The sequence below is a fragment of the Leucoraja erinacea genome, chromosome 15 (genome assembly GCF_028641065.1).
Source record: "Leucoraja erinacea ecotype New England chromosome 15, Leri_hhj_1, whole genome shotgun sequence".
NCBI lineage: Eukaryota > Metazoa > Chordata > Chondrichthyes > Rajiformes > Rajidae > Leucoraja > Leucoraja erinaceus.
In genome coordinates, this window is record NC_073391.1 from 38,230,556 (window position 1) to 38,292,265 (window position 61,710).

At 44.3% G+C, this 61,710-nt stretch overlaps 1 protein-coding gene across 2 annotated transcripts; it reads left to right on the top strand.

Annotated features, from left to right (window-relative positions):
• The first annotated feature begins 9,686 nt into the window (after positions 1–9,686).
• Positions 9,687–32,248, top strand: tmem26b (transmembrane protein 26b). 2 transcript variants are annotated; one of them, XM_055647203.1, is made up of 6 exons: positions 9,687–10,030; positions 17,437–17,560; positions 26,153–26,221; positions 26,637–26,833; positions 29,276–29,352; positions 31,326–31,665. In XM_055647203.1, exons 1-6 carry the CDS (start codon positions 9,840–9,842, stop codon positions 31,520–31,522), a joined length of 855 nt encoding a protein of 284 aa, XP_055503178.1. In that variant the 5' UTR covers positions 9,687–9,839; the 3' UTR covers positions 31,523–31,665. The 2 variants fall into 2 exon arrangements, with proteins under 2 accessions (XP_055503178.1, XP_055503177.1); XM_055647202.1 differs by having other exon boundaries at positions 9,692–10,030; positions 31,321–32,248.
• Positions 32,249–61,710: the final 29,462 nt, after the last annotated feature.

A 61,710-nucleotide genomic window follows, 5' to 3' on the forward strand; every position in this document is an offset into this window, starting at 1 on the left:
CGGTTTAGTTCAACTTCATTGTACTCCCTCAATGGCAAGTACAATAATTTTTAATGAAAAAGTCCAAAACTGTACACAATAGTCCAGGGATATTCTTACCAAGTCCCTGCATCGAGACTTAAGGGCCTGTCCCACGAGCATGCGATCTGCATGCGACAAGCGCAACCAAACCGGAAGTGGGGGCCGCGCGGAGGTCGAGTGAGTGACGTGAAGTTCGAGCGAAGTCTGCGGGAAGTTCGCGCGTGACGTACGGCGTCAAGACGCTGCGTCTGGCGTCGAGACGCTACGTATGCTGGTCGAGGCGGTGCATACGGCGTCGAGGCGGCTGTGGGCCGGCAGGCCGTTGCCGCGTGGAATTTTTGAACACGGTCAGTTTTTCGGAGCCCCGCGCGGTGTCGGGACCAACTCCACACAACTCCATATGGCTCCGGCGATCGAAGTGGGACCGGCCCCGTGAGGCTCAAGCGACCACGTTAGGTCACGTTTGCCGCATGGAGTCGCATGTTGGTGGGACAGATCCTTTACTGATTCCTGTAATGAAAAACCCTCTTGTATTAAAGGCTAACCTTGTAATTGCTCTGAAGATATACACAAAATGCTGGAGTAACTCAGCGGGACAGGCAGCATCTCTGGGGAGAAGGAATGAGTGACGTTTTGGGTCGTGACCCTTCTCGACCCACGAAACTTCACCCATTCCTTCTCTCCAGAGATGCTGCCTGTCCGGGTGAGTTACTCTGGCATTTTGTGTCTATCTTCGGTTTAAACCAGCATCTGCAGTTCCTTCCTACACATAGTAATTGCTCTCCTGATTTACCGGCATGCTGGTCTCCAATTATATACTAAACCATTCCTGGATCCCTTTGAACATTAGCACCACCTAATCGCTTACCATTTAACAAATAAACTCACAGAAGTGGACCATCTCATCATTTTAAACGTTATATTCCAACGACCATGTTCTCTTCCAGTTGCTCATGTTTTGCATATCCGCTTGAAGTCTCTTTGTATCCACCTCTATACAAAAAATCCCACATATTGTGAAAATGTGACACATAATCTTAGCCAAACCGTTGATATGCATTGTGAATAGCTGTGGCCCACGCAACAATCCGTGTCAATGCCTGCCAATCAGAGGTGGATCTGTTTATTCCCATTCTTTGGTTTCTGTCCATTAAACGATTCGGAGTCCATGAGAATACATTAACATCAATTCAATGTGTCCTGACCTTGTTAATCAAATTGACATGTGGGACCTTATCTAAAGCATTTTAGAAATCCAAATACACCACTTCTACTGGTTTCGTATTATCTGCTCAACATGTGGCATTCTTGAAGAATTCCAACGGTTTAATCATACATGAATCCACGTTGAATCGATTCATTTCTAATATTGATGATTTGTTGCAACATCCTTCATTATTGAGTCCCATGCTGGCGTACTAGTGATGTGTAGGCCCCCTTCGGCCATGATTGACCATGGGTGATGCATCCTAGTTTGCACGTAATGTGTGGTCGGATGCAAGCCTGGGCAATGTCATATGGAGGACAGGCTGTTGCCCATGCAGCACGTCCCCCTCTTCACGTTGCTGATCGATCCAAAGGAACCGCAGGGCCGTTACAGTTTGGCACCAGCGCCGTCGCAGGAGCTGCCAGAGCGAGGTCGTAGACAACGACGAACTGCCTGAGGAGCTCCGACTCCGGATTTTCTTGAGGTTTACTCCAGGGGCCTTTTCCAAGACTGGATATGGCCACAAGGCAGTGGAGTTTTTAAATCAGAGTTTTCCCTCTCCTAGATGGACTGCCTTCCCAGGCTGACGAGCCCCATCTGCCCGAGTCTCACGGGGGCGGGAGCATCTACCTTCCCGTGCAGGTCTATAGCACCTGCCCACTGATGATAGACTAACAAATCATAGAGCACAAAACAGGCCGTTTGGCGTAACTTACCCATGCCCACCAAAATGCTCCATCTACTCTAGTCCCAACTTCTTGCACATGACCCATATCCCTCTAAACCTTTCCTACCCATTTACTTGCCCAGATATCTTTTAAATGATGTTATGATACCTGTCTAAACTATCTCCTCTGGCAGCTCATCCCATATACCCACCATCCTCTGTGTGAAAATGTTGCACCTCGGGTTTTTATTAATTTTTTTCCCTCTCATGTTAATTGCATGTCCTCTGGTTCTTGATTCCCCTACTCTGGGTAAAAGACTGCGCATTTACCCTATCTATTCCCCTCATGATCTTATACACCTCTATAAGACCATCCATCATCCTCCTGCATTCCAAGGAATAAAGTTCTAATCACTAATTTTCTGTATTCCTCCCCTCTCTTTTCCTAAATACCGGGGTCATATTTGCCACCCTCCACTAGGAACAAGTCCAGATCCAACTGAGTTCTGTAAGTTGAAAACCAGATCATTACTAATCATCCAGAACAAGGGGTCACAGTTTAAGGATAAGGGGAAAAATTTGTAGGACCGAGATAATAAAAACATTTTTCACACAGAGAGTGGTGAATCTCTGGAATTCTCTGCCACAGAAGATAGTTGAAGCCAGTATATTGGCTATATTTAAGAGGGTGTTAGATGTGGCCCCTGTGGCTAAAGGGATCAGGGGGTATGGAGAGAAGGCAGGTACAGGATACTGAGTTGGATGATCAGCCATGATCATATTGAATGATGGTGCAGGCTCGAAGGGCCGAATGGCCTGCTCCTGCACCTATTTTCTATGTTGCTATGTTTCTATTAAAGTCTCTTCTTTGGAAATAGATTGTTGGACAGCATTTATTTGACTCCAATTTCACGAGTATTATTTATAATAATAATAATAATACATTTTATTTCTGGGTGCCTTTCAACAGTCTCAAGGACACCTTACAAAAATTTAGCAGGTAGAGGAAAAACATGTAAGGGGAATCAAATAAATAGTAGAGACATGACTAGTACACAAAGTACAGAATTCAATACAAAACACAGTATGAGGCAATTAATGCACAGATGAAAAGGGACGGCACGTGGGGCTAAGGATAGGCAGAGGTGAAGAGATGGGACTTGAGGCGGGACTGGGAGATGGTGAGGGACACGGAATTGCGGATCAGTTGGGGGAGGGAGTTCCAGAGCCTGGGAGCTGCCCTGGAGAAGGCTCTGTCCCCAAAACTGCGGAGGTTGGACTTGTGGATGGAGAGGAGACCAGCTGATGTGGATCTGAGGGACCGTGAGGGTTGGTAGGGGGAGAGGAGGTCAGTGAGATATGGGGGGGCCAGATGGTGGAGGGCTTTGTAGGTGAGGATCAGGATTTTGTAAGTGATCCGGTGGGAGATGGGAAGCCAGTGAAGTTGTTTGAGGACTGGAGTGATGTGATGCCAGGATTTGGTGTGGGTGATGAGTCGGGCGGCTGCGTTCTGGACCAGTTGGAGTCGGTTGATGTAGGTGGAACTGATGCCAAGGAGAAGTGAGTTGCAATAGTCCAGTCGGGAGGAGATGAAGGCATGGATGAGTCTTTCAGCAGCGGGCGGTGTGAGAGAGGGTCTGAGTTTGGCGATGTTGCGGAGATGAAAGAAGGAGGTTTTAATGACATGGCGGATATGAGGCTCAAGGGAGAGGGTGGAATCAAAGATCACGCCAAGGTTGCGGGCCTGGGGAGATGGGGAGACAGTGGTGCCGTCGATGGTGAGAGTGGGGTTATTGATTTTGCTGAGTGTGGCTTTGGAGCCTATGAGGAGGAATTCTGTCTTATCGCTGTTGAGTTTGAGGAAATTATGTTGCATCCAGGTTTTTATAGCTGACAAACAGGAGGTGATATGGGGGGGGGGGGGGGGGGGGGGGGGGGGGGGGGTGGGGGGATTTGGTGCCAAGGTAGATCTGGGTGGCTTCAGCGTAACAGTGGAAGTCCAGGTTGAAGTGGCGGAGTATCTGACCAAGGGGGAGGATGTAGATGATGAAGAGGAGGGGGCCGAGTACGGAGCCTTGGGGAACGCCTTGAGTGACTGTGGCTGTAGCAGAGGTGTGGTTGTGGAGAGAGATGAAGTGGGATCTGTTGGAAAGGTAGGAACGGAGCCAGCTGAGTGCAGAACCTTCAATGCCGAGGTCTTTGAGTCTAGTGAGCAGGATGTTATGGTTCACTGTATCGAAGGCTGCGCTCAGGTCGAGGAGGATAAGGATGTTGAGGGAACCAGTGTCAGCAGAGGTGAGGAGGTCGTTGAGGACTTCGAGGAGAGCAGTTTCTGTGCTATGGAGGGGGCGAAAGCCAGATTGGAGGGGTTCAAGTAGGTTATACTCAAGGAGGTGGGAATGAAGTTGCGACGCAACGATACGCTCCAGGGTTTTTGAAAGAAAGGGGAGGTTTGAGATTGGGCAGTAGTTAATGAGAGATGAGGGATCAAGACCAGGTTACTTTAAGATTGGTGTAACAGCAGCAGTTTTGAAAGCGGAGGGGACAATTCCTTGGGACAATGAGGAGTTGAAGAGATTAGTGAGGTAGGGGCAGAGAACGGGGAGGCAGGACTTCAACAGGGGAGTGGGGAGAGAGTCAAGGGAGCAGGTAGTGGGTTTGGAAGAGCTGATGAGTTTGGAGATTTCAATAGGGGTGACCAGGCCAAACTGGGAGAGGAAGCAGTGTGGAGGAGGGGTAAGGAGGTCAGTGGAGATGTTGAAAGGAGGGGCCTTGGTAGGTGGTGGAGTAGATGCTGGGGAGTCGGGTACAGGGGATAAAGATTGATAGATGGTGCTGATTTTATCAGCGAAAAAGTGGAGGAATGAGTTGCAGAGATCCGGAGTAGAGGTAGGGAGAGTGTTGGCTCGAGGCTTGAGGAGGTTGCCCACTGTGGAGAAGAGGGTTCTGTGGTTTAGGCAGGGATCGGTGAATATGGAGGAGAGGTAGGCAGATTTTGCAGCAATGAGAGCATCTTTGTAGTCAGTGAGGTGGAGTTTGTAAGCTTCAAGGTGGACTGTGAGAGATGATTTATTTGTAAGTCGTTCGAGTTGGCGACCAGTCTGTTTCAGTTTACGAAGTGCAGGTGTGTACCAGGGTGAAGATGTGTTGAAAGTTACGGTTCTTGTTTTGAGGGGGGCCATAGTGTTGAGGGAGGTAGACAAGGTGGAGTTGAGATGGTTTGTGAGATCATCAGGTGAGATGGGGGTTGAGTCCAGGGGGAGAGTGGTGGAGAGCAGGTCAGAGAGATGGTGGGGATCAATGGATTTTAGATTACGGAAGATGATTTCTCGGAGGAAGCGGGGGCGAGGTGTCAGAGAAGGGATGGTGAACCGTATAAGCTTATGATCAGAGAGGGGGAAGAGGCAAGGATGGAGGTCGAGTACCGGTTGAATTGTGGAGCAGACCAGGTCAAGGATGTGACCTTTGTCATGGGTGGGAAAGGTGACGTGCTGAGTGAGAGAGAAGTTGTCCAGTAAAAAGGCGAATTCAGATGCGAGCTTGCAGGTTGGGGAGTCCGTGTGAATATTTCAGTCACCAAGTAGCAGCAGACGTGCAATTTATGAATTTTCCCATAAATTTTCCCATTAAATTCTGCTGTCTCTTTGTACAAGGGGCCCACATTTGCCCTGACAATCTTTTCCTTAGAACATTTCTGGAATAGCTTTTACAGTCTTTTTGCTTCTCACCAGTTGACCGCTATATTGTATACTCTTCTTTATCAAGGTGTCACAGTGGTGCAGCTGTTGCCAGAGACCCAGATCTTCATTCTGTCCTCGGGTGCTGTCTGTGTGGAGTGTCCATGTTATCCCTGTGGCCATATGGGCTCCTCCGGGTTTACCATTTTCATCCCACATCCCAAAGACATGCAGATTTATAGTCAATTGGCCTCTGTAAAGAAAGATGGCCCCTAATGTGAAGGAAGTGGATGAGAAAATGGAACAACATAGACCTAATATGACCTGCCGACCAATGGTTGACGTGGACTCTAGGCTGAAGGGATTGCTTCCATGGTGTGTCTTGAAACTAAATTAAACAACTCCATGGCCCTCCTCTGTGTATTCTAAAATGCTTCAAATTCTTAGGCCTATTGTTATTACTGGCAACTGTATAGACATCTCTTCTTCTTTTGGTGGAATATTTTTAATTTCTCTGATCATTTTTCATTTTAGAATTTTGTTCTTTAAATGAATAAATATCCTGCAACTTTTTTTTACCACTAACCATAGATTGCCCACTGTCATACCTTTCAGGATATTCTCCCCAAAAAAGTCAACAGTTTTCTCATATCCTCAACTGTCTCATCTTTGTAGATTTAAGAACCAAGTTTCACTTTGAACCACTTCACTTTCAAACCCAATTAAAAAATGTCATCTAATTGTGGTCACTCTCCCCCAGTTAGCCCTTACTGATTGCAGAATACAAGATAGAAAATAGTCTTTTAACTAGAGACAAAAGGAGCTGCTGGAATCTTGAGCACAAGGTAAAGTGCTGGAGGCACTCAGCACATCAGCCACCATCTGTGGAGGGAATGGACACACAATATTTCGGGTCAGAACCCTTCTGAAGAATTTTCATCTGTCTATTCCCTCCACGAACGCTGCCTGACCTGCTGTGTTCCTCTAGCTCTTTGTTTTTTTTTGCTCTAGTCATTTCCTGAGTTGGTTCTGCAAAATACAGGATAGAGTGGACATGGTGAGGATGTTTCCAGTAGTTGGAGAGTCTAGGACCAGAGATCATAGCCTCAAAATTAAAGGACATTCCTTTAGGAAGGAGATGAAGAGGAATTTATTTAGCCAGAGGGTGGTGAATCTGTAGAATTCATTGCCATATGCCATATGCCATATGCCATAAGCCATATGAGGCCGTCAATGGATATTTTTAAGGCTGAGGTAGATACATTCTTGATTAGTAAGGGGGTCAGGGGTTATGGGGAAGAGGCAGGAGAATGGGATTAAGAGGGAAAAATAGATAATCCACGATTGAATGGCGGAGTGCACTTGATGGGCAGAATAGCCCTAATTTGACTCCTATCCTTATGAACATGACCATACCGGTTTAGAAAGGCTTTTTCCATACTTTTCATGAATTTGCCTTTCATTTTATCATCAAATTTGATTTATACACTAGTTTATAGACAGGTATAAGTTACACATGATTACTGCATTACCTCTGTTACACGCACTCTAACTTCTTATGCAGTGTGCAATATTATAACTAACTATATACTATTATAACTATCTTTGGAGCGCAGAAGGTTAAGGGGGGACTTCATAGAGGTCTTTCAAATGATGAGAGGGATAGACAGAGTGAACGTGGATAAGCTTTTCCCATTGAGAGTAGGGAAGATTCAAACAAGAGGACATGACTTGAGAATTAAGGGACAGAAGTTTAGGGGTAACATGAGGGGGAACTTCTTTACTCAGAGAGTGGTAGCTGTGTAGAATGAGCTTCCAGTGGAAGTGGTGGAGGCAGGTTCGATTTTATCATTTAAAAATAAATTGGATAGGTATATGGATGGGAAAGGAATGGAGGGTTATGGTCTGAGTGCAGGTAGATGGGACTAGGGGAGAATAAGTGTTCGGCACAGACTAGAAGGGCCGAGTTGGCCTGTTTCCGTGCTGTAATTGTTATATGGTTATATGGTTATTTGGTGACCTATGAATAGTTCCTATATGCTTTGTTATTCCTTTACTCAACCCAAATTGCTTCCAATTCTATGTCATGATCTGTTGTGTCAAAATCAGCTTTCCAATCTCCTCCTTTCCAAAGGGTGTTATGCCATCCGATCAGTTAGATCAGTTAGGGTTAGGGGGGAGTCACTAAGGTTAAGGGGATGGAAAGTAGGATTTGGAATCTGTGATTTAAGCTTAGGGAACATGGGGCGGCACAGTGGTACAGCGGTAGACCTGTCACCTTACAGCGTCAGAGACCCAGGTTTGATCCTGACTAAGGGTGCTATCTGTATCGAGTTTGTACGTTCTCCCTGTGACCACCTGGGTTTTCTCCAAGTGCTCCGGTTTCCTCCCACACTCCAAAGATGTACAGGTTTGTAGGTTAATTGGCTTCTGTATATTGCCCCTAGTGTGTAGGATAGAACTAGTGTATGGGTGTTCATTGATTGGTGCTGACTTGGTGGGCCGAAGGGCCCACGGTGTACCTCTAAACCAAATTAAACTAAACTAATCTAAACTAAACTGCTGAGTAAGTTTGTGATTTGCAGAGTATGAGTGGTAGGTGCAGAATCATCAGCTGCAAATTGATATTAGAAGTTGCAGCGTACTACATATTGGGAAAAGGAAGCCATTATCTTTGGCCACTACCACCAACTTCAAATGTGACTAATCATTTTGCTTCTCCTTGGCCTTTCTCAGGGATGAACGAGGCTATTTGCAACCTTAGCATGTAGTGTGAACCTCATTTGAGTTCATGACACCCTATTCTCTGCAAACCAGGATAACTCATTTCTTCCTCAATAATGCTTGTTTCTACCACAGTCCCAATTCAGCAGGTGAGGTCAGTACAAAAAGGAAAGTTGTGCTAGATGATAGACTCATAAAGCTGGAGTAACTCAGCGAGTCACTCTAGGGTCACGAGGGTAGTTAATCTGTGAAAACTCATTGCCACAGAGGGCTGTGGAGCCAAGTCAGTGGATATTTTTTAAGGCCGAGATAGACAATTTCTTGATTAGAACGGGTGTCGAGGATTATGGGGAGAAAGCAGGAAAGTGGGATGAGGTGGCAGAGATCAGCCTTGATTGAATGGCGGAGTAGACTCGATGGGCCGAATGGCCTAATTCTACTCCTATAACTTGTGAACTTGTCAGGCAGCTACTGAGCTGGGCTTTGGTGAGACCATGTCTGCAGGTACTACATGTGGTCTTGACTTGCTTGATGGCGGAAGGATATCTTTGTATTTCAGGGCTGGGAATAGGTTTAACAAGATGATATCTGAGATGGAGAGTTGTCCTGCAGGGAATTATCGGGGAGTTTGGCGGTGTTTCGAAGAATGAAAGACATTCTTGAAGACACTAGAGAGGGAAGATGTTTCCCTTGTGGGGAAATCTGGAGGTAAGGTGAATATTTTCCAAATGAATGGCAGTGGCCAAGAGCCAGTATTTGCTTTCTCAATTCGTGAATCTTTTTGTATCCATTAATTTAAACACTTTAGTAGAAAGTTTTGAAAATGTCCTCCTATTCTTTTTCCCTTATCTTTTTCACTTTGTGCCTTTAATGTGTAGGAAGGAACTGCAGATGCTGGTTTAAACCGAAGATAGACACAAAAAGCCGGAGTAACTCAGTGGGACAGGCAGCACCTCTGAGATCACGGGCAGATGGCATTTCGGAGGTTACACAAAAAAGCTGGAGAAACTCAGCGGGTGCAGCAGCATCTATGGAGCGAAGGAAATAGGCAACGAAACGTTGCCTATTTCCTTCGCTCCATAGATGCTGCTGCACCCGCTGAGTTTCGCCAGCTTTTTTGTGTAACCTTCGATTCTCCAGCATCTGCAGTTCCCTCTTAAACACGATGGCATTTCGGGTCGGGACCCTTCTTCAGACAGATGCTGATCCTTGCGCATTCACTTAGTAAATCACATTTCTTATTACAAACAACAGTATTAAAAAGTGTTTAAGAAGGGACTGTAGATGCTGGAAAATCGAAGGTACACAATAATGCTGGAGAAACTCAGCGGTATAAAAATGATGCGCTCAACCATGTTGCCAGTTCAGGATGACCGCTGTGTTGATCTTTGCTGGGACTGGGGATCACACGAGGGAGGAGCCTGGAGCTGGGAGACTCTCCGGGCGGGGGGAAGCTTGACCATAAAAGCTCTCCACGTTTGCTTCTTTCAAACGGGCGGCCAGAGGACTTGGGGTCTGACTCCGCCGGGCACGGGTTCGGACAATGGTTTGGCACGTTTATCTGAGCGCCGTTGTCCCCAGGCTCGTTTTCATCCTTCACACGGTCTTTGCAGTTTGGCGAGTGGTTAAAGCGAAGAATGACAACTACTACTGGCTGTTGCTGCTTCTGACATTGCTGATCCTTGTAGAGATGATAGTGACCACCACCATCCAGAAAGGAGCCGATTACAAAGGGTAAGAGCTATTCACGCTATTGAAATATGGATTCACGTCGGGTAAAATGACCTGTTTCTCTCACTTCGATGCAAGTTTTGTAAGAGGGCGGGTAAAGTTTTGAAACAAGAAAAAAAAAAGTAGCATAGCAAAAGTATCCGTATGCCAGGTGGGCAATTCAATTGGACGGGCGCCTGCAGAAATACACAAAGACTTGATCTGAGCAACTATTTTTACTTCTCACCCTCTGCATTTTGTTCTGGCTAAAAATGACGACGGGAATTAAAACTTGGGCGTTCAAAGTTTTTTTTTGTGAAGCAGCGGTCTTTTTTTTTTAATCGAATCGCTATTTCACATCCACAGCAGTATTACGTCCGCTTCTTGTACAGGGAGCCGTCTGTGAAGTGCATTGAGGGATGGGAGAGTGGCCGGATTTTACCGATGCCCATGAGTTTAATGTTGCAGTTCTCGAACATCAAGAGACTAGGGCAAAAGGGGAATACAATTTTTAAAAATCCGCAACCACTCAGCAAGTCAGGCAGCATCTGTGGAACGTGAGACGCTCAACGATTCAGGGCGAAGACTCCAGTCAGAATTGAAACTTAAATGTTTCTCTTTCCACAGATGCTGTCTGTTCTGCTGAGCGTTCCCAATATCTGTAGTTACTCCAGATTTCTAACATCTAATTTTCTGATTCTCATGAAGGGGGTAGGGTATTGTTGATGCAGTTGCGTGGGAAGACTTAACAAGTTGTGATGTGTAAGAAACAACTGCAGATGCTGGTTTAAACCGAAGATAGACACAAAAAGCTGAAGTAACTCAACGGGACAGGCAGCATCTCTGGAGAAAAGGAATAGGCGACGCTTCGGGGGGTCGAGACCCTTCTTCAGACCCTATTCCTTTTCTCCAGAGATGCTGTCTGGCCCACTGAGTTACTCCAACTTTTTGTGCCTAGCAAGTTCTGATGGTTGTGTAGGAAGGAACTGCAGATGCTGGTTTAAACCGAAGATAGTCACAAAAAGCTGGAGTGGCTCAGCGAGACAGGCAGCATCTCTGGAGAGAAGGGTGGGGTGACGTTTCGGGTCGAGCCCCTTCTTCAGACAGACCTTCTTCAGTCTGAAGAAGGCTCTCGACCCGAAACATCACCCATTCCTTCTCTCCAGAGATGCTGCCTGTCTGAGTTACACCAGCTTTTGTGACTCTTAAGTTGTGATGATTGCCTCACATCAAGTTCAGAGAAACCAGCCTAATGTTACCGGGGGTTGACGTCAGATTATGAAGAGAAATTTCATGAATTTGATTTGTAATCTGAAATATAACTAGAACAAAATCATGGAGGGAGAACTTTTCAACTTAAATATATTTCTGAAGTTTATTTTTGGATCTAATTCAAACAAATTGACTGAAACTAGATACAATTTACTGGAGTAAGTTACACAGAAGATAGACACAAAATGCTGGAGTAACTCAGCGGGTCAGGCAGCATCTCTGGAGAAAAGGAATAGGTGACATTTCAGGTCGAGACCCTTCTTCAGGCTGAGTCAGAGGAGAAGGCAACTAGAGATATGAGAAGGTCCAAAGAAGAAATGAATGAAAGGTGTGAAAAGCCAGCAACGATGAACAAGGAATGGTGTAGCTCACAACGGTCCATTGTTGTCTGTGAAGAAGGTGATAAGGAGTGGATACAAACTCTGAAACTAAGCAGGACAGCAGTGAAACTAGATGGATGACTAGGGTGGGGGAGGGACGGAGAGGGAGGGAATGCAAGGATCGGTTGAAGTTCATGGTCTTCAATTGTTTATAATTTACATTAATGACCTGGTGGAGGGAACAAAATGTTAAGTTTCCAAGTTTGCTGCTGAGACAAAAATAGGTAGAATGATGAGTGATTGGGATAAATCTTGACAAACAGAGAGGGGGGGGGGAGTGGGGGGGATGCCCTATTCCAGTTTCAATGACCAGTCTGTTTAAGAATGAATATTTCTTACATAAAAAGACGCAGGTTCTAGATCCAATGCAACTTGAAGATGGGTTGTTTATTTTTGTGACTTTTGCATTACCCGCAGTGTGGTTGGGTGGGGAATAGGACCCTATAATGATGAAGAACCAACCATGTATTTCTGCTTCCACCTGCTTCCACAGGTGATGGAAACACCATCATGTGTCTTAGATGGTTGTCTTCATGTAACTGTGAATCTGGTCAGTAGATGCACACAGCACCCAATTGCTATTTGCCAATTTGCTGATACACTTTGCAGAATACCTGTTTGCCAAGATCAAATGGGTGGAAAGGCACGATAAATTAGGCATTTAATGCAAAAGTGGTTGCAATACTGCGTGACAATATAATTTATAATTAGAAAATGTGGCATGAGCTAACACTTTTTGAGCAGCACCAGGAGGAAATATTCTTTGAAAAGCAGCAGTGATATCATGTAATTCAGTCTATTCTGACAGTAACTTATGTCAGAATAGGCATGCTGTACAGGAATTAATTAAGTCACATTTAACTGATGAAGCACGATGTGCAGTAGAGGGAATGGAAATGTGAGAGGCTGCTCATAGCATCTGGTGCACAAGGCAAAAAGTTAACATCCCTTCAGGTTATTATTTTGAACAACTGGAGAGTGTAGGACGAGAGGCCACAGCCTCAGAAGAAAAGAACATAAAGGAGATGAGGATGAGTTTCTTTAATCAGAGGGTAGTGCGTTTGTGGAATTCATTGCCAAAGAAGACTGTGGAGGCCAAGTCAACTAATATTTTTAAGGCAATAGATTTTAAGATTGATAGATTTTGATTAGTCCAGGTTTAGTTTTAGTCTAGCTTAGTTTAGAGATACAGCGTGGAAACAGGCCCGTCAGCCCATTGAGTCCATGCCAACCAGTGATCCCCATACACTAACACTACCTTACACAGACTTGGGACAGGATACAACTCTACCAAGCCAATTAGCTAACAAACCTGCACGTCTTTGGGGTGTGGGAGGAAACTGGAGATACCAGAGAAAATCCACGCAGGTCACTGGGAAAATATACAACTCTGTGCAGCCAAGCACATGTAGTCAGGATTGTAAGGCAGCAATTCTAGGTGTCAGGGGTTATGGGGAGAAGGCAGGAAAATGGGGTTGAGAGGGAAAGATAGATCAGCCATGATTGAATGGCGGAGTAGACTTGATGGACCGAATGGCCTAATTCTGCTCCTACAACATATGAACTTATAGTTACAGAAAATCACATTGGTCTTTGAAAATTATCATAAATCACATGGTTCTTTTTTTCAAGTCTAACCACATTTCACAAAAATATGAGTGAGAAAAGGAAGTGAGCTCCTATCAAAAATTTGTCTAATTTTGTATTTTAAATCAGTGATTTCCATCTAATATCTCAAGTGAGAAGGTCATAATTCCTAGAAATTAGCAACTCTTCTTTGGATAATTATTCAGTGCAGTGACTCTCGACAAGGCTAAACACACGGTTGTTTAAGATGGCCACATGAAGTAAGAGAGGAGGTCTGGAGAATGGTTAAAAGATGTCAGACAAAGAAGTATGTGAAAAGTCGCTCTCCTTAGTGGAAGGATGCGTGATCACAAGGAACTGTTGAAGATGAAGAAAAAGAGATACATTTTTCTCAGGAGGAGGAGTAAAGGGGTGTAACGTTAAACTTAAAAACTATTGCCTAACACAAGGATAAAAATAAGATTGGAATGATGAATGACTTGGCCTCCACAGCCTTATTGAGTAGGAAGGAACTAGATCAGAATTCACACTTTATTTGCCAAGTATGTTTTGCAACATACGAGGAATTTCATTGGCCAGGTCAGTCATACAATCAAAAGCAACACTCAAAAACACATTTTAACATGAACATCCACCACAGTGACTCCCACACATTCCTCACTGTGATGGAAGGCGAAATAGAATTCAAGTCCTTCCCCTTAGTTCTTCCTCGGTCGTGGACCTCGAGCCCCCATTGACGGGATGATCTTGACTCCCATAGTCGGCGGAGTTCGGGCCCTCCGCGTCGAGCTGATCTGCTCCTGCATCGGGGGGATGTCAGCTCCCCTGCGCTGGACGATCAAACCTCGCGTCGGGGCTGGTCGAACCTTCCGCGATGTTAGTGCTCCCGACTCAACCGCACCCGATGCTGGTTTAAACCGAAGATAGACACAACATGCTGGAGTAAGTTAGCGAGACAGACAGCAGCATCAGGAGTAGGCCATTCGAGCCTGCACCGCCATTAGATCATGGCTGATCATCCAACTCAGTATCCCGTACCTGCCTTCTCTCATAACCCCTGATCCCCTTAGCCACAAGGGCCACATCTAACTCCCTCTTAAATATAGCCAATGAACTGGCCTCAACTACCCTCTGTGGCAGAGAGTTCCAGAGATTCACCACTCTCTGTGTGAAAAAAGTTCTTCTCATCTCGGTTTTAAAGGATTTCCCCTTTATCCTTAAGCTGTGACCCCTTGTCCTGGACTTCCCTAACATCGGGAACAATCTTCCTGCATCTAGCCTGTCCGACCCCTTAAGAATTTTGTAAGTTTCTATAAGATCCCCTCTCAATCTTCTAAATTCTAGAGAGTATAAACCAAGTCTATCCAGTCTTTCTTCATAAGACAGTCCTGACATCCCAGGAATCAGTCTGGTGAACCGTCTCTGCACTCCCTCTATGGCAAGTGCAATGGCAAGTGCTCCCTCTATGGCAAGAGAGACGAGTCGGGTTGGGTCGGGTCGAGTTACTCCAGCATTTTGTGTCTATATAAGATTATGTGAACAAGGTATGGATAGGCCAAGATTGAATACCAGAACTAACCTTGGGGTCAAGCAGCATTCCCTTAATCCTATCTGTCTAAGATCTCAAACTGTTATTCGTCATAAAACTTTTTTGTTTTGTCTTAATTTAAGCATCACTCGTTCAATAAAATCCCAGCTTTCTAAATCTCTCCAGTTGCACCCTGGCATTGGCAGCAAACCCAAAGTCATTTTCTTTGACGCTAATTTTCTCAGCTTCCCCTCTTTGATTTTTGTCCCTATTTGTGACCGTATTTGCAGAGTTATCAGGTTAGGTGTATTGAGTTTAATCAGGTTACTGTGCCAGAAATCACATTGAAAGAATGGTCTGTGCGTGGTTTAGCAACACAACACACCATGGGAAGTGCATACAAATTGGAGCCAATAGAAATAAGGAATGGGTACTGTTTGTTTTTTTCATTGATTGCATTTGCTGTTATATATATATATATATATTTTTAACAAAAACTGGCTTTTGCTACTGATGGCTATCCTGGCGCTGCCCAATAAAAGCTTGGGACAGTAACGATATGGCACGACCTCAACTGACTCGAAAGGAGAAGAAGGGTCTTGGCCCGTAACGTCACCCATTCCTTCTCTCCAGAGATGCTGCCTGTCCCACTGAGTTATTCCAGCTTTTTGTGTCTATCTTCGAAAGGAAACCTTCCAGACTGGTATTTTGGTCCTCTGAATGCAATCACATTGTGCAAGCAGAAAAGTTGCCGTTTGATCTGGCAGGTGAAGGACTAGATTAAGATACAAGATACAAGATACATTTAATTGTCATTTGGACCCCTTGAGGTCCAAACGAAATGCCGTAAAGTAATAGAAATATGGATAACTTAGGCCATACCGTGTCTCAGTGAATGCCTGTCAAACAGCTTGTTCTGTGCATTGATGTGATCTGCTACACTCTTACAAGAAGGATGCAGTTGAGTCTTTTCTCGCAAGAGTGTAGCAGCCCTTCTTGCAAGAAAGAAGCAGCTCGCATCAATGCACAAACAAGCTGATAAGATAAACAAGCTGAGAAGATGAGCCTCACTGGGATAAAGACATAAAGACCATAAAAGAATTGTAAGTTTGTATGAAAACGTGGAGTAAATGAACCAAAAGTATGAAATAGATTTACAGAGGCACTAATAATATATAATCGTTGTTAATCAGTTTTGTACATGGAACCAATCCTGCAGCCTAACCCTGACGAATTGCTTAACATGTGGCATTTTTTTCATCCATCCATTCCTAGGTCTTTCAGGGTATTGTAAACGTCATTGCACTTTAACTCTGCTGCCATGAATTGAGTTGTGCTGATCAATCGCCCCTCCTCACACTTATGGGAAACATGGTCTGAGGCATGAAATAGGCAATTGTTATTGAAAACACTCCATCGCTTGCCTTTTGCACTTCCAAGCTAATTATTTTCAATTTATGTTTGATTGGTGATTTTTCCCAAAGGTTGTCGAATATTTTTTAATGGTCCAGAAGATTTACAAAATCTAGGACTACATATTGTCATTTACTGTACTATTGAGTGTGCAGGCTTGAGTTTGATGTGCCGATTAAGCTGTGGTTACAAGGGTCATGTCGACCATATAGTATTTCCACCATTTATTTCAAAAACACATTACTTTAATTGGTAAAACAAAACTGGCATCTCAGATGTTCATTTGTTTACAGTATAAAAATAAACATTATTTTCGGATAACCCTTTATTAAAATCCAATTGATTCACTAATCTTTTAAGCACAGAAAACACGCTTATGTTAGCCATGCCATGTTGCACTGATTTATATTTTCAGTTTCATTCACCACACCTTTCAATATTTACCTATGACTCAATGAATCAAAGCTCTCATCAACTGAGCTGGACTGTCATTAATGTACAGCAGATACTGAATAGTAGTTTCAGCACTGAAATATTCTGCAGCAATTGTATAAATTGGATTCCCTCATGCATTTTCAATGTCACGCTCATTGTAATTTTCACTGTAGTTAAACATGGATGAACAAAAGCAGGTCCTGGACGAATGATTATTAATAGGTAGACAAAAATGCTGGGGAAACACAGCGGGAGAAGCAGCGTCTATGGAGCGAAGGAAATAGGCAACGTTTCTGGTCAAAACCCTTCTACAGAATGATGTGAGGGTGGGGGGGAGGAAGAAAGGAAGAGGAGGAGCCAGAGGGCTGAGGGAGACCTGAGAAGGGGAGGAGAAAGTAAGGACTACCTGAAATTAGAGAAGTCAATGTTCATACCGCTGGGGTGCAAACTGCCCAAGCGAAGTATGAGGTGCTGCTCCTCCAATTTACGGTGTTCCTCACTCTGGCCATGGAGGAGGCCCAGGACAGAAAGGTCGGATTTGGAATGGGAGGGGAAAGTGCTGAGCCTCCGGGAGATCAGGTTGGTTATTGCGAACCGAGCGGAGGTGTTGGGCAAAGCGATCGCCAAGCCTACGCTTGGTCTCACCGATGTAGAGCAGCTGACATCTAGAGCAGCGGATGCAATAGATGAGGTTTGAGGAGGTGCAGGTGAATCTCTGCCGCACCTGGAAAGACTGCTTGGGTCCTTGGATGGAGTAAAGGGGGGAGGTAAAGCGACGAACGTATTCTAACACTTCTGTATGCTCACTTGAACAGGTTTTCTCCAGCATTGTTTTTTTATCTGATCAACATAATACCTCCAATATGGATCCTTGAAATATGCGAACTTGAAAAAATACGCAATGACGAATGTGTTTCAAAGAATTACTCCACATGCATGGTATGACCGTCTTATTTTTCACTGTTATAAATGTTGCTATGTTGGTATTCCCGGTACTAATTTTGACAGTAATTGAATTCCCATTATGACAAATCTTCCCTCGGATTCTACTGGTCTATAGATTTCTTGTTGATCCGTTTGTAAATGAGTGATATTTTTAATTCGTTTTCACAGCCTAGCTTTAGTGTGGCAATGTAATGTATGGAGACGCTGATTAACATGGGTGTTGTTATTTATTTTTCAAAAAGCATTACAGTGAATGCACGCAAGCCAGCTAACCAGTAGCATGTACAACCAGTTGTCCTTCATGTGTAAGATGGTGTTAGTTTATGGGAATCACTGTTCGGTGTCGACTCAATACGCCAATGTTCCTGTACCTCCAAACTAAACTAAACTAAACTAGTATAACATTAGAGTAAACTGGATAGTCTGCCATAGCAGGGACAGCACCACCACAGTGAGACTGGATCATTATCTACATAAGAATAACTGGAGATTTCTTCATTCAACATTGCTAAAGAATGTCAGATGGAAACATGGGATATTGCACAATGAATATCTAGCATAGTACCTCCAGCATTACCAAAATCTCATTGATATACTCAGTATTGAAGCCCGAATGACATGGAGTTACTGTACTTGCCCACTCATTACTTACAAACTTGCCATAGAAAAGGTTAACAATGCCTGTCCATTTACTGCCAAACAATTTCTTCTGCACTGAAAATTAACTTTACAAGTTTACATTGGAATCATTTTTTTCATAAAGAATGCTAAAGGTTTTACCCCATTTTTATTTTTTCTCTCTAATAAGACCAGCTTTTCTTTAATTTGCTTTCTCAACTAATTTGCATTATTGGGCCTTTAATTAAATTGCAAAAAAACAACCACATTCAGACTTTGAACTGCTCATTCTGAATTCTTCAATCAAGCATTTTTTATAAGTTGTTGCTCACCATAAATTCCAATGCAATATCTCCTGATGCATCGTACAAAACTTTAATGTACGTGATCTATAGCTGATGATGGCAAGAAAACAAAGGAGATAAAGTTATGTCACATTCGTATTATGTGTTAGTTGGACTCCTTGGTGAGAACTAAGTTTATTCCGAGCAATCTCTCTCAAAGAATGTGGACATGTGTTGGATCAGATACACCAATGTTTCTTTTGTTGTTATTGGAGCTGGGGATGTAATTTAGTGCTTTGTCCAGAAAGGAGAGTGAAATTAAAATTATAAAGTCCCACACAGATGACGTAGTACCATTTTGTTAATGAACATTTTAGATTGTAATTGTCATCCTGAACTCCTGCATTACTTCTTGCAGCATTTGAATTCCTACTGATAGTGTTTCCCATATACATTTGAACCCAGAGCGCCAACCTAGGGCGAATAGTGCGGCACGGTGGCGTAGCGGTAGAACTATTGCCTTACAGCGCCAGAGACCCGGGTTTGATCCTGTCTATGGGTGCTTGTCTGTGCGGAGTTTGTACGTTCTCCCCGTGACCTACATGGGTTTTCTCCGAGCTCTTCAGTTTCCGCCCACATTCTAAAGAAGGACAGGCTTGTAGGTTAATTGGCCTCATATAGAAATGTAAACTGTTCCTAGGTGTGTGTAGGATAGTGTTAATGTACGGGTGATCGCTGGTCGTGAGCGGACTCGGTGGGCCGAAGGGCCTGTTTCCACACTCTATGTCTAAACTAAACTAAATTATGATTACATAGCATTAATCTTTTTTATTTGAATATTCCCATCGTGAATCACCACAATAAATATTTCTGGGTGAAATTGCGTCAACTTCAAAATTGGTTTTGACACTTCCAGGAACAAGTACCCACGCATGGTTGACCTACTGCCAGTATCAGCCACGCACCTAAGGACATCATGATTTGCGTAGTCAATATCAACATAATTGGCGATGAAATGTCCAAACTACAGCTGTTATGGAGTAATCTCTGTTGTACTAAGAACACATTGTTCCAGTTTGTGGTTCTCCTTACTATTTAAAAGGATGACATTATTTAAATGGACATTCTGCTAACTCTGGGAGATCTGACAAGTTGGCTTCAGACTTTTCCCAAGGTCCGCGTGTACGTGGATAAAATAATGAAATAAATTTCTTCAGGATGACAACAGTGATCAGCGGCCATTAGGTCGAGTGATAATTCAATAACCAGTGACTTTCTTACGGGCATGACCGACCAACTCAGGGCAACTTGGGGCAGGAGGCACATACATGCCCAACAGTGAAGAAGCTACCCATTGGAGATTTATATCCCTCTATATCACCATCTATATCTCTTGTTTCCCTTTTCCCCTGATTCTTGGTCTGAAGAAGGGTCTCGACCCGAAATATCACCTATTCCTTTCGTGTGTGGACGTGGTGTCAAAGGCCCCCCATCCTCCCGTCTCCATCTGCCAGTGATGTGATGGATGCGGGGGTCTGGACCAATCGCTGACAAGTCCCGCCCCCGCCCCCCCGGCGACGTCATGTCCGTTATTTGACTTTTCGGCAAAGCGGCCATTCGGTTAGTTGGCTTGTAAGTGATGCAGCCATTCGGTTAGTTGGCGTTTCGGCACAGTGGCCTTTTGGTGAGTTTGCTTTTAGGCGGCGCAGCCTTTCGGTTAGTTGGCTTTTAGGCGTCCCATCCCGGTTAGTTTGCATTTAGGCGTACCACCCTTTCGGTTAGTTGGCGTTTCGGCTTTGTACGCTTTCGGTTATTTGACGTTTAGGCTTGGTTTCCGTTTGGTTATCTGGCTTCAACTTCTTTGCTTCAGCTTCTCATCCTTCGACACCACGTCCGGGTACCATTCCTTTCCTCTAGAGATGCTGCCTGACCCACTGAGTTACTCCAGCTTTTAGTGTCTATTTTCGATTGAAACCAGCATCGGCAATTCCTTCCTACACGTTCCTTGGACATCCACACAACTACCAGAAGGGTAGTGAAAAAATGCCATTGGATACTTAGAAGTGTGATTTTGGTTTCTGCATCAATGGTGAGATTACACACCCAGCAGGTGCAGAGATACTGCACAACCATGACAACTGAAGACAGCAACCAGTGGCATCATGGAGTTCAGGAGGCAAAGCCTGAGAGTGGCAGGAGGAGGAGGAGGATGGTGGTTACCAAGGCATCATTTCTCCTCAGCATCCACAGGCTCTGGTTGAGCCATGATAACCATCCCTAAAAAGTCAATTTCCTGCATCTGCACCAACTGGGAGATACCTCACCGAGAAAAGAATTTTAAACTACGATGACATTTCCAAACTGCCAAGGTGGACCTTGAATATGAGTTCGTCGTGTGCTTCCAGTTATGGCTGGTAACACGACCATTATGCTTCCATATCCCCAATCAGTGCATCAGTACAAGATGTTCTGAACGCTCCACTCTTTGTTTTCGTGTTGATTTGAGTCTGTTCTCAAGCACACTGCAATCCCTTGTACCCAGTTTGTGAAATTGCATCCTGTCCTGATTCCACAAGCCACAAAAGAACATGGCATTATTCCGTCTTTAGCTCATCTTGTGAAGTGACCAGACATTACGGTTCAAGATTATTCCAGCAAGTGCTGCAGGAATGTTGTTGTGTTTTAGTCGACTAACAAGACTTGCAATCCTTCAACCTCATCCATTGCATCCGCTGCTCTGGATGTCAGCTGAGACTAAGCGGAGGCTGGGCGATCGTTTCGCCGAACACCTCCGCTCGGTCCGCAAGAACCTACCTGACCTCTCGGTGGCTCAGCTCTTCAACTCCCCCTCCCATTCCCCGTCCGACCTCTCTGCCCTGGGTCTCCTCCATGGCCAGAGTGAGCAACACCGGAAATTGGAGGAACAGCACCTCATATGGGGAGTCTGCATCCTGGGGGCATGAACATTAAATTCTCCTAATTTTGTTTGCCCTTGCTGTCTCCTCCCCTTCCTCAGCCCTCGAGCTGTCTCCTCCCATCCCTCAGCCCTCGGGCTCCTCTTCCTCCTTTTTCCTTTCTTCTCCCCGCCACCCCCCATCAATCTTAAGAAGGGTTTCGGCCTGAAACGTTGCCTAGTTCCTTCGCTCCATAGATGACGCTGCACCCACTGAGTTTCTCCAGCATTTTTGTGTACCTTGCAATCCAAAGGTTTGGAACAATAAATTAGAGATTATACAGCATGGAAATAAGTCCTTTGGCCCAACTTGCCTATGCTAACCAAGGTGCCCCATCTACATTAGTCCCACCTGCCCATCTTTAACCCATATCCCTTTAAACCTTTCCTATCATGTACCTGTCCAAATGCCTTTTATGTGTTGTTATAGTAGCTACCCCAAGTACCTCCTCTGGCAACTCATTCTATATACTCACTGCCCTCTATGTGACATTAAATAACATCCTGGCTGTAGTGGAATTCAAGTTTAGTTAATTACCTGAAACATAAGAAAGCAACAAGCACTTATTTTAGTTAAGTTGATCGCAATACTATTGGATTGTTGTAAAAACTCACTTTTAGCTCGCTAATGTCCTTCAGAGGAGGAACTCGTCCATTCACTCCCAGCCTGGCATATACATATGTAACTGGAGACCCATAGCAACATTGTCTTCAGTCAATTTGGTTCACTCATGTGGTTGCAAGGAACAGCTGAGTGCAAAGCATCTGAAGAAGGGTTTCGGCCCGAAACGTTGCCTATCTCCTTCGCTCCACAGATGCTGCTGCACCCGCTGAGTTTCTCCAGCGTTTTTGTGTACTTGCAAAGGTTATAGGATTGGACAATATCCCAGGTACAGTTGTAAAGACCTAGAATTCCAGAGTTTTCCAGTAATGTTCCATCTCTGGAGTCTTTCATGTTGATATTTATCCAGCTATGTCTTGTTCACTGAAAGCAGGACAAACCCAATTGGACTTAACACTACTGAATCAGACTATTCCTGATGATCAGAAATGTTACGGAAGCCATTGTCGATAGTGCTTTCGATTGGCACTTGCTCTTCAACTACTTCCTCGCCTTTGTCCAATTTGGATTTTACCAGGCCCATTTGGCTCCAGACCTCATTATAGTCTTGAAGCAAACATGGACAAGAGAGCTGAACTGCAGAGGTGAAGTGAGAACGACTGTTCTTGAGTTCAAGGCAGCATTTCACTGAGTGCGGCATCAAGGAAGTCCAGTAAAACCAATATCAATGGGCATCAAAGTGAAGATGTTACATGGGTTTGAATAAACCGTGATTAAAGGCATGTTATTCTGTTTGCTTGATGTCATTTATTCCGGCCCAAAACTTCACTGCAAGTGTTCCGAATAGAATTCCTAAGGGAATAGAGGCTCACTCAGGCATTGATCCCTCAACCCTGACACCAGACAACCCAGTCCAAGCACTGGAATTCTAGCCAAACACTGCCAGTGCAAATCCAATGGAAAGTAACCTCAATACCAACAGCTCAACCCACACATCAACAACTCAACTCAGACACCAGCAAATGAATCTTAACCATGGCAAACTGAGCCCCAATCAGTTATCTGCATTCATCAGAGAGTCATGCAATGTAGCCCAGAAACCAAGATTTACGAGAATGATCCCAGAAATGATTGGGTTAACATGTGATGAGCGTTTGACGGCATTGGGTCTGTACTCACTGGAGTTTAGAAGAATGAGGGGGGGCCTCATTGAAACTTACCGAATAGTGAAAGGCCTAGATAGAGTGGATGTGGAAAGGATGTTTCCACTAATGGGAGAGTCTAGGACCAGGTGCCATAGCTTCAGAATAAAAGGGCGTGCCTTCAGAAAGGAGATGAGGAGGAATTTTTTTAAGCAGAGGGTGGTGAATCAGTGGAATTCATTGCCATGGATGGCTGTAGAGACCAAGTAATTGGGTATTTATAAATCAGAGATTGACAGATTATTGATTAACATGGGTGTCGGGGTTATGGGGAGAAGGCAGGAGAATGGAGTTGCAAGGGAAAGATAGATCAGCCATGATTAACTGGTGGAGTAGACTTGATAGGCCAAATGGCCTAATTGCCCTAATGGCCTAATTCAGCTCCTATAACATGAACTTAAGAGAAGCTAACAGCTCAACACAAATATTAAGACAATAGACAATAGGTGCAGGAGCAGGCCACATGGCCCTTCGAGCCAGCACCGCCATTCAATGTGATCATGGCTGATCATCCCCAATCAGTACCCCGTTCCTGCCTTCACCCCATATCCCCAGACTCCGCTATTTTTAAGAGCCCTATCCAGCTCTCTCTTGAAAGCACCCAGATAACCTGCCTCCATCAGTGGATCAGACAGCATCTCTGGAGAAAAGGAATAGGTGATGTTTCTGGTCAAGAGCCTTCAGAAGAAGAGTCTCAACCCGAAACATCACCTATTCATTTTCTCCAGAGATGCTATCTGATCTGCTGAGTTTCTCCAGCTTTTTGTGTCTATGTTGGGCAATGAGTATATTTCATTTAGATTGGCAGTAATGAAATTGGCAGGATGGGCTTGATATCCAAACCCTGGACACTACAGCTAAAGGAGCCCCATATCCAACCCTGTGCTTACTGGCTTTTATGCCTCATCTAATGAATCTCTTACACACTCAAACACCCACAAGGATCATGGAGTTAAACCTGGAATTCACAAATTAAAGTGGAAACAGTAGCAATGTTACAAAATTTTAAGATTTAAAAAATTAAGTCTCCAATTTATCCCATCAGATAAAGCATAAAAAGAAGTTTAATTTGACACCTAATTCACTTTCATATCTTCAGTATTTAAAACAGTTATGGCCATTTTCATACTCGGAAATTAGCATCTTGTTCCCTTTGCTTTTCCACTGACAACACAAAAGCTGTGATCGTGGACAGTCAAAAGCCCATAACTTTCTTTAAAATCAAGAGAACTGAATGAAATGTTCAGTTATTATAGATTGAAGCATTCTGAAAGAAATATAAAACATCTTACTTGGATGACCTGAAATTAAAGAATATAATTAGTTAATTACCTAATTGTACCTTCAGGTAGAAGGTACAGGAGCCTGAAGACTGCAACAACCAGGTTCAGGAATAGCTACTTCCCCACAGCCATCAGGCTATTAAACCTGGCTCTGACTAAACTGTGATTATTAATAACCCATTTTCTGTTATTTGCGCTTTATCAGTTTATTTATTTATTCATGTGTGTATATATTTATATTATGGTACATGGACACACTTATCTGTTTTGTAGTAAATGTCTACTATGTTCTGTGTGCTGAAGCAAAGCAAGAATTTCATTGTCCTAAACAGGGACACATGACAATAAACTCACTTGAACTTGTAGCTAATTACAAAATTGACCGTTGTGACGGAAATAGTGATAAACACACAGACTGCCTTGAAATTTCAAAAATGTGATATTCTCAAGATCAGAACTTTAATATTATTATATTATATGCTGTAAGTCTGTACCAGACAGGCAAATGAATTACAATTTCTAGTAATAGACCAAGTCTTTATGGAGAAGATCAGTTGCTAGCTGGTACATTGGCATATCATAATCAGTAGCATCATCATACTCCTCAGATTGTAACCAATAAGCAATTCTGTACACCTTGTTTTTCCCTCAACTTTTCAATTTTGGCATTGTAAACTACAAGTTTTTGCTCTTCAAGCTACACATGACATGCCTTTCTGCCCACCACTTTCCCATTAACAATGTCCTGTAGATTACATTTCTTAAGAAAATGATTTTTTTTTTAAATAGCCTAAGTATCCAAATAACAAACTAATCACATTCACACAATAATTCACAATATAACATGATTTTTAAATCTCACTGTCATGAATTTATATCCCAGATGGAAGGAATTTACTGTTTAATTCCCATAAATTAATCTAGAAACATCCACCCAAAATATAATCAAATTATTGTTTTTTGCACAATACATGTGACTCAAACTGTTGTGAATATTTAGTTTAAAAATAATGATAATGGAGAGAGAGAATAACCCAAAATATAGACAATTTAGACGGCATTTTAATCATCTTGCTTCTGGAACGCAATCGATTGGAACGTTGCGTTTGCGGTGAATTTGAACCCCATATCGGCAGGAAAAATACTGCCGGTTCGTATGGTGCCCAAATCACATTTTCGCCCGCAGAGGATTGATTAAAGTCATCCCAAGAAGCAAGTTTATATGTAACATAAATAACTTGCCCTTTGTTTTGTCCCGTACATGAGATCCGTCACGCTGTAGGCATTGACGGCGTTAGAAGTCGCTTTTTATTTTAATATAATCATTAAATTGTCTCGCGATTAAAAAAAAAAAATTGGGAATGGAAGTCGGAACGATTTTTCTGCAGCAGCTGGCAGCCCGAGGAAATCGGCCTCGGATAGGCGGTAGAAAACTGGATTTTAATCCCGCCCCCCCCCCTCAAAGGAGCCAAAGTCACACAATTGGCCAGTGGCAGAACTGCAGCACCACTGAAGGTAAGTATTATAACGTCACTAGAGATAGTGGCAGGTACTGGAGCCAGGCTGTACTTTGATAAGAGAATAGAACTCAGACTAATGTTATTTCAGCAGAAACTTTAAATTAAAGTTTTGCGCCTTGTTCCTTTGTTTGCTGCAAAACAATTAACGGAAAATTCTTTTACAGTATGATATCCGTCCAACTGGAAGTCCAGCTGCAGAAAGGAACACAAATTCCAGTTCCACAGGCAAATCGGTAAATCTCTGTTTAATTTCATTACACTTCTTACTGCATGAAAAAGCTATATGACTTTATTGTTCTTCCTGTGTCTACCTCTGCCAGTAAACAACGAAATTCCACAACAAATATATACTGATAGAAAAGAGCTGCACAAACATTTCTCTTCCTGGTAAGGAAGGAGCTGCAGGTGCTGTTTTAGATCAAAGGTAGACACAAAATGCTGGAGTAAACAGTCTGAAGAAGGGTCTTGACCCGAATCGTCACCCATTCTTTCTCTCCAGAGATGCTGCATGTCCCCCTGTGTTACTCCAGCATTTTGTGTCTATTCTTTGTAACTTTGGTTTCTAATTATTCTTAAAAATTGTTGGTGCATGCAATTCCTTTGATTCTTATTTCATTTGTGTTCTTCTCGTGTTTCCTGTTGCATTAGGACATTTTTCAGAATTTCGACTGGATCCTGGGCCTACACCAGACTCTCCTTATTGTACTTATCATAGGAAAATGGATACTGCCTTTGGGAATCGGAGTCAACCGCGACCAACTCTCCCAGCTGCTTTTGATGTTTGTGGGGACGGCAGCTGATATATTGGAGTTTAAGAGTGAAACACAATCACATACTGGGGTCAGGTGGGTTTATACTCAGATCAAAAGAACATTGGAACTCTATAAGTTTTAAGATGGTTTTGAATAGGGAGAAGGCTGGACCTTGCGGGAAGGTGCCAAATTGGAGTAAGGCAAACCACAACGTTATTAGGCAGGGGTTCGGGAGTGTACATTGGGAGCAAATATTATTGGGTAAGTCCACATCTGACATATGGCCCAAAATGCATCTCTGGAGAGAAGGAATGGGTGACGTTTGATTTTGTTAAGGATCGATGTTCAGAACTGACATGTTCCAATAAGGTGGAGGGATAGGCAGCAAAGTAATGGAATCTTGGATGACCAAAGAAGGTGCAAATTTGGTCAACAAGACAAAAGAAGTGCATGCAAGATTTAAGAGGCTAGAATCAGACAGGGCCTTTAAGAGAAAGAAAGGAGGAAAGAACTCATACTGTTTGTGACATATATAAATGACTCGGACCTAAACATAGACGGGGTAGTAAGTAAAGGGCCTGTCCCACGAGCATGCGACTCCATGCGGCAAGAGCTACCTAACGTGGTCTCTTGAGCCAAACGGCCTCGCGGGGCCGTCCCACTTTGATCGTCGGAGCCGTATGGAGTTTTGCGGAGCTGGTCCCGACATCGCGCGGGGCTCAGAAAAACTGACCATGTTCAAAAATTCCGCGCAGCAACAGCCTGTCAGCCTGCAGCCGCTTCGACGCTGTACGCAGCCGCCTTGACGTGCGTTCGCAGCATCTTGACGCTGTACGCAGCGTCCTGACGCCACACGTCACACGCGAACTTCCCGCGGACTTCGCTCGAACTTCACGTCACTCACTCGACCTCCGTGCGGCCCCTGCTTCCGGTTTGGTCGCGCTCGCCGCATGCAGGCACATGCTGGTGGGGACCGGTCCTGTACGGGGATCACTCGACCTCCGTGAGGCCCCCGCTTCCGGTTTGGTCGCGCTTGCTGCCCTTAAGTTTGCAGCTAACACCAAGATTGCTGGAGTCACAGACTATGAGGAAAGCTGATAAAGTAGACAGCAGGACATGGATCAGCTACAGACTGGGCAGAGAAATGGCAGGTAGAGTTTATTCTGAGCAAGTGAGGTGTTGCACTATTGGAGGTCAAATGTAAGTGGAAAATATACAATGAATGGCATGACATTTAACAGTATTGATGCGCTGAGGGATCTTGGGGTCCGTGAAAGTGGTAACACAAGTATGTAGAGTGATAAAGAAGGTATATGGCATGCTTGCTTTCATAGATCGGGACATTGAGTAGAAGACTCCGAGTATTAGTCTTATACAGTGGTTCTTGGTAGGAAATGACAGCAAATTTCATAGGACTTTGGTTAGGCCACTTTTGGATTATTGTATGCAGTTCTGGTTGCTCCACTACAGGAAGAATGTGGGGGTTTTGGAAAGGTGAAGAGAAGGTTTACCAGAATGATGTCTGGATTAGTGGCTATTAGATACAGGGAGAGGTTGGACAGACTTGGAACGTCGGATGTTGCGGGGAGACCTAATAGGAGTATATACAATTATGAGAGGCTTGGATAGGGTAGACAGTCAGAATCTTTATCTCACAATGGAAAAATCAAATGGCAAGATTGCATAGTTTTAAAGTGAAAGGGGCAACATTTAAAGGAGATGTGCAAGGCACGTCTTTTACACAGAGGGTGGTGAGTGCATGGAATGTGCTGCCAGAGGTTGTGGTTGAAGCAGATATGTTAGTGGCATTTGGAAGAATTTTAGATTGGTATAGGATTCAGATTCAGATTCAGATTCAATTTTAATTGTCATTGTCAGTGTACAGTACAGAGACAACGAAATGCATTTAGCATCTCCCTTGAAGAGCGACATAGCAAACGATTTGAATAAAAAAAAAAAATAATAAGGGTCCGGGGGGGGGGGGGGGGGGTGTGGTGATTGGCAGTCACTGAGGTACGTTGTTTAGTAGAGTGACAGCGGCCGGAAAGAAGCTGTTCCTCGACCTGCTGGTTCGGCAACGGAGAGACCTGTAGCGCCTCCCGGATGGTAGGAGGGTAAACAGTCCATGGTTGGGGTGAGAGCAGTCCTTGGCGATGCTGAGCGCCCTCCGCAGACAGCGCTTGCTTTGGACAGACTCAATGGAGGGGAGTGTGGAACCAGTGATGCGTTGGGCAATTTTCACCACCCTCTGCAATGCCTTCCGGTCGGAGACAGAGCAGTTGCCATACCATACTGTGATGCAGTTGGTAAGGATGCTCTCGATGGTGCAGCGGTAGAAGTTCACCAGGATCTGGTATAGGAACAGGCAGGGAATGGAGAGATATGTGTTAAGTGCAGGCAGATAAGTGATAGTATTGGCATAATGTTTGGCACAGATATTAGGGGCCAAATGGTCTGTTCTCCTGCTGTACTGTTCTATGTTCTTATTGGTGTCATTCGAGTTCTACATCATTGACCAAGTGTTGTTGATTTCAGGTGCTGCCTTGAGCTGGTCTATGCCATTCTGGCTCTATGGACATGGAGTATGCTGCAATTTCCCTTGGACATTACAGGTAAATCATTACAGTGTTATCTGTTCCCTTGTTAGGGCAGCACGGTGGCATGTTTGGAAGACCTGCTGCCCTACAGCTCCTGGAACCTAGGTTCAATCCTGACCCTCTCTTTGTAACTAAGTTGCTTGGGTTCCTTCCATGTGCTGGTGTGTCGGTGAAGTGTAGAATTTGAGGGGTAGTTGGTTGGCGAGGAGAATAGGTTACAGGGAAAATAAAGTGAAAGGGATTGTGCATGAACCAGCATAGACTCAATGGGCCAAAATGCTTCCTTCTATGCCATAAGGAATTGGGAAATTATAATATTTTGTCAATGTCAATGGAGGCAGCTATCATATGTGGCTTTAAACGTATGTTAGAAATCATTGCTTTTGTAGTTGCTTCGTGTAGTAAGTGTGATAGAGACTCGTTTCGCGTTTTAAGTGAAATGTGACTGAGGTATGTTTTTTTGTGCCAATGTTTCATGGAGAAGATTATGACAGCATTGTCTTGTTTGTTGTTGATTCTGGGAATGATGTGGGCTGGAATCCATGATGGAGAATTGGTTTATGTGGTGGTTTATGGTTTAAGATGTGACAGAAATGTCTCAGATGATGTTTTATGGAGTGAAGTGTGACGGAGTTGTTTAGTGTGGTGTTTGTTGCTTTACGGCATGAGGGGCGATGTCGTTTTTGCGTGACATTGTTTCACGGAGTGAGTGAGGCGTGACTAGAATTGTTTTATGAAGTGGTGTTTCCTCAAGTGAGTTGAGATAAAGGCTAGTTTAAACCAAAAAGTCTGAGGAAGGGTCTCGACCCGAAAACGTCACCTATTCCTTTTCTCCAGAGATGCTGTCTGATCCGCTGAGTTACTCCAACTTTATGTGGCTATCTGAGGTAATGGCAATGAATGTTGATGTCTGCTCATGGCTGAAGGCGTGGCGGAAGCTTGCTGTGTGCCGTGTTGTTTCATGGAGTGATGTGTGAAGGCAGCTTGCTGTGAGCTTCATTATGTTTGTGAAAGATAGACAGGGACGGGGTGATGTATGATTCATGGAGTTGACGTTGATTCATGGAGCGAGGATCGATGTTGATTCATGACGTTGATTCATGGAATGAGGGGCAACAGATGCTTATTTTCTATGGCAATGATTCATGCAGTGAAATGTAAAGGATTTGAGTATAGGAGCAGGGAGGTTCTACTGCAGTTGTACAGGGTCTTGGTGAGACCACACCTGGAGTATTGCGTACAGTTTTGGTCTCCAAATCTGAGGAAGGACATTATTGCCATAGAGGGAGTGCAGAGAAGGTTCACCAGACTGATTCCTGGGATGTCAGGACTGTCTTATGAAGAAAGACTGGATAGACTTGGTTTATACTCTCTAGAATTTAGGAGATTGAGAGGGGATCTTATAGAAACTTACAAAATTCTTAAGGGGTTGGACAGGCTAGATGTAGGAAGATTGCTCCCGATGTTGGGGAAGTCCAGGACAAGGGGTCACAGCTTAAGGATAAGGGGGAAATCCTTTAAAACCGAGATGAGAAGAACTTTTTTCACACAGAGAGCGGTGAATCTCTGGAACTCTCTGCCGCAGAGGGTAGTCGAGGCCAGTTCATTGGCTATATTTAAGAGGGCGTTAGATGTGGCCCTTGTGGCTAAGGGGATCAGAGGGTATGGAGAGAAGGCAGGTACGGGATACTGAGTTGGATGATCAGCCATGATCATATTGAATGGCGGTGCAGGCTCGAAGGGCCGAATGGCCTACTCCTGCACCTAATTTCTATGTTTCTATGTTACCCCAGCACTTTGTGTCCTTCTTTGGACTATAAAGTGATAGCTATCAAAGTTATATATATACTACGGCCTTTTGGGCAGTTAGCTTGTAATCATCTTGCTATTTCACGTTGTTCTCCAAAGGAAAAGGTGATATTGTTATCTACAAAATTGCACATTGGCTACTAAACTGTTCTCATGCTGCTTGTTAAATTTCAGTACAGCAGAGGGAAGATGCAGAAGTTCCAGGACACCACACCCCACTATGGAAAGCACAGCTATACAAATACAGCGCAGACCTCTGGAATATATCCATATCCATATTTATACAAGATGGACCTTTCCTTGTCTTCCGATTGTTCTTAATGCTAAGTCAAAAAATATATCACCAGATGTTATTGTTCTTCACGATCAAGAATAGCTTGGTGTTGACACTGCAGATCTATCGGCTGGTTGTCATATATTTAGAACTACGTAATCCCCAACGCAGGGAAAGCCAGAAGACCACTGTGACCGATGTTGCTTCTACTATTGAGATGGAAGACGTCGATGAGTAGCAGGTGCTTCTGGCCGGGGCAAAGATAGGATGAACTGACTCGGACGTGCAAGATCTCGCCATCGTCATTAGAAATGAATATGTCCAATTGATTGAGACACAAAGCTGCTTGTTGGAGTTAGCAAATGTGCTTGCACATGCGCTAGGGTGGAAGCACCAGAACGCACAGCTCCAGGTTTACTTGAAGGATAGTTTTAAGGAATGCTTCATACAGATAGACCAAGATTGGCGTAACTCCATTCCTCTGTCCTTCCTTGAGAGGCCTCTCTTTGACACAGCCGCATTCGAACCTTTTCCCTCTGAATCTCTGCTGCTCATTCAAAGCAAGAGAAAATACATTTTCAAGGCAAAGTCACCTTTCGGAAATCCAAAGCTGATCACTATTAGTGAACTGTTACTATAGGGAATGTGACAACTGGTTTGTGTGCCGAAATTGAGAATTTTGACAAATAATTCTAGGCTAGGCATCAGGATAATCTCTCTGCCCTTTCCTCATTTGTGACCACTTACATCGGCAGGAGAGTTTAAATGCGTTATTCGGAATATAACTTCTTTATCTAGTGTAGTTGCCTGTCAAAATTGCACTGGAAACTTCAATATTGGATATGCGTTTAAAGGGCCTTTCCACTTAGGCTATTTTTAGGCAACTGCCGTCAACTGTCACAGTCGTAGCAGGTCGCTGAAAAACCGGCGACTGGACCCCCCTTCGACATAAAATTTGGAAAAGAATAATTACTTTAAAACAAAAAAAAAAACGATGCCTGCACCTGGTGACAACCTACGTTAACCTGGCGACAACCTACGTCACCTGATGACAACCTACGTCACCTGGCGACAACTACGACAGCACCTACGTCAGGAGAAGTCAAGCTACGCTCATTGGCGTCAAACCCACTGTCGCCAACTGTCTCCGAAAATGTTTCAACATGTTGAAAATCCAGCGATGACCAGAAAAACGCTACGACTCTTTGGGCGACTGAGGAGACGACTCACGACCATACAGGCGACACCCCGGTGACCACGTGGCGACAGCCTAGTCACCTGTAGTCGCCTAAAAAATAGCCTGGCCCGTAAATCTTTAAAATGGGGCTTGAACCCATGACTGTCATAGCTACCCAATAACCCCATTTGGTCTGAAGGGTCTTGACTCGAAACATCGCCTGTCCAGTTCTTCTCCAGATGCAGCCTGACCAGCTGTTTCTCTAGCACTTTGTTTTTTGCTCAAGATTCCATTATCTGTTGTTTTTTTTGAGTCTCCAACATAACTACCTGCTGTAACGGATCCGATGCCTGTTGTAATGGAAAATACTTACCAATTTGTTTTATCGTGTTTTCGTAAATTTCGAAAGTCCTCCTTGATGTACGTCATTTAAAAGTTTTTTTAAATTTACTATTGTTATTTCTTTGTTAGAAATCAAGGGAAAAAGTCATAAATGTAACTTTTCATGTACGCTGCAGATTACTCATACTGAACATAAAATAGAAAGATACAGACTTGAATTACTGCTTGGATGAATAAATGTCAAATTCCATGAATTTGCACACTGTTGCTGCAGTGCAGTGATTAGATGGAAACATGCTTGTTAATTGATGACAGGGTTTGTGTGTGTGTTCTGTGAGTGCTCCAAAAACGCACAGTGTATCTTCTGCACTGGCACTGTGTGCAATCAGTGCCGAACAAACCAGACATTGCAACTTTTTTTGTGAACAAAAAACTATTTGATAAAAAAGCAATTGAGCAACGGGATTGCGTTCAGTGCTGTGTCCTTTTGTGAACTCTCTAGTGAACTCTTTTTGAGCTCAGTGCCAAAAATATCTTTCTGTACATGTGAAATGTGCTTTTGGAGCATAAGTATGTGTCAATTTTTAAAAAAACTGTGTATGGTTGGACATACCAATATTCCTTCCACTGGCTTCACAATTTACACCTCTTGTAGTCTTAAAGGCCTGTCCCACGGGCATGCGACTCCATGCGGCAAGCTTGAGGTCGCTTGAGCCGTACGGCCTCGCGGGGCCGGTCCCACTTCAATCGCCGGAGCCGTATGGAGTTGTGCGGAGTTGGTCCCGACATCGCGTGGAGCTCCGAAAAACTGACCGTGTTCAAAAATTCCGCGCGGCAATGGCCTGCCAGCCCGCAGCCGCCTCGACGCCATACGCACCACCTCGACGGGCGTGCGCAGCGTCTTGACGCCGTACGCAGCATCTTGAAGCCGTACGTCACGTGCGAACTTCCCGCGGACTTCGCTCAAACTTCACATCACTCACTCGACCTCTGCGCGGCCCCCGCTTCCGGTTTGATTGCGCTCGCCGCATGCAGGCGCATGCTGGTGGGACCGGCCCTGTACGGGGATCACTCGACCTCCGCGTGGCCCCCGCTTCCCATTTGGTCGCACTTGCCGCATGTAGGTCGCATGCTCGTGGGACAGGCCCTTTATCTCACACTCTTTCATCTTTTGCTTTTGTCCGGCCATCTGCCAATCTACGCCCTCCATAACCTCGCCTGTATCTACCTATCACTTGCCAGACTTTGTCCTGCCCCCACCTCACTTCCAGCATTCTATCCCCACCCCTCCCAACCACAATCAGTCTGAAGTAGGGTCCCGCCATGAAACCTCACGTGTCCGTGTTCTCCAGAGATGCTGCCTGACCCATTGACTCCAGCATTTTGTGTCTTTCTTTTGTAAACCAGCATTTCAGTTCTTTATGTCTACACCTGTCTTTATTTTTATTCACCCGTTTTAATTATTTTATGGTATGTAGAGCTTTTTGTAATAGTGCATGAGGAGGCCATTTGGCCCTTCGAGCCAGCACCTCCATTCAATATCATCATGGCTGATCATCCAAAATCGGAACCCCATTCCTGAATTTTCCCCCTATCCCTTGATTCTGTTAGCCTTGAGAGCTATATCGAGCTCTCTCTTGAAAACATCCAGTGAATTAGCCTCCACTGCCTTCTGTGGCAGAGAATACCACAGATTCACAACTCTCTGGGTGACAAGATCCCCTGTCATCCGTCTAAATTCCAGTGAATATAAGCCAAGTCGATCCATTAACTGCCCATCGCTCAACCTGTAGATATCACAACTTCACTCTTTCCATTTTTTTAACGTCATGTTCTGATTATCTTTCCACAACGTCATTCATCTGTTGGTAGTCATGGTCTGTTGTCGGAGCCATTTTCTTCAGTGAATTTACTTCCCCCATCTATGCCCTGGAATCTTTTTAGCCAGCCTTTTAAGCTAAAGAATGGGCTGAATCTTACTTGATAGATGAATGCAGAACCAAATACCTATTATCATGCATTCACCAGCCTTGGTCTCCCAAGTATAATTTCTCTGTTCTTTGAATATTTTCATCCACTCTTTATGATTTTGGGCGGTCTGCTGTCCACATTTATCGCTCCAAGTTGAGTTTTATCCAATATTTCCCAGTCAATGTGCAATTAATTAGGCTAATCACCACGAATCACAAATGAAGTTTGATTGAAACACTGAAGAAGGGTTTCGGCCCGAAACGTCGCCTATTTCCTTCGCTCCATAGATGCTGCTGCACCCGCTGAGTTTCTCCAGCATTTTTGTGTACCTTCGATTTTCCAGCATCTGCAGTTCCTTCTTAAACAAATGATTGAAACACTGATTTGTTATGTTGGCAATTAATTCTTTGCTGTTTCATTGAATGTTTTCACAAAAATCGGGCTCGCCATCCTTCGAGTGTACAGGCCTCTTGGCCATTTGACACACCTGCCGCATGGTCTGTGTGTAGATTGGTGTAGTTGTGGTGCAGCTGATCTCCATGGTTCTTCTACACAATGGCTAGACTATCACAACCAGTCACTACCTACCTCTGCCAGCCCACAACATTCCCTGGCTCCATTTATCTCACTGCAAGAGGTAGCATTACTCATTACATAGAACATAGAACAGTCAATACAGAAACTGATCCTTCTGCCCACAATGTCGAGGCTGAACATGATGCCAAGACCAAATCTTATCTGCCTGCACATAACCCATACCCCTCCAATCCCTGCATATCCAACCATCTCTTAAATGCCACAATCGTGTCTGCCTTCCCTTCCGCTCCTGGCAACACATTTCAGGCACACCACTTTGTGTGTAAAAAAACTTGCCACAATTTCCTTTAAAGTTCTCGCCTTAAAGATATGCCCTCAAGTTTTTGATATTTCCATCCTGGGATAAAGGTTTTGTCTCCCCCATCTATGCTTCTATCAGGTCTCCCCGTAACCTCTGGCATTCCAGAGAAAACAATGTCCAACCTCTTCCTTTAGGTAATAGCTCCTAATCCAGGCATCATTCTGGAAAGACACATTGTCTTTCCCTTTCTGGTAAATATTTGTTCAGACTCAGTTGAACTGCTAGTTCTATTCTTCACCAATCATTAATAAAACCAAGGATTTTAGACGCAAACTTCAGGAAGGCCATAATTTAGTATCCATCCATCCCTCCTGGGGCTCAGGTGGTGATGGTGAGCCTTTCTCTTGAACCACTGTCAGGGACAAATGACTTTGTTCATCTGCTGAGAAGGCAGTTTAAGAAGTGTTTCGGCTCGAAACGTTGCCTATTTCCTTTGCTCCATAGATGCTGCTGCACCCGCTGAGTTTCTCCAGCTTTTTTGTGTACCTTTAAGGTTAGGCATATTAACCTGTGACTAGAGTTAAAGACAGGCCAGTCCTGGTCAAATCAAGGTGTCCATTCCCCCTACAGGCATTAGTGGACAACTTGGGATAACTTCAACCTCCAAAATAGTTGGGATGGGGTTGCTTGTGAAATTATAATTTGCAAAACCACAAACACAACTCGGACCATCAGGTCATTTCTGCTTTCAGCAAATTAGGCGTGGTCAATCAATATTATAGAACATATTAACTATTTAAGAGGCATAATCCTTGCCAGGAGCAGTGTGGGGAGCCAAGCTGACTCAAGGACAATATTGTGGAAGAGGCTGGTTCTTTCACAGCCCTTTTTGTGGAACAGGAGAAGCTGAGAACCTGCCCTCCTCATTTCCATAGGATTGCCCACTTTGCTCAGGGTCTGGAGTCGAACCCTTCCCCCAGGTCAGTGGTGTGGTTACACCACAACTATTCCCCTGCCTCAGACTCTACCTTATCAAGCAGATCTTCTCCCTGCCTTCAGAGCCCCTCACCCCTCAACATCAGAGGCCTCTCCCCACAATCAATTGAGATCCCTTGATCACAGCTTCCTCCAAGATCTAGACACCCACCCCTCCAACTCTCCCGCTAACGTAAGTGCAAGATCTCAACCTCCTTGCCTGTGGGTTCCTTAGGAACATCCCTCATCAAATGTGAGATTTTAGGTTAGGTTAGCTTCCAGATGTTGCAGCGTGTGATAACCTGGAGTTCATGGATCCTTGGCCATGAGTGCTTTTCCTCCTTGCTCATTGATCCCAGCAACTTTGGAGCCTCTGGACCTTTACAACAATCTCACAGTTCCATGGTCACTTTTTCAGATACCCATGCTCCAGATGTATTTCACACTAATTTGAAATCCTCAGATACAATGATGGAATTTCAAACTCAGGTTGAATCTAAGAGTTCTGATCCAGTAACATTGCCATGCCCATATCCATATGGAAGAGTCAGCTCATTAAGCTGGAAATTGTATTTTTATATAACAGGGAACGTACGGACATTATTACTCTGTTGTTACACGGTTTACTGTTCATTTATTTGTTTTATGTCAATAAAAACTCATTGATCCAAAAGCTTGGCCGTGTGTGTTTTCATTTGAGTCGTAGATCACATAAACAGGCCCTTCAGCCCAACTCATCCATGCCAACCATGATATCCATCAATCTAGTCCCATTTGCTTGCGTTTGACCCATGGCACTCAACCTTTCCTATCCATGTACCTGACTGAATGTTCTTTAAATGTTGTTATTTTACTTGCCTCAATTACTTCCACTGATCGTTCATTCCATATACCATCTAAGGTTTGAAGATGTTGTCAATCAGATCCTTTTTAAAACTTCCCCCTCTCTTAATTAAAATGTCACACTCTATTTTTTGGTTCCCCTTCCCTGGGTAAAAGAGAGTGTGCATTCACTTTATCTATGCCCTTCATGATGTTATAAATGTATTTTAAGATCACTCATCCATCTCTTATACTTATACCCAGCCTGCTCAACGTTTCCTGTTAACTCAGGCCCCCAAGTCCCGGTAACAACCTTGTAAATTGTTTTTGCTCTCTTTCCAGCTTCAAGGTTTCAAGGTCAGTTTATTGTCATATGTACCAATTAAGGGTACAGTGAAATTCAAATTGCCATACAGCCATACTAAAAAAAATTAACAAGGCACACAACTACATAAAAGTTAACATAAACATCCACCACAGTGGATTCCCCACATTCCTCACTGTGATGGAAGGCAATAAAGTCCAATCTTCTTTCTCTTTTATTCTCCCACGGTCGGGGCAGTTGGACCCTCCGCAGTCGGGGCGATCGAAGCTCCCACAGGCGGCGGTCGAAGCTCCTGTGGCTTGGAGCTCCCGAACGTCAGTCTCTAACCAGAGACCGCGAGCTCCATGATGTTAGTCCGCACGCACCCACAGATGGAGCTCCGAGGACGATCCCTGGTAATGGGATCTCAGGCTCCGTGATGTTAAGTCCACAGACTTCCACGGTGAAGCTCTCGAAGTCGGTCTCCAGCAAAGGCCACCAATTCCTCGATGTTAGGCCGCAGTGCAGACGGAGATACGATACAGAAAAAGATCACATCTCCGTCGAGGTAAGAGACTAGACAAAGTTTCCCCCAACTCCCCCCACCCCCCACAGAAAACAAGCTAAAGAACATTAAAAACATACATTTAACACATACAAACAAACAACAAAGAAGGAAGGGACAGACAGACTATTGACGAGGCAGCTTAGTAGCATCTTCCTTATAGCAGGGTGACCAAAACTAAACACAATACTGTAAATGCAGCCTCAGTAAATTCTTGTACAATTGTAACGTCATGCGCTTCTTCTGTATTCCAAGCCAACATGAAGACCAACATGCCAAACTTTACCACCTTGTCTGCCGGTGACACCACTTTCAGGAAGGTCTCAAGGCCCTCTCCAGTTCAAGTCAAGTCAAGTTTATTTGTCACATACACATACGAGATGTGCAGTGAAATGAAAGTGGCAATGCTCGCGGACTTTTGTGCAAAAGACAAACAACAAAACAACCAGTCCGAATGGCCTCTGGGAAGAAACTCCTTCTCAACCTCTCCGTTCTCACTGCATGGCAACGGAGGCGTTTGCCTGACCGTAGCAGCTGGAACAGTCCGTTGCAGGGGTGGAAGGGGTCTCTCATGATTTTGTTTGCTCTGGAGTTGCACCTCCTGTTGTATAGTTCCTGCAGGGGGGTGAGTGAAGTTCCCATAGTGCGTTCGGCCGAACGCACTACTCTCTGCAGAGCCTTCTTGTCCTTGGCAGAGCAATTCCCAAACCAGATGGTAATGTTCCCGGACAAGATGCTTTCCACGATAGTCCCCACCGCTGCGTAGCTAAAGCACTGGAGGATCCTCCTGGGACCTCTGACTTTTCCTCAATTGCCTGAGGTGGTCAAGATGGGCGCTGCCTTGTCCCTACTCACGAGTGCTGACCCCAGGGTTGTGTAATGCCCATGTCATATCCTCAGAGATGTGGACTCCCAGATATTTAAAACAGTTCACCCTATCCACAGGATCCCCATTTATCCTCAATGGAGTGTACGTCCTCGGATGATGTGCCCTCCTAAAGTCCATGATCAGCTCCTTCATTTTTTTGAAGTTCAAGAGGAGGCTGTTATCCTGGCACCAGAGTGCTAGATCAGCCACCTCCTCCCGGTAGGCCTTCTCATCGTTGTCTGAGATCAGGCCCACCACCACAGTGTCATCAGCAAACTTAATTATTGAATTGGAGCTGAACCTAGCCACACAGTCAGTAGTGTGTGTACAGGGAGTACAATAGGGGGCTGAGGACGCAACCCTGGGGCGATCCTGTGCTCAGGGTGTTCTTCCTCAAACAAAACTCTCTCTGCTGAAACTCTCCTCCAGCTGGTGGAACTTGTCCTCACCCTCAACAACTTGTCTTTTGCCTCCTCTCACTTTCTCCAAGTTAAAGGTATAGCCATTGTGTAGGATAGTGCTTGAGTACGGGGACTGGTGCAGACCCGGTGGGCGGAAAGGACTATTTTCACACTGTTTATCTAAACTAAACTAAACTAAACTAAATTAAAACAATTCAAAGAATAGCACATAAGTTAAATGGAACATTTAATCCTCAGATTACCAAGACCATTGGCAGCAGAGTCTTTCGCTTCGTCATTCAAAACAAAATCTCACAATTTTACACATCTCTATATCTCCTTTATTCTTTTCAGTTCAGGAGAAGAATGCTATTTTCTACAACCTTCTCACATAACTGAACCATTTCACTGTTGATACCATTTCAGAAATCAGTTTGTGCCCTTTCTAACAGTTAGACTTATGGCCTTAAGAGCGGAGCTTAATAATGAACAAAAACCTTCAATGAAAAACTCAGCGTAACTTTCTGTATTGTTTTTGAAAAATAGTAAAGCTAAGGTCCCTGGATCTCTGTTCTGTAGGTCCCTGGATCTCTGTTCTTGTGTCCCCATTTCAAATTGTATCATTTTCTCATTCTTCCCCAAAGTGAATCTCCATCCACTTCCATGCCAAGTCGAATAGCCCCATATATGTGCAGTTTGAACATATGCACACATTGATTAGGAGCAGGAGTAGACCACTAGGGTTCTGGAACTTCCCCAGCCACTCAATTAAACCAAGGCTGAGCTCATCGTAACCTCAACTCCACATTCCTTCCCCTTATTTTTTCCAGCGTTTTTTGTTCTGCTGAAGTCCGTACCCATCATTCTAATTGCTTGCAATGTTGCTGTATTTTTGTCAAATTGAAACTTTGAAATGATGCCTGATGTGCTCAACTAGAGGTTATTAATTTATATCAAAGGGAGCATTGATTCCAACATCGAGTTTTAATCAAACGCTGTACTGTTCTCTCCAGCAAGGAAAACAACTGTTCGTAACTTATTAGTCTCTGGTTTTGGTCCTTAGCCAATTTCAGAATTACGTTGCCATTCTGGCTTTAATCCCAAGAGTTGTAATTTTACAAATAATCTGCTATATGGCATCTTATGAAACGATTCTTGAAGATCCATGCTCGTAACTTCAACCACACTCCCTCTATCTACTCTCTCCATTACCACATCACAAATCCCACTCAATCTAGTTAAATACAACTTGTCTTAACAAATTTCTGCTGATTCTAACTTATTTTTGCCAAGTAACAATTAAGTCTTCCTATGTGTTTCCCCAGCATTGACCATAGACCTATGGCTTGAATTTCCATGTTTGCACTTGAACGGCATGGTGGCGCAGTGTTAGAGTTGCTGCCTTACAGCGCTTGCAGCACTGGAGACCCGGGTTCGATCCCGACTACGGGTGCTGTCTGTATAGAGTTTGTACGTTCTCCCCGTGACCGTGTGGGTATTCTCCGAGATCTTCGGTTTCCACCCACACTCCAAAGACGTGCAGGTTTGTGGGTTAATTGGCTTGGTATGAATGTAAAATTGTCCCTAGAGTGTGTAGGATAGTGTTAATGTGTGGGGATCGCAAGTCAGCGCTGACTCGATGGGCCGAAGGGCCTGTTTCCGCTCTGTATCTCTAAACTAAACTAAAACTAAACCAGGGTTCAGCTTCTGAAACCCTCCAGTCCTTAAACATCCTCCCCATATCTAAGATTATAAGGGAGAATCCCACAACAGTCTCACCTACTCCAACAATAGACAACCCTTTTGCTTTCTGTGCCTGTGTATCCTGCAAGTTCCTTATCCAGCTGTTGTAAAATTCTTGGAGTGCAGCACTGATCATAAAATGCAACTTCAGCTACTGATATCTTCCAAGGGTGTTGTTCGTGAATGTCCCCTATTGAGCACACAAGAATCTATTCTCGACGTGCAGCACACTCGAGGATTTTGCTCTGCTCAGGATAGTCGTTTTTAGTTTTGTTTGTTGGCACGTGGACAGTGAAAAGCTTTTGTTGCGTGCTAACCAGTCAGCAGAAAGACAATACATGATTACAATCCAGCCATTTACAGTGCACAGATACATGATAAAGGGATAACGTTTAGTGCAAGGTAAAGCCAGCATAGTCCGATTAAGGATAGTCCGAGGGTCACCACAGAGGTAGCTAGTAGTTCAGCACACCTCTCTGGTTGTGGTAGGATGTTTCAGTTGCCCGATAACAGTTATCTTCATGTCATAGGAGCAGATTAGGCCATTCGGCCCATCAAATCTACTCCGCCATTCAATCATAGCTGATCTATCTTTCCCTCTCAGCCCCATTCTCCTGCTTGTTCCCCATAGCCTTTGACACCCATACTAATCAAGAAACTGTCAATCTTCGCATTAAAAATACCCAACGACTTGGCCTCCACAGCCATCTGTGGCTTCATTCAATTGTATTCATTAGATAACGTTTTCGTTTTAGCATCTTTTCCAGATTATGCAGATCCTGAGCATCTTTAGCTTGCTACTAAATTCCATGAACAATCCTGCCGGTGGATCAATGGATTGCTCGGATCACTGACCCATAGTTTGCAGCTGGGAACTTCAGGAACTTTAGGGTGGCACAGTGGTACAGCTGGTAGAGCCACTGTCTCATAGCACCAGAAACTGGTTCGGTCCTGACCTTGGGTGCTGATTGTGCGGAGTTTCCATGTTCCCCCTGTGACTGCGTGTGTTCCCTAAAAGTGCTCCCGTTTCCTCACACATCCCAAAGACATGCGGGTTTGTAGGTTAAGTGGCCTCTGTAGGTTAAGTCGCCCCTGTTGTGTATGGAGTGGATGTGAAAGTGGTATGACATGGAACTAGCCTTAACAGCCGATCGATGATCAGAGTGAACTCCATTGGTGCTCCACGGCACTGTAAGGCAGCAGCAGCTTTACTGCTTAACCACTGTGCTGCCATTAAGTTTCTTAGTCTTCATGTCTTTCTCCATGGTAAAAATAGAGAAGAAATATACATTGAGGAGCTTGTCCACTTTCTGCAGCTCCGCATATTGGTTTCTGAGAGGCCCTTTTTGCTATCTAGTCACCCTTTTTCCTTTAATACACATACAATCTCTTTGGATTCTCCTTAATCTTATCTGCCAGAACTATCCCATACCTCCATTTTGCCCTCTTTGATTTCATTCTTGAGAATCCCCAATACTCCTCCAGGGATACACTTGATCCCAGCCGTCTATACCTGACCCATACCTCCTACTTTTTCCTGAGCAGAGCCTCAATTTCTCTCGTGGTTCACTCTAACAAGAACATGCATGTTTTGAACTTTAAGCATCACACATTCAGAAACATCCCACTTTCCCCGGCATCCATTTGCTGTCAAAGAACCTATTTTTGCAAGTTCCTGCCCAGTTTTCCTTGTGGACTAGCCCTGTTCTTATCCATGACCATTTAAAATCTAATAGATCTGTCATTGCTGGCCCTAAAATCTCGACCAACTGACACTCAGTTACTTGCCCTGCCCAATACTCTGAGTTAGCTGTGATGTAAAGTTGATGAAAGTCTTTCTCACCACTAGATGGTATCGTTTGACTATCCTGCAATAAGACTGATGCCAATGCTTTGTCTGTGTTTCAGTAATTCATCAGTTTGATTCGCTGATGTCCATATTTCTATTTCACTTTTGCAAAAGGACTTCTTATCGAGTCCACACACAAGATTAGAAGTTGCTCAGCCAGAGCTGAACACACTTCTCGGCATCTGCTTACGATGGTGTCTGTTCTGTCGTTTCTTGTGCGTGGTGGTGGGTAGATTGGTGGAAACAGGGCCGCGACGTGAATGCTCTTCCCTTGAACCCTTCGCAAAAGGTGAAGCTCCTGAAGAACGAAAGTAAGAAAATGCATTTAAAAATCCAACACTTTCAAGTCCCAAAGCACTTCACAGATTCTAACGTCTACACTACAGTAATTTATTGAGTAAAAGTACCAGCAAAACAAGTGGGAATGTGTTCAACACTTCAGAGACCTCACCCTGTTGCAGCCCTATTCTATATTGGGCAGGTTAAGATACTTATTTCATTTAGAAATCAGAAAGTTAAGGAGATCTCCAGCATTGCACTAAATCGCTTTAACTTATAACTTATTTTAACTTATTATGTATTGAAGATATCTGTTGAAATGTGTGGTGTTATGTCTGTCTTGAAGCTGTTGTGGCACTGTAATTTCCTGTAAAGGATTATTAAAGGTTATTAATTCATTCAGAAACATAGAAATTAGGTGCAGGAGGAAGCCATACGGCCTTTCGAGCCAACACCGCCATTCAATATGACCATGGCTGATCATCCAAAATCAGTACCCCATTCCTGGTTTTCCCCATATCCCTTGATTCCGTTAGCCCTGAGATAAACGCACCTCTCTCTTGAAAACTTGCATGAATGTAAAGGCAAGTCCAGGACTTAGAGTTTTGGAGTTGAAGGGACTGGGTGGGAGATATGTTGGAGTGCTTGGGGGAACTTTGCTTGTGCATTTCATGGGTCTGGCTGAACCAGTACCTCTGACCAAAATTGTTGCCAGGAGTTCCACATGTCTTACGGATGGAATAGAGTTGAAGCAGAGCTCTACCGTATGGCTGAGGTTTGTTTCGGTATTGGATCAGTGGCTCCGCATTACCTTGGCCATTGCTGGAGGTTAAGATCTGTCCACCTTCCCGCATCTGAATTCCATGCCCATGTAATTATTGTCTTTTAATCTAATGGATATGATGCAACCAAAAGTGTTGCTGGGCCAATTCAGAGGGTATTTAAGCTGGTGCGTCTCTTTATTTCCACAGGTACCAATTGGCCTAGCACCATGCTCCTTGCAGGCATCGTCCCCACACCCATCATCTGGCCAAGGATACTTCCCTTCACACATGTCAAACCAACCTCATTTGACTCATTCTGTGTCGAACCATCCGCGTTGGGGCGGTGGAGTTCCCGAAGTCGATCCCCAGCAAAGGAACCGCCAGCTCCACGATGTTAGGCCGTAGTGCGGACGGAGATACGATACGGAAAAGTTGCATCTCCATCGAGGAAAGTGACAAAAAAAAATTTCTCCCCCCCCCCCATAATACAAAACTAACGATACACTAAAACATACATTTAACAACAGACTAAAAGCAACAAAAGAAGAAAAGGACGATGACTCTGTGCATCTACCCGATCTATTCCTCTCAAATCTATTTGAACTTGTCCCTATGCCGACTCTTTCAGATCAACTGAAAATGTTCAAGGTATTCATTTTCTCTTATCCGTAATTATAGTAATTTTCAAACAATAAACATCAAGTTCACTAGTGTATGATTATCTGGTGCTTCCCTCTTTTACTTTCGTTAAATAGAGGAGGGACACGCACAATTTTCCAATCTAAAGAACAGTCCCTGGATCGAGAAAATATTAAAGGATTATCATGGGAAACCTACAATATTTCTTCCACATCCAGATGTTAGTTGATAACATGGGGGAAGGTTTCACCTAGATGGTACGATCAGTTGGACAGAAAAGCAACAAAATGGAGTTTAACCCAGTTAACTTTATCATGTTGCATGCGGGAAGGTGCAACAAGGCAGCAAATAAGCTGACAATTACTGGGAGGATATTGAGTGGTTTATTAGTAACAGAAGGAACCATGGCCTAATTCTGCCAAGTTTTAGTTTAGAGAACAGGCCCTTCGGCCCACCAAGTCCGCGCCGACCAGCGTTCCCCGCACTTTAACGCTATCGTACACACACTGGGGACAATTTACACATACAACACCAAGCCAATTAACTTGCAAACCTATACGTCCTTGGAATGTGGGAGGAAACCGAAGATCTCGGAGAAAACCCACGCAGTCACTTGGAGAACGTACAAACTCCGTACAGACAGCACCCGTTGTTGGGATCGAGCCCGCTGCAAGTGCTGTAAGGCTGCAACTCTACTGCTGCGCCACCATAACCGCCCACTATGCTCTTATGATGCATGAACTTATGAACATATTTCTATACCCTATCCATCCGTCTCCACCCACCTTCTCTGCAACTTAACACTAAAGGGGCTGTACCACTGCAGCGACCTAATTCGTGAGTTTAGAAGAGTTTAGGGGAGTTTGAAAAAAATGTCATGTAGAAGACCTCCTTCGACTATGTGGAAGACTAGCTTCGACTAGCTTTGGGAAAATTGGACTCTGAATAGTGGAGAGTGAAGACAACCTCCTTCGACCTCCCATCGACTCTGTTGAAGACTATCTACGACGACCTTCGACTACCCTCGATTACCTACGAATACCGACCTACTACAACCTACTTCGACCAAACCTACGAGTAAAAAAAGTATCGATTTTTTTCCATGGCGACCTTTTTTTACTCGCGGGCATTTTTCAACATGTTGAAAAATACGCCGAGACCTAGCTGTGGCCTCGAGTATGCGGGGACTACTCTCGAGCATGAAAGAGAGTTACAAAGACCTCCTAGGACCACGTGTCGACCATGCTGCGAGTATGAGTCAAGGGCAAACTCGCCAAAACTCGCGGGTTAGGTCGCCGCAGTGGGACAGACCTCTAAACTCGTTTTCTCTCCTTCCCAATTCTGACAAAGATCCTTAACCTGAAACACTCTTTGCGCACATACTCCTTGACTTGTTGAGTGTTTCTAACAATTTCTAATTTCATTTCCAATTCTCGTCAACTGAGTTTTCTTATTTTCATTTGCAGATTGCTGCTGCCCATTTAGTGAAATGGAGCTTCCTAATATAACGCTGGAATGGCTTGGCTTGGAATAATAAGATGCGTCCCATTTATTCCTGAGTCTCTCATCAGGGGAAATGGTTTTGTTGTGCTTACCTTATCAAATTGTTTCAATTCAAGGAAATACAAGCAGAAATCAGTATCCTGTTCTCATAATTTAACTCACGGAAGCCAAGAATAATTGAAGAGAATAATACCTCGATGAGATGGATAGCAATTCAGGACTACTGCAACCAAAGGGCCAAACTACTATCTACCTCATCGAGGACCCTCGGACTATCTTTGATCGGACTTTACTAGCTTTACCTTGCACTAAACGTTATTCCTGTTTCACATATCTGTACATTGTGCATGACTCGATTGTAATCACGTATTGTCTTTTGTCGGACTGGTTAGCATGCAACAAAAGCTTTTCACTGTACCTCAGTACACGTGACAGTAAACTAGACCGAATTTAGGTGAATCAGCACTGGATCCATTTCCAGCTCAATAGATCCTACCTAACATATTTAATTTCACATTTCCTTATGACTTAGAAGAAAGTCATTCTGCCCATTGAATCCGTGCCCTCTCTTACAGCTGCCCCATTAATTCCCTCTTATTTCCATGTAACCTATTTTGTCTCACATGCTTATTAATTTCCCACAAGTCACCTACTAGTCTCAGGGTAATTTACAGTGGCCAATTAACCTACCACCAAGTACCTCTCTGTAATGCAGGGGGAAACCAGAGCATCTGTGGGAGACCCAATTCGCTCAAAGGGGGAATATAGAAAGTTCACCGTGAAACCGCCAATGGTCAGCATCAACCCCAGGTATCACTGGAGCTGTGAGGCAGCAGCAGCAGCAGCAGCACTACCTGCTGATCACGGTGCCTGTGCTCCATATGGGGTGTAACAGTAGCTTTCTGCAATTGAAGCATAAGAATCTTCATTATACTCCCAAACCCCTTGAGAATGAGACCAAAACCAGATTCCAAAATCAGATGCTCCAGATTCCAGCATCTGCAGTCTCTTGTGTCTCCAAACCTCGATTCCTTTCTTTGATTGTTCTTCACACTTTTCCCCAGGCATTTTGACATTTGTATTCCTAAATCTCTTTGCTCCTTTCTATTTTCTATCCGCTTTTATTATTATTATCAGCATTCAGTGTGGATGGTCTCAAATATGTGCAAAAGATATCGTTCATTATTATCTTTCCGTGTGTCCTTGCAACATATCTAAGCTACCTACTCTCCGAACTCAGCTGAAAGCTTGAATATAACATTTTATTTATTATTTCGTTCAAGCCTTTAGTAAATATGGTGACATGTAGAGGCCCAAGATTACATATCACAGGCCCCAATTAGAATATCCTTATCCTAACTCTTTCTCCCAAATGTTTACTTTTAAGTGACCTTCCCCAGTGTGTGTGAATGTTAACCTGGCCCACTGCCTAATTAGTCATGAACCACATTTGTTTCATTTTTATCAGTCCTTCCTTAGATACATGACTACACAAATCAGAAGCAAGTATCGGCCATTTGGCCCCTCAAACCTGATCCACCATTTAATAAACATGTAACCCCAACTCCACATTTCCATCCACCTGTAGTAACTCTTCACCCCCTTGATTGTGGAGAATCGATCCAACTCTAAGTGAATTCCAAAGACTCGCGAATCTCTTAGAGAAAAGGCTTTTGCCTCACCTCTGTATTAAATATGCAATCACTTGTTTAAAAGTAACCCCTAGTTACTTTACTTTAGAGATAGAGGGTAGAAACGGACCTTTTGGTTCACTGTATCCTCGCTGACCAGCAATGCACTAGCACTATCCTACACACTAGAGGTAATTTGTAATTTTACCGAAGCTATTTAACCTACAAACTTGCACGTCTTTGAAATGTGGGAGGGAACCAGAGTACCCGGAGAAACCCATGCAGTCACAGGATCGTATGGAACCCGGGTCACTGGCACTGTAAGGCAGCAACTCTACCGTGTCGCCACCATGCCACCCGTTCTCGATTCTCCCTCATGAGGAAATGTCACCTACATCATCCAACCTGTAAAGATACCTCAGGTTGCAATTGAGCTGTCCCTTATTCATCTATACACATCACAGTAACACAGAGATAAAGTGACTTTTTATCAGAATATACCGTATCGTGGCCACGGTGGCGCAGCGGTAGAGTTGCTGCCATACAGAGCTTGCAGCGCTGGAGACCTGGGCTCAATCCTGACTACGGGCGCTGTCTGTATGGAGTTTGTACGTTCTCCCTGTGACCGCATGGGTTTTCTCCGAGATCTTCGGTTTCCTCCCACACTCCAAAGACATACAGGTACGGTATGTAAGTTAATTGGCTTGGTGTATGTGTAAATTATCCCTAGTGTGTGTGGTCTTGTGTTAATGTATGAGGATCTCTGGTCAGTGCGGACTAGATGGGCTGAAGGGCCTGGTTCCGCACTGTATCTCTAAATTAAACTAAACAAAATCGTTGTAGATTAAATTATTAGCAGCCTAGTACAGTGTATGACTTTTCGAGAGTTAGGGTAACCCTTACAGAATCCACAAATCCACGTCACTACCAAAAAATGTGAATTAGGGAATAAAAGATCGCTTTTACGGAATTTACGAGAAAATGTACAAATAAATAAATATGTGGGCACTAAAAATGCAAAGAGAGAGCTGAACGATATTGACCAAGGACAACAATCGCAGTCTGATGGTTCACTAAAGAGATTTCCTTTTGAAACTGACATGGCAATCTTTTCTATTGATATTAATATGACGATACTTTATCGAACAACGTATCATCCATTCCTAGCTAATTAAAACAACAACCCTTGCCTGTCTGCCTACGGTATAATTAGAATTCCTTTGTCCATTGACAGCGCAGTCATGAGGGCTTTACTACTGGGAGATAAACTTCCCACAAGATCACGCATCCACTTGTAACATGGTATTCAATGGGAAAATATTTCACGTTGCGTAAAATTTCTGGGAACACAAGTCCTGTGCAAAATGGGGGATCAATGTATATTTTAATATTTTCTATTTTTCAAGGTCAGTTTATTGTCACGTGTACCAATTAAGGTACAGTGAAATTTGAGTTACCATACAGCCATACTAAGTGAAAGGCAACAAGACACACAAACACATGAAAGTTAACATAAACCCCATCCATCACAGTGGATTCCACATTCCTCACTGTGATGGAAGGCAATAAAGTTCAATCTTCTTCCTCGTTCCAATCTCATATAATTGCTTGATTTGATTCATTGAAAGGGAATGCTTTCCTTGGGAAAACGCTATTCACCTGCTTAGTCTTCACCAACCATTGATCGTCCATTCACACCAGTTCTATGCTATCCCACTTTGACGTCCACTCCCTACACATTAGGGACAATTTACTGAGGCCAATTTACCTACAAACCCGCACCTCTTTGGGATGTGGGAGGAAACTGTAGCACCTGGAAGAAACCCATGCGGTCCCGGGGAGAATGTGCAAACTCCGCACAGACAGCACCCGGGTTCAGGATTGAAACGGGGTCTCTGGCGCTGTGAGGCAACAGCTCTACCAGCTGCGCTACGGCTAAAGGACTTTGCATTCGCTAAATAAATAAAATACTGCACCATATCTTCAAAATGAATATCAATTTATAATCTCTTTAGTATATAATCTCTCTCCTTTATAAATTGAATGCCAAAATCTTTCATGCTATGGTTATATTTTGTAATGTGTAGACACAAAAAGCTGGAGCAACTCAACGGGACAGGCAGCATCTCTGGAGAGAAGGAATGGGTGACGTTTGGGGTCGAGACCCTTCTTCAGACTAAAAGTCACGGGAAAGGGAAACGAGAGATATAGACGATGATGTGTAGAGATATGGAGCAATGAATGAAAGTTATGCAAAAAAGTAACGATGATAAAGGAAACAGGCCATTGTTAGCTGTTTGAAGGTACACAAAATTGCTGGAGAAACTCAGCGGGTGCAGCAGCATCTATGGAGCGAAGAAAATAGGCGACGTTTCGGGCCAAAACCCTTCTGCTGTTTGTTGTCCGAGTTACTCCAGCCTTTTGTGTCTATCTTTGGTTTAAACCAGCATCTGCAGTTCCTTCCTACATATTTTGTAAGGTGTTTGTTCTACTTACCCATTTACCAAATTCATTACAGATTCCAGTGGAGAATTGTACATGTAATACCAGTCTTAGCCAAAAGGTGGCCTTTGTTTACCAAAGTGTGAAAGTCCAGAGACTGTTCCATGCTGAGTGTCACGTCCTAAACAGCTTTCAGATGATTGCTGTTATTTCCCAACATGTCATGAGCGGAATGCTGAAACCTCTGTTGTATTATTATAAAAGAGTTTCATGTTGTTACTAAATAAAACTCAGTCATAAGCCAGTGGAGGGATCATTGGGTGTACATTTAAAGCAGTGACATTATGTTAAAGCAGACACAGGATCGCGTAGTACAGAAGGATGTTAATCAGCCCTTTGTTTCTAGCCCAGATCATTAAAAGTGCTGTTCTATGGGCCCACTTCCCAAAGGGACTGAAGTATCTTTCCATGCAAATATTGATCCATACCTTTTGACTGTTACTAAGTTACTGTTTCAACCACAGGGCTGCCAACATTGGGTGAGAGTTGGGAGTGAGAAATTGCGAGGGACCAAGCCCAAGGGAGCGTAGCAACTGGGGGGGGGGGGGGGGGGGGGGGAGTGGGAGGGTGTGGGAGGGGGTGTGTCCCCCCCCCCTCCCATTGGTACGGAGCTTTTGTATTTTTCAGTTTGAAATTGTGCAATCTGGTGCATACTGTAGCGAGTCTTTTAACGTGCACTTGAATGTAATATTTATGCTTTAAATTGGATTAGCTATAATTAAGGTTAGGCTAAATTACATTCCTAATTACATTCCACAGTAGAGCCAGACTCTGATCAACAGGTGCAGCACATGAATGATCTTAGTATATTCATGTATGGAAATCAGATTATAATCAAACAATTGGCCCATGTTGACCAACCTGGGTCCAGCCTTACACCTGGCCCCCTATTCTACCCTGATCATAGCTGCTTACCTGCTTAGGTTCCCAGTGCTGAACACTCCCATTGTCCCAGCTTTGACTGCACACCTAGTACTATTCCAGGCCTTGACTCTGGATGCACACTTGGCCTTGCTCCTAGCCCCTCTGCACTTACAATAGATCTGGCCCACACATAAAGCCCCATATCTGACCGCCTGGACTTAACTTATTACGTTCAAGTCCGCAGGTGCTTATCTAATGCGGTAATCTTTTATGTGGCACTTCACAGTCCAAATATTGAGTAACAAAATTTGCTGCATCCATTGGCTTCCTTGTTATCTAACATGCTAGTTACTTTGTCAAAGAAGTCATCAGTTGGTTGAACACAATTTCTCATCCATACAATTATACTCACTCAGCTGTATAAGTATTCTGTTACCTTTTCCTTCATTTTCCTAACAAACATCATTTTCACCCCCAATATTTTCAGTATGTTGCTGTCTTCCTCTCAGCTGGGACTTTTCCAAAATGCAAAGTCCAATAACTATATATTTAAGCAATATTATTCTATTAAATGTGATTTTGAGAGTACATAATATTTTCTGTGGTATTCATAACACAACAATGATAAAAAGATCTTTGTTTTGATTGCACCTACCAAAATGCATACATTATTATATTACAGTTAATATGTACCGAGGGCAAATTTTTGTTTCAATGCTCCCCATTCCCAATTACTTTTACATTGAAGTGATTGAAATCCAAGTGAAGTTTAAATGGCATGAGAAAAAAGAAACCTCCAGAATAGCTGATATTCATTACGTGGTTGGTTGGAATCAGTATCAGCACAATTACTATATTAAACTTTGAATCTTCAGATGTCTTGGTTCAAGCTAAAACTAAAGACAAATAATAACCTCTTCACACATTCCCCTGCAAGTATCTATGTCACTCCTTTAAAATATGCCCCTTCTTTGAACAAGCTCTTAAATATCGCATCTGAATCAGTTTCCATCTGATTACACTCCTTGAGGATGTTCATCTACTTGTTCAATTAATAAAACGAGATTGGGGATATTTCTATTCAACCTGTCAAAGGAATTTGGGGGGGGGGGTTAGAAATGGTCAGTGATGGCAACAAACATAATAGTTGAGTGGCAAATGACAATAGTGCTACCTTCCCAATATTTAACTGAGGGAAATAATGGATTATCAGGACTGTATGTTGTGATGCCTGACACCTTGCATGTTATTTTAATATTACACTTATCCCATCCCCCTGGATATTCCGGATTAATAAATGAAGGTTTTGACAACTAATAACAAATCAGGCTAATTACAAATCAATAACATTAGCCAAATCTGAAACACGAAGCGCTGAGCATTGGGATCTGAACATCACGGACAACTGGCCTCAGTTTCCCGCTCATGTCTGGCAGTGCTCTGTCTGAACTAGGGGCCATGGAGCGTTTTTGAAAGTGGGGAGGCTTAGCGATCACTGATCACTGGCCTTGGGGGTACCTGGTGAGGGAGTAGAGCAACTGGGTGGGTGTGGGAGGGGGGTGTCCCGGTAGGGACATTTTCAAATTTGATGTATTAAAATCACGTTTCAGTGCATTGTAGAAGTATGATTTCAATGTTTTTTGTTTTAAGTATTTTTAAGAGGTAACTTTTTAAGGGGTAACTTTTTCCACACAAAGGGTGGTGGGTATATGGAAAAAGTTGCCAGAGGAGGTAGTTGAGGCAGCGACTATCCAAACATTTAAGAAACAATTAGGCTGATACATGAATAGGACAGGATTGGAGGGATATGGACCAAAGTAGTAGTGTAGCTGAGACATGTTGGCGGGTATGGGCAAGTTGCGCCGAAGGGCCTGTTTTCACACTGTATCACTCTATGACTACATTATACCTCCACCATGCATGATTGCTTCAAAATCAAGTGTTCGAGTTTTATTGCCACATATTCAAGCATAGAAACATAGAAAATAGGTGCAGGAATAGGCCATTCGGCCCTTCGAGCCAGCACTGCCATTCAATATGATCATGGCTGTTCAACTAAAATCAGTACCTTTTTCCTGTTTTTTCCCTAAATCCCTTGATTTCGCTAGCCCCAAGAGCTAAATGTAACACTCCCTTGAAAACATCCAGTGAATTGACCTCCACTGCCTCTGTGGTAGAGAATTCCACAGATTCACAACTTTCTGGATGAAGAAAGTTTGGCCTCATCTCAGTCTTAAATAGCCTACCCCTTATTCTTAAACTGTGCGACCTCTGGTTCTGAACTTCCCCAACATCGGGGACATTTTTCCTGCAGTTACAGTAAGTGAAAAGGAATTTCTGCCTGTTAACCTCTCGAAACCTCTCAGAACCATGACCTTCATTTAATTGTGCCTTTATCTCATACCATGGTGAACATTTGGCATAATGTAAGGCGAAAAGATAAAATGGAGAACTGGAGACACAGTACATGAAAGAACGGCAGAACAGGTTGAGTGCAAAAACGCCCTTGGCTTCTGATGTGTGTGTGGATCAAATATCTCACCTTTTTTTAATCAAGGGAGGCGAGCATTTTGCGGTACCAAGAACAGGCATTGTCCCTCTGCCACATTCTGAAATTCCGATGAGTCAGTGTTTAAACGTGCCAGAAATAGATGAAGTGCTTGTAAAACAAGGAGAGTCATCAGGTCTCAGACACTGCCAGAAAGCCAAGCCAAGACTGATGCTGTAAACAGTAGCCAGTTCTGTCCGCTGCAAATGGTCTCAGCGGGATATTGTAATCAGTGCGCAGTTGTTGCCGTCCCGTGCGTTATTCAGTACAGTTCCCAGAATCTGCAGCTCCCCAAATCTCAACAGTTCCCAGTGTAAACCCTCCCCACTCTCAGGCTTCTCATCCCATCACACTTGTTAACCCTCACACTCACACGGCAACAATGCAGCCATTCTGCGCCGTCTTCATGGAAAACTAACTCCAATCCCAACCTCACCCACTGTCTCCATTCCCTCATCATTCGTCCGGCACGATGGCGCGGCAGTAGAATTGCTGCTGTGTACGATCCTGACTAAGGGTGCTGTCTGCATGGAGTCTGTACTTTCTCCCCGTGATCTGCGTGGGTTTTCTCCGAGATCTTCGGTTTCGTCCCACACTCCGAAGACGTGCAGTTTTGAGGGTTAATTGGCTTGGTATAAGTGTTCATTGTCCCCCAGTGTGTGTAGGATAGTGTTAGTGTCTGGGAATTGCTGGTTGGCACGGACTCGGTGGGCCGAAGGGTCGGTTTCCGCGCTGTATTTCTAAACTAAACTAAATTTATAGACCCTCCTGATTCCATCCCTTTCCCCACCCACTGCCTCCACCCACTTGCTGACCCACCCCGCACACCAACTCCATCCCTGTCCCCCTCCCTGACACGATACCCCACCCACTGTTGCCATCCCATTCACCAATCACATCCCCCTATCCACTCCTCCCCACCTGTTAGCACCAGTCCCTTTGCAATGCAACATCACGGCCCCATCCCTGATTCCAGACCCTTCCCCTGCCCCTACCCCTGACTCTGTCCCCCTCTCCATACACCAGCTCCATTTCCCTTCCCCACCCAATGACTCAATTCAATGCCTATTATGTTCTGTGTGCTGAAGCAAAGCAAGAATTTCAGTGTCCAATCAGGGACACACGACAATAAACTTGAACTTGAACTTGAACTTGAATTCACCTGTCCTCCGCTTCTGGTCACCAACCCCCGCTCATCGTCCAACCTCTCCCCCAACACTCAAACTCTAGTCTACTTGAGTTTAGAGATACAGCGCACAAACAGGCCCTTCGGCCCACCGAGTCTGCACCGACCAGCGATCCCCCGTACATGAACACTATCCTACACACACTAGGGACCACGTACACACACACCAGTCCAATTAACCTATATACTTTTACGTCTTTGGATTGTGGGAGAAAACCCACGCGGTCACGGGGAGAATCCGTGCCCCGTACAGACGGCACCTGTGATCGAGATCAACCCGTGTCTCCGGCGCTACAGGCGCTGTAAGGCAGCAACTGCGCCAACGTGGCCGCCCAACACTAGTTCCATTCATTTAATTTAGTTTAGTTTAGTTCATTATTGTCGTTAACTGAGGTACAGTGTACAAGTTTTTTGTTGCGTGCTAACCAGTCAGCGAAAAGACTGTACATGATTACAATCAAGCCATCTTGGTATACAGATACAGGGAATCACGTTTTGTGCAAGATAAAGTCCAATTAAAGATAGCTCAAAGGACTCCAATGAGGTGGATGGGAGGTCAGGACCTCATTCTAGCCGGTGAGAGGATGGTTAAGTTGCCTGACAGCAGCCGGGAAGAACCTGTTCCTAAATTTGGAGGTGTGCGTTTTCAAACTTCTGTATCTCTTTCTTGATGGGAGAGGGGACAAGAGGGGGTGACCGGGGTGAGACTGGTCCTTGATTATGCTGGTGGCCTTGCCGAGGCAGCGTGAAATGTAGATGGAGTCAATGGAAGGGCGGTTGGTGATGGTCTGGGCTACGTCCACAACTCTGCAATTTCAGTTCAGTTCAGTTTAGTTTATTGTCACGTGTACCGAGGTACAGTCAAAAGCTTCTGTTGCGTGCTATCAGTCAGCAGAGAAACAACACATGATTACAATCGAGCCATTGTAGTGTATCGACACATGATAAGGGAATAATCTCACAGTCTAGAGTGGAGTTGTTTATCCCCCTCTCCACCTATTGTCCGCATGTCTCCCTCTGGTCCATGCAATTGCTCTCTTCGCCTCCACCCACGTACGTAGCACAAACACACATTCCTGATCTGCATTTATTTCAAGTCTCAACGCTTCATACCGAATTTTTCGCTGTCTGAATTGGTTTCTGGTCTGCCTGCGTGTTTATGCGTGTATAAGTGCGTCAGTGAACAATGTGTCATCGAATGTGGCGGCAGTGAATTGTGGCTTAATGGGAGTGTTTTTCTACTTGATTTAAGAGCTCATGGGGTTCGTCCCACTGCAAACAGCTGAGTTTGCCGCTTCAGATAATGCTTCAGTGCAGTGTTGAGGGAGTGCCGCACTGATGGAGGGGCTGACTAATGAACCAAGAGTTAAACCCCAAAACCTTCTAGTATCTTTGGTTAAAGCTAGGCCTTTTCTTTCCTGTTGCATGGACATAAAGGATGCGGTGGCTTTATCAAGAGTAGAGTGGTTCTCCCAATCTCCTAACCCTGTATTCATATATTTGCCAAAGTGACTTAAAACATTCCAAGACACAAAGGTGCTGGAGTAAGTAACTTAGTGGGTCAAGCAACATCTCGGGAGAACAGAAATCGGTGACGTTCCAGGTCGGGACCCTTCTTCAGACCTGAAACGTCACTATCTATTTTTCTCCTGAAATGCTGCCTGAGTCACTCCAGAACTTTGTGTCTTTTTTTTTGGGTTCCTTGAGTGTGCATCAGACTTCAAGCATTGCCAGGTCATTTAATTCACTTGCTGCAGATGGCTCCTTGTGAAGACCTCCGAGTTGATATCGGGGTGCAAAGTGCATATTGTAAACAGACTTTACTGCATTTACTGCACCACTCCAGCACACAGCTTTATTTTGAGACTTCAGTTAAAAAAAAAAAATCCCAACCTCTCCCATTCAGTTGAAGTACTGAATGGGCCGCGATTGTAATGTGAACAATTCTATCGGTGTCCCAGTGTGACAACAATATCAACTTGCACACAGCAAGGGAAGGTTCAACTTGGAACCCTCTCATTGAGGTTGGAATGACATAAACTATTCAGAATCATCGCAGGGTTAAGCAAGTGACAAGCCGACTCCCTGGAATTGAGGGCAGCACAGAGATACTAGTCTGGCCAGCTCCATCTCAACGTGGCAGCCACCCTCCCGGATGGGGTGAAGTGTTTGGGACTGGTTAATGTGAAGTGACATTGATTTGAACTGCTCAACACCATCACCGACATTACAGAGGGGTGACCTTGAATCCGCCTGCAGCAAATGTATCTAATCATAACAGATAATTCGCTCCACTAAAACCGGCCTGAAATTCTAGCCCTTTTAAAGACACTACCTAATTAAATGTTAATTATTTATGGCAGTCGAGCTGCATGAATCTCATGCGTTGTTGCCATGAACACAGCCTGCAATTCTGCTCCAGTTTGCCACGGTTTTTCAGTCAAGGGAGCGGAGTCGAATCTTGCTCTCCAGACCGGAATGTGTGCGTTGTTGCGTTAAAACAGGGAGGTTTCGCTGTGCAGGAAGGAACTGCAGATGCTGGTTTAAACCGATGATGGACCCAAGATGCTGGAGTATCTCAGCGGGACAGGCAGCATCTCTGGGGAGAAGGGATGGGTGATGTTTCGGGGTCCAGACCCTTCTTCAGACTGGTTCACTGTTACAGTTCCAGCACATTTGACAGCAGAATATTCAAAGGTGGCCCAGCGGTAAATGCAGAAGAGTAAAATAATCCAGTGATCCATGAGAGGCGGTGAGAGAGAGAGAGAAAAAAACTAAAACAGGGTACAAAAAAGCAGCAGAAAGACTCAATGTTTTGTATGGATGTTTATAGCAGAGGTTAATAAACGGGGAGAACGTACAAACTTCACACAGACAGCACCCGCAGTTAGAATTCAACCTGGGTCTCTGCCACGTTACGTCAGCAACTCTACCGCTGCGCAACCGTGCAGCCCTATCACCAGGCTGTTGGAAACTATCCACAACAAAACCCACTGCCTGCTGGACCAGAAGATCGTGTCTTGCCAGTGGGTTCAAACAACTCATCACAGCTCCTATCTAAGAGAGGCACAAAAAGCTCGTGTAACTCAACAGGCCAGGCAGCATCTCTGGAGAGAAGGAATGGGTGCCATTTTACCATATAACCATATATCAATTACAGCACGGAAACAGGCCATCTCGGCCCTTCAAGTTCGTGCCGAACACGTATTCTCCCCTAGTCCCATCTACCTGCACTCAGACCATAACCCTCCATTCCTTTCCCATCCATATACCTATCCAATTTATTTTTAAATGATAAAATCGAACCTGCCTCCACCACTTCCACTGGAAGCTCATTCCACACAGCTACCACTCTCTGAGTAAAGAAGTTCCCCCTCATGTTACCCCTAAACTTCTGTCCCTTAATTCTCAAGTCATGTCCTCTTGTTTGAATCTTCCCTACTCTCAATGGGAAAAGCTTATCCACGTCTATCCCTCTCATCATTTTAAAGACCTCTATCAAGTGTCGATTTTGTGTCGAGGCCCTTCTTCAGACTAGCCAGGGAAAAGGGAAACAAGAGATATAGACGATGATGTAGAGATAAAGAACAATGAATGAACGATATGCAAAACAGTAGTGATGATAAAGGAAACGGGCCGTTGTTAGCTGTTTGTTGGGTGAAAATGAGAAGTTAGTGCGACTTGAGTGGGGATAGAGAGCGAGGGAATGCCAGAATTACTTGAAGTGAGAGAAATCAATATTCATACCACTGGGCTGTAAGCTGCCCAAGCTAAATATGAGATGCTGTTCCTCCAATTTGCGTTTAGCCTCACACTGACAATGGAGGAGGCCTAGGACAGAAAGGTCAGTATGTGAATGGGAAGGAGAATTATCATCCCTGCTGCTGAGACCTTGCTGCAGCCGAACCCTTCCACATCTCACAGCATGTAGTGGACAGTTTATTAAACAGGTACCCAGCACCCAGTCAGCCACTGTAACCGGCACATCACCTTATCCATTGACTACGCCGTCAACACACGAGAACACAGACTTGTGGCAGTCATTACTTTCTATTGAGGTTAGATTAGTTTAGAGATACAGCACAGGAACAGGCCCTTTGGCCCATCGAGGCCGCACCGACCAGCGATCCCTGGCACACTGACACTACCCACTCACTGGGGACAACTTACAATGATACCAAGCCAATTAATCCACACATCTATGTGTGTGGGAGGAAACAGTAAAATCAGCGGTGGAATGTAGTTTGGAAGATGATGTGTGAGGCTTGTGCCTGTGGAACATATGATACCGGAGGTGAAGTGAAAGGAAGGTGGAATTAGGATAGTCAGTGAAGAAGGCAAAGCCAAATGTGTGAAATGTGAAATGTTGAAGAGGCTTTGAGAAAGATTGAAGTTTGAGGATTTTAGTGCCTGGGTGGTTGACAGTGTGATGAGGGTAAAGAACAAGGTGGGTGTAGCTGGAATAAGAAAGAGAGAGCTTGCAATATTCATTCATGGTTGGATATTTTAAAATGGGAGGGAATATTAAGAGTGATGGGGTAGGCACTAAGTGAGGTTGAGTAGCGATGTATCCAGATAACTGTGTGGCTCAGTGATAGAGACCAGGGTTCGATGCTGACCACGGGTGCAATCGGTGTGGAGTTTGCATGTTCTCCCTGCGACCACGTGGATTTCCTCCAGGTGCTCCGGTTTCATAGAGTCGTACAGTGATACAGTGTAGAAATAAGTCCTCCAGCCTAACCTGCCCACACCGGCCAACATGGCCCGGCTACACTAGTCCCACCTGCCCGCATTTGGTCCATTTCCCTCCAAACCTGTCCTATCCATGTATCTGTCTAACTGTTTCTTAAATTTTGGGATTGTCCCTGCCTCAACTACCTCCGCTGGCAGCTTGTTCCATAAACCCACAACCCTTTGTGTGAAAAGGTTACCCACTCAGATTCCGATTAAATCTTTTCCCCTTCACCGTAAACCTATGTCCCCTGGTTCTTGATTCACCTACTCTGTGCATCAACCCGATCTATTCCTCTCATGGAATGGTACACTTCTATAAGATCACCCCTCATCCTCCTGCGCTCCTAGGAATAGATCCCCAGCCTACTCAACCTCTGCCTATAGCTCACACCCTCTAGTCCTGGCAACATCTTCGTAAATCTTCTCCACACCCATTCCAGCTTGACAACATCTTTTCCATAACACGGTGCTCAGAACTGAATACCTGAACGGTTTCCTCCCACATTCCAAACACATGCAGGTTTGAAAATGAACGATCCTCTGTAAATTACCCCTGGTGCGTAGAGAGTGGATACAAAAGTGAAGTAACATAGAACTAGTGTACGATGCGATACGATAGAACTTTATTCATCCCTGGAGGGAAATTGGTCTGTCAACCGTGTCACAACACACAACAATGTACACGGAAACTTAAAAACACGAAAACAAAATTAAAAGTGAAAAAAAAAAGAAAAAGACAAGGGACTGTTGGCTGCCTGCAATGTGCACAACGCCTTAACTGAAACGAACGAACAAACAAACAAAAGAATGCAGGCTTATCCCCATGGCAGAGGATTCTAAGCTAGAGTGCCCCCTCCATCCCACACACCAGGACCCCCTTTGTTCTCCCACCATCCCACGCTGGGTCCTCCATTGTCTTCCCCTCCCCCCTTCAAGCTCGCCGACCGCTGATCGAGGCCTCTGTTGCCATTGAGGCTCCTGCTGCCACAAAGGCCCCAGCTGCCACTGAGGTCTGTGATGCCGCCAAGGCCATTGCTGCGGACAAGTACCTTTTTACATTGTCTCCCTCCCACCACCAGCACGTCCCAGAATAAATTGGAAAACTTATGAGGGTGAGGTGGAGTTGCTGTTGGGGGCTTAGTTTAGTGTAGAGATACAGCAAGGAAACTGGCCCTTCGGCCCATCAAGTCCATGCCAACCAGCGATCCCTGCACATTAATACTATCCTGCACGAGAGACAATTTTATACCCAGCCAATTAACCTACAAACCTGTACGCCATTGGAGTGTGGGAGGAAACCGAAGATCTCCGAGAAAACCCACACGGTCACGGGGAGAACGTACAAACTCCGTACAGACAGCACCCGTAGTCAGGATCGGACCCGGGTCTCTGGCGCTGTGAGCGCTCTAACGCAGCAACTCTACCACTGCACCACCATAGCCATAGGGTGGAGAAGAAAACCATTCTGACTAACCTGTTATGCCACAGTATTTTTTCTTCAAGCAGAAATCGTGCCATAGCTTTAAGAAAAGTTATCCTCTATTAGGAGGGAGGAGTGATGGAAGTGAGGCCAAGAGAGTGACCTCACTGGCTAGCCTCACACTTGCAAGGGACATGAAATGTGTACAGGAGACATGAAACGTGACTGGGGCAAACAGCAGGGTTGGTATTTCAGAAGACTGTTCTATATTAGCATAAACCCTCAAAGTACATCCAAGCAGAAAGGCCTTAAAATTGGACAACCAAACTTGTTAATACAGTATTGTGCGGCACGGTCGCTCAGCA

Coding starts and splice junctions, on each gene's coding strand:
- tmem26b (XM_055647202.1), top strand. CDS start 9,840: ATGGTTTGGCACGTTTATCTGAGCGCCGTTGTCCCCAGGCTCGTTTTC. Junction 17,561..26,152: donor AGAATTACTCCACATGCATG/GTATGACCGTCT, acceptor ATTCTTTTACAG/TATGATATCCGTCCAACTGG. Junction 29,353..31,320: donor ATTTCCCTTGGACATTACAG/GTAAATCATTAC, acceptor GTTAAATTTCAG/TACAGCAGAGGGAAGATGCA.